Raw genomic sequence first — 72,089 nt, 5'->3', positions numbered from 1 at the left:
CAGTCACATGCCCACACACACAGACACCCACACCCACACACACACTCTCACACACACACATACATACAGACACACACAGACACACACACACACACATACAGACACACAAACACTCACACACAGACACACACACACTCACACAGATATACGTACACAGACACACACACAGAGATACACACACACAGACACACATACACTCACACAGAGACACACACATACACACAGACATACATACACACAGACACACACCCAGACACACATACACTCACACACAAACACACACATACACACATACACACAGACACACACATACACACATACACACAGACACACACAAACACAAACACACTCACACAGACACACACATACACTCATACACGCTCACACACAGACACATACAGACACAGACGCACACACAGACACACACACAGACACACACACACCCACACACACAGACACACACACATAGACACACACACATAGACACACACACACTGACACGCAGACACCGACACACAGACACCGACACACAGACACACGCCCACACACACACATACATACACACAGATACACACACTCACACTCACACAGACACACACCCACTCACACACAGACAGACACACACCCACACACACGCATACACTCACACACAGACACACACATAGATGCACTCATACACACACCCACACACACACAGATGGACACACACACCTACACACAGAGACAGACACACACCCACATAGACACACACACACACACGCACACTCCCACACACACTTACACACACTCACCCAAACTTACACAGCCACACCTACACACACATACACTCACACACACAGACACATTCACACACACAGACACATTCACACACACAGACACACACCCTCACACACACATGCACACCCACACTCAAGCACACACCCACACACAGACGCACACACAGACACATACCCACACACACAGATAGATACACACCCACACGCATGCACACACTCACACACACACACACACCTACACACACTCACACAGACAGACACACACCCACACACACACTCACACACACACTTTCACACACACACACTCACCCAAACTTACCACACACAGACACATTCACACACACAGACACACACACTCACACACACACTCAAGCACACACCCATACATAGACGCACACACAGACACATACCCACACACACAGATAGATACACACCCACACACACGCACACACTCACACACACACTTTCACACTCACACACACTCACCCAAACTTACCACACACAGACACACCTACACACACACACTCACACACACAGACACATTCACACACACAGACACACACCCTCACACACACACGCACACACACACTCAAGCACACACCCACACACAGACGCACACACAGACACATACCCACACACACAGATAGATACACACCCACACGCATGCACACACTCACACACACACACCTACACACACTCACACAGACAGACACACACCCACACACACACTCACACACACACTTTCACACACACACACTCACCCAAACTTACCACACACAGACACATTCACACACACAGACACACACACTCAAGCACACACCCATACATAGACGCACACACAGACACATACCCACACACACAGATAGATACACACCCACACACACGCACACACTCACACACACACTTTCACACTCACACACACTCACCCAAACTTACCACACACAGACACACCTACACACACACACACTCACACACACAGACACATTCACACACACAGACACACACACTCACACACACACTCAAGCACACACCCATACACAGACGCACACACAGACACATACTCACACACAGATAGATACACACCCACACACATGCACACACTCACACACACACTCTCACAGACAGACACACACTCACACACACAGCCACACACCCACACATACACAGCCACACACAGACACCTCCCCCCCCCACACACACACACACCAGGGAGTTAACTAGAAATACTGAGCGTTAAGGTTGACCATAGAGCAGTAAATTATCTAGAAACACGGAGCACCAGGTCACAGCCCTGAGGGAAACCTGATGGATATGGCGGCAAGTTCCACAGAAACCCAAAGACTGACGGTACAGCAGCAATGTCCTAATGTACACCAGAAAGTTCACGAGGACAAGACAGCAGTGAAATCGATAGAAATATGACACACTAACACGCAATCGTTAATTAACTGGAAACTCTGAGTACTGAGAAACTGCAATGAGGGAACTGACAAGAGTGAACACTAACTTTTAGCTGTGAGCTAACTACAAACACTAAACACTGAGATAAAACAGCTAGTTAAGGAGAAACACAAGCACAAAGGTACAGTGAGTTAATCAGTTAAACTAACTACTGAGACACAGCTTTAAGTTAACAACAAACAGTAACCACTAACCTACAGCAATGAGTTTAGTAGAAAGACACAACACTGCATTAACTTGAAATAGTAAATGCTGAGATATAACAAATTAACTGGAAACATGAAGCACGAAGATACAGCAGTGAGTTAATGAGAAACATGAAACCCTGAGAGACAGGTCTGAGTTAACCAGGATCACGAAGCACGAAGATACAGCATAATGTGAACAAGAAACATGAAGCATGAAGCTAAAGCAGGGAGTGAAGTAAAAACAGGACGAGCTAAACTCCAACACGGGGTTAACTTGCCTTTCCAACGTTTCACCAGCAACTTATGTTCAGTGAAAGGAAAAGTTTATAGGCACGTTGGGGGGGTCAGGCTGATGAACTGGAAATCTCGGGGTTGCTGGGATCAGTGATGATCCTTCTCTTCCAGGACTCATCAAACGAGTGATCCGACATTTGTAGGAACTGAGCAGAATCATGGGTTATCCCGTTCTCGGGGTGAGGAGCTGTGTTTGACTCTGAGACTCTTAACAGTGAGACCATTGTTCCCTGGCACTGAGAGACTGACACTCCAGACACACGACTCCCCTCACACACTCCAGACACACGACTCCCCTCACACACTCCAGACACACGACTCCCCTCACACTCTCCAGACACACCGCTCCCCTCACACACTCCAGACACACGACTCCCCTCACACACTCCAGACACACGACTCCCCTCACACACTCCAGACACACGGCCCCCCTCACACACTCCAGACACACGGCCCCCCTCACACACTCCAAACACACGGCCCCCCTCACACTCTCCAAACACACGGCCCCCCTCACACACTCCAGACACACGACTCCCCTGACACACTCCAGACACACGGCCCCCCTCACACACTCCAGACACACGGCCCCCCTCACACTCTCCAAACACACGGCCCCCCTCACACACTCCAGACACACGGCTCCCCTCACACACTCCAGACACACGACTCCCCTCACACACAACAGACACACGGCTCCCCTCACACTCTCCAAACACACGGCCCCCCTCACACACTCCAGACACACGACTCCCCTCACACACTCCAGACACACGGCCCCCCTCACACTCTCCAAACACACGGCCCCCCTCACACACTCCAGACACACGGCCCCCTCACACTCTCCAGACACACGGCCCCCTCACACTCTCCAGACACACGGCCCCCCTCACACTCTCCAGACACACGGCTCCCCTCACACTCTCCAGACACACGACTCCCCTCACACTCTCCAGACACACGGCCCCCCTCACACTCTCCAAACACACGGCCCCCCTCACACACTCCAGACACACGGCTCCCCTCACACTCTCCAGACACACGACTCCCCTCACACTCTCCAGACACACGGCTCCCCTCACACTCTCCAGACACACGGCCCCCCTCACACTCTCCAAACACACGGCCTCCCTCACACTCTCCAGACACACGGCCCCCTCACACTCTCCAGACACACGGCCCCCCTCACACACTCCAGACACACCGCTCCCCTCACACTCCCCAGACACACGGCTCCCCTCACACTCTCCAGACACACGACTCCCCTCACACTCTCCAGACACACCGCTCCCCTCACACTCTCCAGACACACGACTCCCCTCACACACTCCAGACACACGGCTCCCCTCACACTCTCCAGACACACCGCTCCCCTCACACTCTCCAGACACACGACTCCCCTCACACTCTCCAGACACACGACTCCCCTCACAGTCTCCAGACACACCGCTCCCCTCACACTCTCCAGACACATGACTCCCCTCATACTCCCCAGACACACGGCTCCCCTCACACACTCCAGACACACCGCTCCCCTCACACACTCCAGACACACGGCCTCCCTCACACACTCCAGACACACGACTCCCCTCACACTCTCCAGACACACGACTCCCCTCACACTCTCCAGACACACGACTCCGCTCACACTCTCCAGACACACGGCCCCCTCACACACTCCAGACACACGGCTCCCCTCACACTCTCCAGACACACGGCCTCCCTCACACTCTCCAGACACACGGCCCCCTCACACTCTCCAGACACACGGCCCCCCTCACACACTCCAGACACACCGCTCCCCTCACACTCCCCAGACACACGACTCCCCTCACACACTCCAGACACACGGCCCCCTCACACTCTCCAGACACACGGCCCCCTCACACACTCCAGACACACGACTCCCCTCACACTCTCCAGACACACGACTCCGCTCACACTCTCCAGACACACGGCCCCCTCACACACTCCAGACACACGGCTCCCCTCACACTCTCCAGACACACGGCCTCCCTCACACTCTCCAGACACACGGCCCCCTCACACTCTCCAGACACACGGCCCCCCTCACACACTCCAGACACACCGCTCCCCTCACACTCCCCAGACACACGACTCCCCTCACACTCTCCAGACACACGACTCCCCTCACACACTCCAGACACACGACTCCCCTCACACACTCCAGACACACGGCTCCCCTCACACTCTCCAGACACACGACTCCCCTCACACACTCCAGACACACCGCTCCCCTCACACACTCCAGACACACGGCTCCCCTCACACTCTCCAGACACACGGCTCCCCTCACACTCTCCAGACACACCGCTCCCCTCACACACTCCAGACACACGGCTCCCCTCACACTCTCCAGACACACGGCTCCCCTCACACTCTCCAGACACACCGCTCCCCTCACACACTCCAGACACACGACTCCCCTCACACTCTCCAGACACACGACTCCCCTCACACACTCCAGACACACGACTCCCCTCACACACTCCAGACACACGACTCCCCTCACACTCTCCAGACACACCGCTCCCCTCACACACTCCAGACACACGGCCCCCTCACACACTCCAGACACATGACACCCCTCACACACTCCAGACACACGGCCCCCTCACACTCTCCAGACACACGGCCCCCTCACACACTCCAGACACACGACTCCCCTCACACTCTCCAGACACACCGCTCCCCTCACACACTCCAGACACACGGCTCCCCTCACACTCTCCAGACACACGGCTCCCCTCACACTCTCCAGACACACCGCTCCCCTCACACACTCCAGACACACGACTCCCCTCACACTCTCCAGACACACGACTCCCCTCACACACTCCAGACACACGACTCCCCTCACACACTCCAGACACACGACTCCCCTCACACTCTCCAGACACACCGCTCCCCTCACACACTCCAGACACACGACTCCCCTCACACTCACCAGACACACCGCACCCCTCACACTCTCCAGACACACGACTCCGCTCACACTCTCCAGACACACGGCCCCCTCACACACTCCAGACACACGACTCCCCTCACACTCTCCAGACACACCGCTCCCCTCACACACTCCAGACACACGGCCCCCTCACACACTCCAGACACATGACACCCCTCACACACTCCAGACACACGGCCCCCTCACACTCTCCAGACACACGGCCCCCTCACACACTCCAGACACACGACTCCCCTCACAGTCTCCAGACACACGGCTCCCCTCACACACTCCAGACACACGGCTCCCCTCACACTCTCCAGACACACGACTCCCCTCACACACTCCAGACACACGACTCCCCTCACACTCTCCAGACACACGACTCCCCTCACACACTCCAGACACACGGCCCCCCTCACACTCTCCAAACACACCGCTCCCCTCACACACTCCAGACACACGACTCCCCTCACACACTCCAGACAAACGGCTCCCCTCACACAATCCAGACACACGACTCCCCTCACACACTCCAGACACACGGCTCCCCTCACACACTCCAGACACACGACTCCCCTCACACACTCCAGACACACGACTCCCCTCACACACTCCAGACACACGGCCCCCCTCACACACTCCAGGCACACGACTCCCCTCACACACTCCAGACACACGGCCCCCCTCACACACTCCAGACACACGGCCCCCCTCACACACTCCAGACACACGGCTCCCCTCACACTCTCCAGACACACGACTCCCCTCACACACTCCAGACACACGGCTCCCCTCACACTCTCCAGACACACCGCTCACCTCACACACTCCAGACACACGACTCCCCTCACACACTCCAGACACACCGCTCCCCTCACACACTCCAGACACACGGCCCCCTCACACTCTCCAGACACACGACTCCCCTCACACTCTCCAGACACACGACTCCCCTCACACACTCCAGACACACCGCTCCCCTCACACACTCCAGACACACGACTCCCCTCACACTCACCAGACACACCGCTCCCCTCACACTCTCCAGACACACGACTCCCCTCACACTCACCAGACACACCGCTCCCCTCACACTCTCCAGACACACGAATCCGCTCACACTCTCCAGACACACAGCCCCCTCACACACTCCAGACACACGACTCCCCTCACACTCTCCAGACACACCGCTCCCCTCACACACTCCAGACACACGGCCCCCTCACACACTCCAGACACACGACTCCCCTCAAACTCTCCAGACACACGACTCCCCTCACACACTCCAGACACACGGCTCCCCACACACTCTCCAGACACACGGCCCCCCTCACACACTCCAGACACACGACTCCCCTCAAACTCTCCAGACACACGGCCCCCTCACACACTCCAGACACACGACTCCCCTCAAACTCTCCAGACACACGGCCCCCTCACACACTCCAGACACACGACTCCCCTCAAACTCTCCAGACACACGGCCCCCCTCACACACTCCAGACACACGACTCCCCTCACACACTCCAGACACACGGCCCCCCTCACACACTCCAGACACACGACTCCCCTCACACACTCCAGACACACGGCTCCCCTCACACTCTCCAGACACACGGCTCCCCACACACACTCCAGACACACGACTCCCCTCACACTCTCCAGACACACGACTCCGCTCACACTCTCCAGACACACCGCTCCCCTCACACAATCCAGACACACGACTCCCCTCACAGTCTCCAGACACACGGCTCCCCTCACACACTCCAGACACACGGCTCCCCTCACACTCTCCAGACACACGACTCCCCTCACACACTCCAGACACACGACTCCCCTCACACTCTCCAGACACACGACTCCCCTCACACACTCCAGACAAACGACTCCCCTCACACACTCCAGACAAACGACTCCCCTCACACACTCCAGACAAACGGCCCCCCTCACACACTCCAGACACACGACTCCCCTCACACACTCCAGACACACGACTCCCCTCACACAATCCAGACACACGACTCCCCTCACACACTCCAGACAAACGACTCCCCTCACACTCTCCAGACACACGACTCCCCTCACACAATCCAGACACACCGCTCCCCTCACACACTCCAGACACACGACTCCCCTCACACACTCCAGACAAACGACTCCCCTCACACTCTCCAGACACACGACTCCCCTCACACACTCCAGACACACGACTCCCCTCACACAATCCAGACACACCGCTCCCCTCACACACTCCAGACACACGACTCCCCTCACACTCTCCAGACACACGACTCCCCTCACACTCTCCAGACACACGACTCCCCTCACACACTCCAGACACACGGCTCCCCTCACACACTCCAGACACACGACTCCCCTCACACTCCCCAGACAAACGGCTCCCCTCACACTCTCCAGACAAACGGCTCCCCTCACACAATCCAGACACACGACTCCCCTCACACACTCCAGACACACGACTCCCCTCACACTCTCCAGACACACGGCTCCCCTCACACTCTCCAGACACACGGCCCCCCTCACACTCTCCAGACACACGGCCCCCCTCACACTCTCCAGACACACGACTCCACTCACACACTCCAGACAAACGACTCCCCTCACACACTCCAGACACACGACTCCCCTGACACACTCCAGACACACGGCTCCCCTCACACACTCCAGACACACGACTCCCATCACACTCTCCAGACACACGGCTCCCCTGACACACTCCAGACACACGGCCCCCCTCACACTCTCCAGACACACGGCCCCCCTCACACTCTCCAGACACACGACTCCACTCACACACTCCAGACAAACGACTCCCCTCACACACTCCAGACACACGACTCCCCTGACACACTCCAGACACACCGCTCCCCTCACACACTCCAGACACACGACTCCCCTGACACACTCCAGACAAACGACTCCCCTCACACACTCCAGACACACGACTCCCCTCACACTCTCCAGACACACGACTCCCCTCACACTCTCCAGACACACGACTCCCCTCACACTCTCCAGACACAAGACTCCCCTCACACTCTCCAGACACACGGCTCCCCTCACACACTCCAGACACACGGCTCCCCTCACACACTCCAGACACACGACTCCCCTCACACACTCCAGACACACGGCTCCCCTCACACTCTCCAGACACACGGCTCCCCTCACACTCTCCAGACACACGACTCCCCTCACACTCTCCACACACACCTCCCCTCACACTCTCCAGACACACCGCTCCCCTCACACTCTCCAGACACACGGCTCCCCTCACACTCTCCAGACACACGGCCCCCCTCACACTCTCCAGACACACGGCTCCCCTCACACTCTCCAGACACACGGCCCCCCTCACACACTCCAGGCACACGACTCCCCTCACACTCCCCAGACACACGGCCCCCCTCACACACTCCAGACACACGACTCCCCTCACACTCTCCAGACACACGGCTCCCCTCACACACTCCAGACACACGACTCCCCTGACACACTCCAGACACACGGCCCCCCTCACACACTCCAGACACACGGCCCCCCTCACACACTCCAGACACACGACTCCCCTCACACTCTCCAGACACACGGCCCCCCTCACACACTCCAGGCACACGACTCCCCTCACACTCCCCAGACACACGGCCCCCCTCACACACTCCAGACACACGACTCCCCTCACACTCTCCAGACACACGGCCCCCCTCACACACTCCAGACACACGACTCCCCTCACACACTCCAGACACACGGCTCCACTCACACACTCCAGACACACGACTCCCCTCACACTCACCAGACACACGACTCCCCTGACACACTCCAGACACACGACTCCCCTCACACTCACCAGACACACGACTCCCCTGACACACTCCAGACACACCGCTCCCCTCACACTCTCCAGACACACGACTCCCCTGACACACTCCAGACACACGACTCCCCTCACACTCTCCAGACACACGGCCCCCCTGACACACTCCAGACACACGGCTCCCCTCACACTCTCCAGACACACGACTCCCCTCACACTCTCCAGACACACGACTCCCCTCACACACTCCAGACACACGACTCCCCTCACACTCTCCAGACACACGACTCCCCTCACACTCTCCAGACACACGACTCCCCTCACACACTCCAGACACACGGCTCCCCTCATACTCTCCAGACACACCGCTCCCCTCACACTCTCCAGACACACGACTCCCCTCACACACTCCAGACACACGGCTCCCCTCACACACTCCAGACACACGACTCCCCTCACACTCCCCAGACAAACGGCTCCCCTCACACACTCCAGACACACCGCTCCCCTCACACACTCCAGACACACGACTCCCCTCACACTCTCCAGACAAACGGCTCCCCTCACACAATCCAGACACACGGCCCCCCTCACACACTCCAGACACACGACTCCCCTCACACTCTCCAGACACACGGCTCCCCTCACACTCTCCAGACACACGGCCCCCCTCACACTCTCCAGACACACGGCCCCCCTCACACTCTCCAGACACACGACTCCACTCACACACTCCAGACACACGGCTCCCCTCACACACTCCAGACACACGGCCCCCCTCACACACTCCAGACACACGACTCCCCTGACACACTCCAGACACACGGCTCCCCTCACACACTCAAGACACACGACTCCCCTAACACACTCCAGACACACGGCTCCCCTCACACACTCCAGACACACCGCTCCCCTCACACACTCCAGACACACGGCCCCCCTCACACACTCCAGACAAACGACTCCCCTCACACACTCCAGACACACGACTCCCCTCACACTCTCCAGACACACGGCTCCCCTCACACTCTCCAGACACACGACTCCCCTCACACTCTCCACACACACCTCCCCTCACACTCCCCAGACACACGGCCCCCCTCACACACTCCAGGCACACGACTCCCCTCACACTCCCCAGACACACGGCCCCCCTCACACACTCCAGACACACGACTCCCCTCACACTCTCCAGACACACGGCTCCCCTCACACACTCCAGACACACGACTCCCCTGACACACTCCAGACACACGGCTCCCCTCACACTCTCCAGACACACGGCCCCCCTCACACACTCCAGACACACGGCCCCCCTCACACACTCCAGACACACGACTCCCCTCACACTCTCCAGACACACGGCTCCCCTCACACACTCCAGACACACGGCTCCCCTCACACACTCCAGACACACGACCCCCCTCACACACTCCAGACACACGGCCCCCCTCACACACTCCAGACACACGGCCCCCCTCACACACTCCAGACACACGGCCCCCCTCACACACTCCAGACACACGGCTCCCCTCACACACTCCAGACACACGACTCCCCTCACACACTCCAGACACACGACTCCCCTCACACTCTCCAGACACACGGCTCCCCTCACACACTCCAGACACACGACTCCCCTGACACACTCCAGACACACGGCCCCCCTCACACACTCCAGACACACGACTCCCCTCACACACTCCAGACACACGACTCCCCTGACACACTCCAGACACACGGCTCCCCTCACACACTCCAGACACACCGCTCCCCTCACACACTCCAGACACACGGCCTCCCTCACACACTCCAGACACACGGCTCCCCTCACACTCTCCAGACACACCGCTCACCTCACACACTCCAGACACACGACTCCCCTCACACACTCCAGACACACCGCTCCCCTCACACACTCCAGACACACGGCCCCCTCACACACTCCAGACACACGACTCCCCTCACACACTCCAGACACACGACTCCCCTCACACTCTCCAGACACACGACTCCCCTCACACACTCCAGACACACGACTCCCCTCACACTCTCCAGACACACGACTCCCCTCACACACTCCAGACACACCGCTCTCCTCACACTCTCCAGACACACGACTCCCCTCACACACTCCAGACACACCGCTCTCCTCACACACTCCAGACACACGACTCCCCTCACACTCTCCAGACACACGAATCCGCTCACACACTCCAGACACACCGCTCTCCTCACACACTCCAGACACACAGCCCCCTCACACACTCCAGACACACCGCTCCCCTCACACACTCCAGACACACGGCCCCCTCACACACTCCAGACACACGACTCCCCTCAAACTCTCCAGGCACACGACTCCCCTCACACACTCCAGACACACGGCCCCCTCACACACTCCAGACACACGACTCCCCTCAAACTCTCCAGACACACGGCTCCCCTCACACACTCCAGACACACGACTCCCCTCACACACTCCAGACACACGGCTCCCCTCACACTCTCCAGACACACGGCTCCCCTCACACTCTCCAGACACACGACTCCGCTCACACTCTCCAGACACACGACTCCGCTCACACTCTCCAGACACACGACTCCCCTCACACACTCCAGACACACGGCCCCCTCACACACTCCAGACACACGACTCCCCTCAAACTCTCCAGACACACGGCTCCCCTCACACACTCCAGACACACGACTCCCCTCACACACTCCAGACACACGGCTCCCCTCACACTCTCCAGACACACGGCTCCCCTCACACTCTCCAGACACACGACTCCGCTCACACACTCCAGACACACGACTCCCCTCACACTCTCCAGACACACGGCTCCCCTCACACACTCCAGACACACGGCTCCCCTCACACTCTCCAGACACACGGCTCCCCTCACACTCTCCAGACACACGACTCCGCTCACACTCTCCAGACACACCGCTCCCCTCACACAATCCAGACACACGACTCCCCTCACAGTCTCCAGACACACGGCTCCCCTCACACACTCCAGACACACGGCTCCCCTCACACTCTCCAGACACACGACTCCCCTCACACACTCCAGACACACGACTCCCCTCACACTCTCCAGACACACGACTCCCCTCACACACTCCAGACAAACGACTCCCCTCACACACTCCAGACAAACGACTCCCCTCACACACTCCAGACACACGAATCCCCTCATACTCTCCAGACACACGGCTCCCCTCACACTCTCCAGACACACGGCTCCCCTCACACTCTCCAGACACACGACTCCGCTCACACTCTCCAGACACACCGCTCCCCTCACACTCTCCAGACACACGACTCCGCTCACACTCTCCAGACACACCGCTCCCCTCACACAATCCAGACACACGACTCCCCTCACAGTCTCCAGACACACGGCTCCCCTCACACACTCCAGACACACGGCTCCCCTCACACTCTCCAGACACACGACTCCCCTCACACACTCCAGACACACGACTCCCCTCACACTCTCCAGACACACGACTCCCCTCACACACTCCAGACAAACGACTCCCCTCACACACTCCAGACAAACGACTCCCCTCACACACTCCAGACAAACGGCCCCCCTCACACACTCCAGACACACGACTCCCCTCACACTCTCCAGACACACGACTCCCCTCACACACTCCAGACAAACGACTCCCCTCACACTCTCCAGACACACGACTCCCCTCACACTCTCCAGACACACGACTCCCCTCACACACTCCAGACAAACGACTCCCCTCACACACTCCAGACACACGACTCCCCTCACACACTCCAGACACACGACTCCCCTCACACAATCCAGACACACGACTCCCCTCACACACTCCAGACACACGACTCCCCTCACACACTCCAGACAAACGACTCCCCTCACACACTCCAGACACACGACTCCCCTCACACTCTCCAGACACACGACTCCCCTCACACACTCCAGACACACGACTCCCCTCACACTCTCCAGACACACGGCTCCCCTCACACTCTCCAGACAAACGGCTCCCCTCACACAATCCAGACACACGACTCCCCTCACACACTCCAGACACACGACTCCCCTCACACTCTCCAGACACACGGCTCCCCTCACACTCTCCAGACACACGGCCCCCCTCACACTCTCCAGACACACGGCCCCCCTCACACTCTCCAGACACACGACTCCACTCACACACTCCAGACAAACGACTCCCCTCACATACTCCAGACACACGACTCCCCTGACACACTCCAGACACACGGCTCCCCTCACACACTCCAGACACACCGCTCCCCTCACACACTCCAGACACACGGCCCCCCTCACACACTCCAGACAAACGACTCCCCTCACACACTCCAGACACACGACTCCCCTCACACTCTCCAGACACACGGCTCACCTCACACACTCCAGACACACGGCTCCCCTCACACACTCCAGACACACGACTCCCCTCACACACTCCAGACACACGGCTCCCCTCACACTCTCCAGACACACGACTCCCCTCACACTCTCCAGACACACGGCCCCCCTCACACACTCCAGACACACGGCTCCGCTCACACTCTCCAGACACACGGCTCACCTCACACACTCCAGACACACGACTCCCCTCACACTCTCCAGACACACGGCTCACCTCACACACTCCAGACACACGACTCCCCTCACACTCTCCAGACACACGGCTCCCCTCACACTCTCCAGACACACGGCTCCCCTCACACACTCCAGGCACACGGCTCCCCTCACACTCTCCAGACACACGACTCCCCTCACACTCTCCAGACACACGACTCCCCTCACACACTCCAGACACACGGCTCCCCTCACACTCTCCAGACACACGACTCCCCTCACACTCTCCAGACACACGGCCCCCCTCACACACTCCAGACACACGGCCCCCCTCACACTCTCCAGACACACCGCTCCCCTCACACACTCCAGGCACACGACTCCCCTCACACTCCCCAGACACACGGCCCCCCTCACACACTCCAGGCACACACCTCCCCTCACACTCCCCAGACACACGGCCCCCCTCACACACTCCAGGCACACGACTCCCCTCACACTCCCCAGACACACGGCCCCCCTCACACACTCCAGACACACGACTCCCCTCACACTCTCCAGACACACGGCTCCCCTCACACACTCCAGACACACGACTCCCCTGACACACTCCAGACACACGGCTCCCCTCACACTCTCCAGACACACGGCCCCCCTCACACACTCCAGACACACGGCCCCCCTCACACACTCCAGACACACGACTCCCCTCACACTCTCCAGACACACGGCTCCCCTCACACACTCCAGACACACGGCTCCCCTCACACACTCCAGACACACGACTCCCCTCACACACTCCAGACACACGGCTCCCCTCACACTCCCCAGACACACCGCCCCCCTCACACACTCCAGACACACGACTCCCCTCACACACTCCAGACACACGGCCCCCCTCACACACTCCAGACACACGGCCCCCCTCATACACTCCAGACACACGACTCCCCTCATACTCCCCAGACACACCGCTCCCCTCATACACTCCAGACACACCGCTCCCCTCACACTCTCCAGACACACGGCCCCCCTCACACACTCCAGACACACGACTCCCCTGACACACTCCAGACACACGGCCCCCCTCACACACTCCAGACACACGACTCCCCTCACACACTCCAGACACACGACTCCCCTCACACACTCCAGACACACGGCTCCCCTCATACTCTCCAGACACACGGCTCCCCTCACACTCTCCAGACACACGACTCCCCTCACAGTCTCCAGACACACGACTCCCCTCACACTCTCCAGACACACGACTCCCCTCACACACTCCAGACACACGACTCCCCTCACACTCTCCAGACACATGACTCCCCTCATACTCCCCAGACACACGGCTCCCCTCACACACTCCAGACACACCGCTCCCCTCACACACTCCAGACACACGGCCTCCCTCACACACTCCAGACACACGGCTCCCCTCACACTCTCCAGACACACCGCTCCCCTCACACACTCCAGACACACGACTCCCCTCACACTCTCCAGACACACGAATCCGCTCACACACTCCAGACACACGACTCCCCTCACACTCTCCAGACACACGGCTCCCCTCACACACTCCAGACACACCGCCCCCCTCACACACTCCAGACACACGACTCCCCTCACACTCACCAGACACACCGCTCCCCTCACACACTCCAAACACACGGCCCCCTCACACACTCCAGACACACGACTCCCCTCACACACTCCAGACACACGGCCCCCTCACACACTCCAGACACACGACTCCCCTCAAACTCTCCAGACACACGACTCCCCTCACACACTCCAGACACACGGCCCCCTCACACACTCCAGACACACGACTCCCCTCAAACTCTCCTGACACACCGCTCCCCTCACACACTCCAGACACACGACTCCCCTCACACTCTCCAGACACACGGCCCCCTCACACACTCCAGACACACGACTCCCCTCACACACTCCAGACACACGGCTCCCCTCACACTCTCCAGACACACGACTCCGCTCACACTCTCCAGACACACCGCTCCCCTCACACTCTCCAGACACACGACTCCGCTCACACTCTCCAGACACACCGCTCCCCTCACACTCTCCAGTCACACGGCTCCCCTCACACTCTCCAGACACACGACTCCCCTCACAGTCTCCAGACACACGGCTCCCCTCACACACTCCAGACACACGGCTCCCCTCACACTCTCCAGACACACGACTCCCCTCACACACTCCAGACACACGACTCCCCTCACACTCTCCAGACACACGACTCCCCTCACACACTCCAGACAAACGACTCCCCTCACACACTCCAGACAAAAGACTCCCCTCACACACTCCAGACACACGACTCCCCTCATAATCTCCAGACACACGGCTCCCCTCACACTCTCCAGACACACGGCTCCCCTCACACACTCCAGACACACGACTCCGCTCACACTCTCCAGACACACCGCTCCCCTCACACTCTCCAGACACACGACTCCCCTCACACTCTCCAGACACACCGCTCCCCTCACACAATCCAGACACACGACTCCCCTCACAGTCTCCAGACACACGGCTCCCCTCACACACTCCAGACACACGGCTCCCCTCACACTCTCCAGACACACGACTCCCCTCACACACTCCAGACACACGACTCCCCTCACACTCTCCAGACACACGACTCCCCTCACACACTCCAGACAAACGACTCCCCTCACACACTCCAGACAAACGGCTCCCCTCACACAATCCAGACACACGACTCCCCTCACACACTCCAGACACACGACTCCCCTCACACAATCCAGACACACGACTCCCCTCACACACTCCAGACACACGACTCCCCTCACACTCCCCAGACAAACGGCTCCCCTCACACTCTCCAGACAAACGGCTCCCCTCACACAATCCAGACACACGACTCCCCTCACACACTCCAGACACACGACTCCCCTCACACTCTCCAGACACACGGCTCCCCTCACACTCTCCAGACACACGGCCCCCCTCACACTCTCCAGACACACGGCCCCCCTCACACTCTCCAGACACACGACTCCACTCACACACTCCAGACAAACGACTCCCCTCACACACTCCAGACACACGGCCCCCCTCACACTCTCCAGACACACGACTCCACTCACACACTCCAGACACACGACTCCCCTCACACACTCCAGACACACGGCCCCCCTCACACTCTCCAGACACACGGCCCCCCTCACACTCTCCAGACACACGGCCCCCCTCACACTCTCCAGACACACGACTCCACTCACACACTCCAGACACACGACTCCCCTGACACACTCCAGACACACGGCTCCCCTCACACACTCCAGACACACCGCTCCCCTCACACACTCCAGACACACGGCCCCCCTCACACACTCCAGACAAACGACTCCCCTCACACACTCCAGACACACGACTCCCCTCACACTCTCCAGACACACGGCTCCCCTCACACACTCCAGACACACGGCTCCCCTCACACACTCCAGACACACGACTCCCCTCACACACTCCAGACACACGGCTCCCCTCACACTCTCCAGACACACGGCTCCCCTCACACTCTCCAGACACACGACTCCCCTCACACTCTCCACACACACCTCCCCTCACACTCCCCAGACACACGGCCCCCCTCACACACTCCAGGCACACGACTCCCCTCACACTCCCCAGACACACGGCCCCCCTCACACACTCCAGACACACGACTCCCCTCACACTCTCCAGACACACGGCTCCCCTCACACACTCCAGACACACGACTCCCCTGACACAATCCAGACACACGGCTCCCCTCACACTCTCCAGACACACGACTCCCCTCACACACTCCAGACACACGACTCCCCTCACACACTCCAGACACACGGCTCCCCTCACACTCTCCAGACACACGACTCCCCTCACAGTCTCCAGACATACCGCTCCCCTCACACTCTCCAGACACACGGCTCCCCTCACACACTCCAGACACACGGCCCCCTCACACACTCCAGACACACGGCCCCCTCACACACTCCAGACACACGGCTCCCCTCACACACTCCAGACACACCGCTCCCCTCACAGTCTCCAGACACACCGCTCCCCTCACACACTCCAGACACACCGCTCCCCTCACAGTCTCCAGACACACCGCTCCCCTCACACACTCCAGACACACCGCTCCCCTCACACACTCCAGACACACCGCTCCCCTCACACTCTCCAGACACACGGCTCCCCTCACACACTCCAGACACACGGCTCCCCTCATACTCCCCAGACACACGGCTCCCCTCACACACTCCAGACACACGACTCCCCTCACACACTCCAGACACACGGCTCCCCTCACACTCTCCAGACACACGGCTCCCCTCACACACTCCAGACACACGGCTCCCCTCATACCCCCCAGACACACGGCTCCCCTCACACACTCCAGACACACGGCTCCCCTCACACACTCCAGACACACAGCTCCCCTCACACACTCCAGACACACGACTCCCCTCACACACTCCAGACACACGGCCTCCCTCACACACTCCAGACACACGACTCCACTCACACTCTCCAGACACACGGCTCCCCTCACACTCTCCAGACACACCGCTCGCCTCACACACTCCAGACACACGGCCCCCCTCACACACTCCAGACACACCGCTCCCCTCACACACTCCAGACACACGGCCCCCCTCACACACTCCAGACACACCGCTCCCCTCACACTCTCCAGACACATCGCTCCCCTCACACACTCCAGACACACGACTCCCCTCACACACTCCAGACACACGACTCCCCTCACACACTCCAGACACACGGCCCCCCTCACACACTCCAGACACACGGCTCCCCTCACACACTCCAGACACACGACTCCCCTCACACAGTCCAGACACACGACTCCCCTCACACTCTCCAGACACACGACTCCCCTCACACTCTCCAGACACACGGCCCCCCTCACACACTCCAGACACACGACTCCCCTCACACACTCCAGACACACGACTCCCCTCACACACTCCAGACACACCGATCCCCTCACACTCTCCAGACACACGGCCCCCTCACACACTCCAGACACACGACTCCCCTCACACACTCCAGACACACGACTCCCCTCACACTCCCCAGATACACGACTCCCCTCACACTCTCCAGACACACGGCCCCCCTCACACACTCCAGACACACGACTCCCCTCACACACTCCAGACACACGACTCCCCTCACACACTCCAGACACACCGATCCCCTCACACTCTCCAGACACACCGCCCCCCTCACACACTCCAGACACACGACTCCCCTCACACTCTCCAGACACACGGCTCCCCTCACACACTCCAGACACACGACTCCACTCACACTCTCCAGACACACGACTCCGCTCACACTCTCCAGACACACGACTCCCCTCACACACTCCAGACACACGGCTCCCCTCACACTCTCCAGACACACGACTCCCCTCACACTCTCCAGACACACGACTCCCCTCACACTCTCCAGACACACGGCCCCCCTCACACACTCCAGACACACGGCTCCCCTCACACACTCCAGACACACGGCTCCCCTCACACTCTCCAGACACACGACTCCCCTCACACACTCCAGGCACACGACTCCCCTCACACACTCCAGACACACGGCCCCCCTCACACTCTCCAGACACACCGCTCCCCTCACACTCTCCAGACACACGGCTCCCCTCACACTCTCCAGACACACGGCCCCCCTCACACACTCCAGACACACGGCTCCCCTCACACACTCCAGACACACGAATCCCCTCACACTCTCCAGACATACCGCTCCCCTCACACTCTCCAGACACACGACTCCACTCACACTCTCCAGACACACGACTCCGCTCACACTCTCCAGACACACGACTCCCCTCACACACTCCAGACACACGGCCCTCCTCACACTCCCCTGACACACGGCCCCCCTCACACTCTCCAGACACACGACTCCCCTCACACACTCCAGACACACGGCCCCCGTCACACTCCCCAGACACACGGCCCCCCTCACACTCCCCAGACACACAGCTCCCCTCACACACTCCAGACACACGACTCCCCTCACACACTCCAGACACACGGCCTCCCTCACACACTCCAGACACACGACTCCACTCACACTCTCCAGACACACGGCTCCCCTCACACTCTCCAGACACACCGCTCGCCTCACACACTCCAGACACACGGCCCCCCTCACACACTCCAGACACACCGCTCCCCTCACACACTCCAGACACACGACTCCCCTCACACACTCCAGACACACGACTCCCCTCACACGCTCCAGACACACGGCCCCCCTCACACACTCCAGACACACGGCTCCCCTCACACACTCCAGACACACGACTCCCCTCACACACTCCAGACACACGACTCCCCTCACACTCTCCAGACACACGACTCCCCTCACACTCTCCAGACACACGACTCCCCTCACACTCTCCAGACACACCGCTCCCCTCACACACTCCAGACACACGACTCCGCTCACACTCTCCAGACACACGACTCCCCTCACACACTCCAGACACACGACTCCCCTCACACACTCCAGACACACGACTCCCCTCACACTCTCCAGACACACGGCCCCCCTCACAGTCTCCAGACACACGGCTCCCCTTACACTCCCCAGAAACACGACTCCCCTCACACACTCCAGACACACCGCTCCCCTCACACACTCCAGACACACGACACCCCTCACACACTCTCCAGACACACGACTCCCCTCACACACTCCAGACACACGGCTCCCCTCACACTCTCCAGACACACCGCTCCCCTCACACTCTCCAGACACACGACTCCGCTCACACTCTCCAGACACACGACTCCCCTCACACACTCCAGACACACGACTCCCCTCACACACTCCAGACACACGACTCCCCTCACACACTCCAGACACACCGCTCCCCTCACACTCTCCAGACACACGGCCCCCCTGACACACTCTCCAGACACACGACTCCCCTCACACACTCCAGACACACGGCTCCCCTCACACTCTCCAGACACACCGCTCCCCTCACACTCTCCAGACACACGACTCCGCTCACACTCTCCAGACACACGACTCCCCTCACACACTCCAGACACACGACTCCCCTCACACACTCCAGACACACGACTCCCCTCACACTCTCCAGACACACGACTCCCCTCACACACTCCAGACACACCGCTCCCCTCACACACTCCAGACACACGGCCCCCCTCACACTCTCCAGACACACGACTCCCCTCACACTCTCCAGACACACGACTCCCCTCACACTCTCCAGACACACGACTCCCCTCACACACTCCAGACACACGACTCCCCTCACACACTCCAGACACACGGCTCCCCTCACAGTCTCCAGACACACCGCTCCCCTCACACTCTCCAGACACACGGCTCCCCTCACACACTCCAGACACACGGCCCCCTCACACACTCCAGACACACGACTCCCCTCATACTCCCCAGACACACGGCTCCCCTCACACACTCCAGACACACCACTCCCCTCACACGCTCCAGACACACGACTCCCCTCATACTCCCCAGACACACGGCTCCCCTCACACACTCCAGACACACCGCTCCCCTCACAGTCTCCAGACACACCGGTCCCCTCACACACTCCAGACACACCGCTCCCCTCACACACTCCAGACACACCGCTCCCCTCACACTCTCCAGACACACCGCTCCCCTCACACACTCCAGACACACCGCTCCCCTCACACACTCCAGACACACGACTCCCCTCACACACTCCAGACACACGACTCCCCTCACACACTCCAGACACACGGCTCCCCTCACACTCTCCAGACACACGGCTCCCCTCACACACTCCAGACACACGGCCCCCCTCACACTCTCCAGACACACGGCTCCCCTCACACTCTCCAGACACACCGCTCCGCTCACACACTCCAGACACACGGCCCCCCTCAAACTCTCCAGACACACCGCTCCCCTCACACACTCCAGACACACGACTCCCCTCACACACTCCAGACACACCGCTCCCCTCACACACTCCAGACACACCGCTCCCCTCACACACTCCAGACACACGGCTCCCCTCACACCCTCCAGACACACCGCTCCCCTCACACACTCCAGACACACCGCTCCCCTCACACTCCCCAGACACACGGCTCCCCTCACACTCTCCAGACACACGACTCCCCTCACACACTCCAGACACACGACTCCCCTCACACACCCCAGACACACGACTCCACTCACACTCTCCAGACACACGACTCCCCTCACACACTCCAGACACACGGCTCCCCTCACACTCTCCAGACACACCGCTCCCCTCATACACTCCAGACACACGGCCCCCCTCACACACTCCAGACACACCGCTCCCCTCACACACTCCAGACACACCGCTCCCCTCACACACTCCAGACACACGGCTCCCCTCACACTCCCCAGACACACGACTCCCCTCACACTCCAGACACACGACTCCCCTCACACTCCCCAGACACACCGCTCCCCTCACACACTCCAGACACACGGCTCCCCTCACACACTCCAGACACACCGCTCCCCTCACACACTCCAGACACACCGCTCCCCTCACACACTCCAGACACACGGCTCCCCTCACACTCCCCAGACACACGACTCCCCTCATACTCCCCAGACACACGGCTCCCCTCACACACTCCAGACACACGACTCCCCTCACACACTCCAGACACACGACTCCCCTCACACACTCCAGACACACGGCCCCCCTCACACACTCCAGACACACGGCTCCCCTCACACACTCCAGACACACGACTCCCCTCACACTCCAGACACACGACTCCCCTCACACTCTCCAGACACACGACTCCCCTCACGCTCTCCAGACACACCGCTCCCCTCACACACTCCAGACACACGACTCCACTCACACTCCCCAGACACACGACTCCCCTCACACTCTCCAGACACACGGCCCCCCTCACACACTCCAGACACACCGCTCCCCTCACACACTCCAGACACACCGCTCCCCTCACACTCTCCAGACACACGACTCCGCTCACACTCTCCAGACACACGACTCCCCTCACACACTCCAGACACACGACTCCCCTCACACACTCCAGACACACCGCTCCCCTCACACACTCCAGACACACGACTCCCCTCACACACTCCAGACACACCGCTCCCCTCACACTCTCCAGACACACGACTCCGCTCACACTCTCCAGACACACGACTCCCCTCACACACTCCAGACACACGACTCCCCTCACACTCTCCAGACACACGGTTCCCCTCACACACTCCAGACACACGACTCCACTCACACTCTCCAGACACACGACTCCGCTCACACTCTCCAGACACACGACTCCCCTCACACACTCCAGACACACGACTCCCCTCACACACTCCAGACACACCGCTCCCCTCACACACTCCAGACACACGACTCCCCTCACACACTCCAGACACACGACTCCCCTCACACTCTCCAGACACACGACTCACCTCACACTCTCCAGACACAGGACTCCCCTCACACTCTCCAGACACACGACTCCCCTCACACTCTCCAGACACACGGCTCCCCTGACACACTCCAGACACACGACTCCCCTCACACTCTCCAGACACACGACTCCCCTCACACTCTCCAGACACAGGACTCCCCTCACACTCTCCAGACACACCGCTCCCCTCACACTCTCCAGACACACGGCTCCCCTCACACTCTCCAGACACACGACTCCCCTCACACACTCCAGACACACGGCTCCCCTCACACACTCCAGACACACGACTCCCCTCACACTCTCCAGACACACGACTCCCCTCACACACTACAGACACACGACTCCCCTCACACACTCCAGACACACGGCCCCCCTCACACTCCCCAGACACACCGCTCCCCTCACACTCTCCAGACACACGACTCCCCTCACACACTCCAGACACACGGCCCCCCTCACACTCTCCAGACACACGGCTCACCTCACACTCTCCAGACACACGACTCCCCTCACACTCTCCAGACACACGGCCCCCCTCACACACTCCAGACACACGGCTCCCCTCACACACTCCAGACACACGACTCCCCTCACACTCTCCAGACACACGGCCCCCCTCACACTCTCCAGACACACGGCTCCCCTCACACACTCCAGACACACGACTCCCCTCACACTCTCCAGACACACGACTCCACTCACACTCTCCAGACACACGACTCCGCTCACACTCTCCAGACACACGGCCCCCCCTCACACTCCCCAGACACACGGCCCCCCTCACACTCCCCAGACACACGACTCCCCTCACACACTCCAGACACACGGCCCCCCTCACACTCCCCAGACACACGGCCCCCCTCACACTCCCCAGACACACGACTCCCCTCACACTCTCCAGACACACCGCTCCGCTCACACTCTCCAGACACACCGCTCCCCTCACACTCCCCAGACACACGGCTGCCCTCACACTCCCCAGACACACGACTCCCCTCACACACTCCAGACACACGGCCCCCCTCACACTCCCCAGACACACGGCCCCCCTCACACTCCCCAGACACACGACTCCCCTCACACTCTCCAGACACACCGCTCCGCTCACACTCTCCAGACACACCGCTCCCCTCACACTCCCCAGACACACGGCTGCCCTCACACTCCCCAGACACACGACTCCCCTCACACACTCCAGACACACGACGCCCCTCACACTCTCCAGACACACGACTCCCTTCACACTCTCCAGACACACGACTCCCCTCACACTCTCCAGACACACCGCTCCCCTCACACTCTCCAGACACACGACTCCCCTCACACACTCCAGACACACGGCTCCCCTCACACTCTCCAGACACACGGCTCCCCTCACACACTCCAGACACACGGCCCCCCTCACACTCTCCAGACACACGGCTCCCCTCACACTCTCCAGACACACCGCTCCCCTCACACTCTCCAGACACACGACTCCCCTCACACACTCCAGACACACGGCTCCCCTCACACACTCCAGACACACGGCCCCCCTCACACACTCCAGACACACGGCTCCCCTCACACACTCCAGACACACGGCCCCCCTCACACTCTCCAGACACACCGCTCCCCTCACACACTCCAGACACACGACTCCCCTCACACTCTCCAGACACACGGCCCCCCTCACACTCTCCAGACACACCGCTCCCCTCACACTCTCCAGACACACGACTCCCCTCACACACTCCAGACACACGGCCCCCCTGACACACTCCAGACACACGGCCCCCCTCACACTCTCCAGACACACAACTCCCCTCACACACTCCAGACACACGACTCCCCTCACACTCTCCAGACACACGACTCCCCTCACACTCTCCAGACACACGGCTCCCCTCACACATTCCAGGCACACGACTCCCCTCACACACTCCAGACACACGACTCCCCTCACACTCTCCAGACACACGACTCCCCTCACACTCTCCAGACACACGACTCCCCTCACACACTCCAGACACACGACTCCCCTCACACTCTCCAGACACACCGCTCCCCTCACACTCTCTAGACACACCGCTCCCCTCACACTCTCCAGACACACGACTCCCCTCACACTCTCCAGACACACGACTCCCCTCACACTCTCCAGACACACGGCTCCCCTCACACTCTCCAGACACACGGCCCCCCTCACACTCTCCAGACACACGACTCCCCTCACAGTCTCCAGACACACCGCTCCCCTCACACACTCCAGACACACGACTCCCCTCACACACTCCAGACACACGACTCCCCTCACAGTCTCCAGACGCACCGCTCCCCTCACACACTCCAGACACACGGCTCCCCTCACACTCTCCAGACAGAGGACTCCCCTCACACACTCCAGACACACGACTCCCCTCACACTCTCCAGACACACGGCCCCCCTCACACTCTCCAGACACACGGCTCCCCTCACACACTCCAGACACACGGCCCCCCTCACACTCTCCAGACACACGGCCCCCCTCACACTCTCCAGACACACGGCTCCCCTCACACACTCCAGACACACGACTCCCCTCACACACTCCAGACACACGGCTCCCCTCACACTCTCCAGACACACGGCTCCCCTCACACTCTCCAGACACACGGCCCCCCTCACACTCTCCAGACACACGGCTCCCCTCACACACTCCAGACACACGGCTCCCCTCACACTCTCCAGACACACGGCCCCCCTGACACACTCCAGACACACCGCTCCCCTCACACTCTCCAGACACACCGCTCCCCTCACACTCTCCAGACACACCGCTCCCCTCACACACTCCAGACACACGACTCCCCTCACACTCTCCAGACACACGACTCCCCTGACACACTCCAGACACACCGCTCCCCTCACACTCTCCAGACACACGGCCCCCCTCACACTCTCCAGACACACCGCTCCCCTCACACTCTCCAGACACACCGCTCCCCTCACACACTCCAGACACACGACTCCCCTCACACTCTCCAGACACACGACTCCCCTCACACACTCCAGACAAACGACTCCCCTCACACACTCCAGACACACGACTCCCCTCACACACTCCAGACACACGACTCCCCTCACACAATCCAGACACACGACTCCCCTCACACACTCCAGACACACGACTCCCCTCACACACTCCAGACAAACGACTCCCCTCACACACTCCAGACACACGACTCCCCTCACACTCTCCAGACACACGACTCCCCTCACACTCTCCAGACACACGACTCCCCTCACACACTCCAGACACACGGCTCCCCTCACACACTCCAGACACACGACTCCCCTCACACTCCCCAGACAAACGGCTCCCCTCACACTCTCCAGACAAACGGCTCCCCTCACACAATCCAGACACACGACTCCCCTCACACACTCCAGACACACGACTCCCCTCACACTCTCCAGACACACGGCTCCCCTCACACTCTCCAGACACACGGCCCCCCTCACACTCTCCAGACACACGGCCCCCCTCACACTCTCCAGACACACGACTCCACTCACACACTCCAGACAAACGACTCCCCTCACATACTCCAGACACACGACTCCCCTGACACACTCCAGACACACGGCTCCCCTCACACACTCCAGACACACCGCTCCCCTCACACACTCCAGACACACGGCCCCCCTCACACACTCCAGACAAACGACTCCCCTCACACACTCCAGACACACGACTCCCCTCACACTCTCCAGACACACGGCTCCCCTCACACACTCCAGACACACCGCTCCCCTCATACTCCCCAGACACACCGCTCCCCTCATACACTCCAGACACACCGCTCCCCTCACACTCTCCAGACACACGGCCCCCCTCACACACTCCAGACACACGACTCCCCTGACACACTCCAGACACACGGCCCCCCTCACACACTCCAGACACACGACTCCCCTCACACTCTCCAGACACACCGCTCCCCTCACACTCTCCAGACACACCGCTCCCCTCACACTCTCCAGACACACGACTCCCCTCACACTCTCCAGACACACGACTCCCCTCACAGTCTCCAGACACACGACTCCCCTCACACTCTCCAGACACATGACTCCCCTCATACTCCCCAGACACACCGCTCCCCTCACACTCTCCAGACACACGACTCCCCTCACACTCTCCAGACACACGGCTCCCCTCACACACTCCAGACACATGACACCCCTCACACACTCCAGACACACGCCCCCCTCACACACTCCAGACACACGACTCCCCTCAAACTCTCCAGACACACGGCTCCCCTCACACTCTCCAGACACACGGCTCCCCTCACACTCTCCAGACACACGGCCCCCTCACACACTCCAGACACACGGCCCCCCTCACACTCTCCAGACACACGACTCCCCTCACACTCTCCAGTCACACGGCCCCCCTCACACTCTCCAGACACACGGCTCCCCTCACACACTCCAGACACACCGCTCCCCTCACACTCTCCAGTCACACGGCCCCCCTGACACACTCCAGACACACCGCTCCCCTCACACTCTCCAGACACACGGCCCCCCTCACACTCTCCAGACACACTGCTCCCCTCACACTCTCCAGACACACCGCTCCCCTCACACACTCCAGACACACGACTCCCCTCACACTCTCCAGACACACGACTCCCCTGACACACTCCAGACACACCGCTCCCCTCACACACTCCAGACACACGACTCCCCTCACACTCTCCAGACACACGACTCCCCTCACACACTCCAGACAAATGACTCCCCTCACACACTCCAGACACACGACTCCCCTCACACACTCCAGACACACGACTCCCCTCACACAATCCAGACACACGACTCCCCTCACACACTCCAGACACACGACTCCCCTCACACACTCCAGACAAACGACTCCCCTCACACACTCCAGACACACGACTCCCCTCACACTCTCCAGACACACGACTCCCCTCACACTCTCCAGACACACGACTCCCCTCACACACTCCAGACACACGGCTCCCCTCACACACTCCAGACACACGACTCCCCTCACACTCCCCAGACAAACGGCTCCCCTCACACTCTCCAGACAAACGGCTCCCCTCACACAATCCAGACACACGACTCCCCTCACACACTCCAGACACACGACTCCCCTCACACTCTCCAGACACACGGCTCCCCTCACACTCTCCAGACACACGGCCCCCCTCACACTCTCCAGACACACGGCCCCCCTCACACTCTCCAGACACACGACTCCACTCACACACTCCAGACAAACGACTCCCCTCACATACTCCAGACACACGACTCCCCTGACACACTCCAGACACACGGCTCCCCTCACACACTCCAGACACACCGCTCCCCTCACACACTCCAGACACACGGCCCCCCTCACACACTCCAGACAAACGACTCCCCTCACACACTCCAGACACACGACTCCCCTCACACTCTCCAGACACACGGCTCACCTCACACACTCCAGACACACGGCTCCCCTCACACACTCCAGACACACGACTCCCCTGACACACTCCAGACACACGGCTCCCCTCACACTCTCCAGACACACGGCCCCCCTCACACACTCCAGACACACGGCCCCCCTCACACACTCCAGACACACGGCTCCCCTCACACTCCCCAGACACACGGCCCCCCTCACACACTCCAGACACACGACTCCCCTCACACACTCCAGACACACGGCCCCCCTCACACACTCCAGACACACGGCCCCCCTCACACACTCCAGACACACGACTCCCCTCATACTCCCCAGACACACCGCTCCCCTCATACACTCCAGACACATCGCTCCCCTCACACTCTCCAGACACACGGCCCCCCTCACACACTCCAGACACACGACTCCCCTGACACACTCCAGACACACGGCTCCCCTCACACTCTCCAGACACACCGCTCCCCTCACACACTCCAGACACACGGCCCCCTCACACTCTCCAGACACACGAATCCGCTCACACACTCCAGACACACGACTCCCCTCACACTCTCCAGACACACGGCTCCCCTCACACACTCCAGACACACCGCCCCCCTCACACACTCCAGACACACGACTCCCCTCACACTCACCAGACACACCGCTCCCCTTACACTCTCCAGACACACGAATCCGCTCACACTCTCCAGACACACAGCCCCCTCACACACTCCAGACACACGACTCCCCTCACACTCTCCAGACACACCGCTCCCCTCACACACTCCAGACACACGGCCCCCTCACACACTCCAGACACACGACTCCCCTCAAACTCTCCTGACACACGGCTCCCCTCACACACTCCAGACACACGACTCCCCTCACACACTCCAGACACACGGCTCCACTCACACTCTCCAGACACACGGCTCCCCTCACACTCTCCAGACACACGACTCCGCTCACACTCTCCAGACACACCGCTCCCCTCACACTCTCCAGACACACGACTCCGCTCACACTCTCCAGACACACCGCTCCCCTCACACTCTCCAGTCACACGGCTCCCCTCACACTCTCCAGACACACGACTCCCCTCACAGTCTCCAGACACACGGCTCCCCTCACACACTCCAGACACACGGCTCCCCTCACACTCTCCAGACACACGACTCCCCTCACACACTCCAGACAAACGACTCCCCTCACACACTCCAGACAAACGACTCCCCTCACACACTCCAGACACACGACTCCCCTCATAATCTCCAGACACACGGCTCCCCTCACACTCTCCAGACACACGGCTCCCCTCACACTCTCCAGACACACGACTCCGCTCACACTCTCCAGACACACCGCTCCCCTCACACTCTCCAGACACACGACTCCGCTGACACTCTCCAGACACACCGCTCCCCTCACACAATCCAGACACACGACTCCCCTCACAGTCTCCAGACACACGGCTCCCCTCACACACTCCAGACACACGACTCCCCTCACACTCTCCAGACACACGACTCCCCTCACACTCTCCAGACACACGACTCCCCTCACACACTCCAGACACACGACTCCCCTCACACACTCCAGACAAACGACTCCCCTCACACACTCCAGACAAACGGCTCCCCTCACACAATCCAGACACACGACTCCCCTCACACACTCCAGACACACGACTCCCCTCACACTCTCCAGACACACGGCTCCCCTCACACACTCCAGACACACGACTCCCCTCACACACTCCAGACACACGACTCCCCTCACACTCCCCAGACAAACGGCTCCCCTCACACTCTCCAGACAAACGGCTCCCCTCACACAATCCAGACACACGACTCCCCTCACACACTCCAGACACACGGCTCCCCTCACACTCTCCAGACACACGGCTCCCCTCACACTCTCCAGACACACGGCCCCCCTCACACTCTCCAGACACACGGCCCCCCTCACACTCTCCAGACACACGACTCCACTCACACACTCCAGACAAACGACTCCCCTCACACACTCCAGACACACGACTCCCCTCACACACTCCAGACACACGGCTCCCCTCACACACTCCAGACACACCGCTCCCCTCACACACTCCAGACACACGGCCCCCCTCACACACTCCAGACAAACGACTCCCCTCACACACTCCAGACACACGACTCCCCTCACACTCTCCAGACACACGGCTCCCCTCACACACTCCAGACACACGGCTCCCCTCACACACTCCAGACACACGACTCCCCTCACACACTCCAGACACACGGCTCCCCTCACACTCTCCAGACACACGGCTCCCCTCACACTCTCCAGACACACGACTCCCCTCACACTCTCCACACACACCTCCCCTCACACTCCCCAGACACACGGCCCCCCTCACACACTCCAGGCACACGACTCCCCTCACACTCCCCAGACACACGGCCCCCCTCACACACTCCAGACACACGACTCCCCTCACACTCTCCAGACACACGGCTCCCCTCACACACTCCAGACACACGGCTCCCCTCACACACTCCAGACACACGACTCCCCTCACACACTCCAGACACACGGCTCCCCTCACACTCTCCAGACACACGACTCCCCTCACACTCTCCACACACACCTCCCCTCACACTCCCCAGACACACGGCCCCCCTCACACACTCCAGGCACACGACTCCCCTCACACTCCCCAGACACACGGCCCCCCTCACACACTCCAGACACACGACTCCCCTCACACTCTCCAGACACACGGCTCCCCTCACACACTCCAGACACACGGCCCCCCTCACACACTCCAGACACACGGCTCCCCTCACACTCTCCAGACACACGGCTCCCCTCACACACTCCAGACACACGGCTCCCCTCACACACTCCAGACACACGACTCCCCTCATACTCCCCAGACACACCGCTCCCCTCATACACTCCAGACACACCGCTCCCCTCACACTCTCCAGACACACGGCCCCCCTCACACACTCCAGACACACGACTCCCCTGACACACTCCAGACACACGGCCCCCCTCACACACTCCAGACACACGACTCCCCTCACACTCTCCAGACACACCGCTCCCCTCACACTCTCCAGACACACCGCTCCCCTCACACTCTCCAGACACACGACTCCCCTCACACTCTCCAGACACACGACTCCCCTCACAGTCTCCAGACACATGACTCCCCTCATACTCCCCAGACACACGGCTCCCCTCACACACTCCAGACACATGACACCCCTCACACACTCCAGACACACGCCCCCCTCACACACTCCAGACACACGACTCCCCTCAAACTCTCCAGACACACGACTCCCCTCACACACTCCAGACACACGGCCCCCTCACACACTCCAGACACACGACTCCCCTCAAACTCTCCTGACACACGGCTCCCCTCACACACTCCAGACACACGACTCCCCTCACACTCTCCAGACACACGGCTCCCCTCACACTCTCCAGTCACACGGCCCCCCTCACACTCTCCAGACACACGGCTCCCCTCACACTCTCCAGACACACGGCCCCCTCACACACTCCAGACACACGGCCCCCCTCACACTCTCCAGACACACGACTCCCCTCACACTCTCCAGTCACACGGCCCCCCTCACACTCTCCAGACACACGGCTCCCCTCACACACTCCAGACACACGGCTCCCCTCACACTCTCCAGTCACACGGCCCCCCTGACACACTCCAGACACACCGCTCCCCTCACACTCTCCAGACACACGGCCCCCCTCACACTCTCCAGACACACCGCTCCCCTCACACACTCCAGACACACCGCTCCCCTCACACACTCTCCAGACACACCGCTCCCCTCACACTCTCCAGACACACCGCTCCCCTCACACTCTCCAGACACACCGCTCCCCTCACACACTCCAGACACACGACTCCCCTCACACTCTCCAGACACACGACTCCCCTGACACACTCCAGACACACCGCTCCCCTCACACTCTCCAGACACACGGCCCCCCTCACACTCTCCAGACACACCGCTCCCCTCACACTCTCCAGACACACCGCTCCCCTCACACACTCCAGACACACGACTCCCCTCACACTCTCCAGACACACGACTCCCCTCACACACTCCAGACAAATGACTCCCCTCACACACTCCAGACACACGACTCCCCTCACACTCTCCAGACACACGACTCCGCTCACACTCTCCAGACACACGACTCCCCTCACACAATCCAGACACACGACTCCCCTCACACACTCCAGACACACGACTCCCCTCACACACTCCAGACAAACGACTCCCCTCACACACTCCAGACACACGACTCCCCTCACACTCTCCAGACACACGACTCCCCTCACACTCTCCAGACACACGACTCCCCTCACACACTCCAGACACACGGCTCCCCTCACACACTCCAGACACACGACTCCCCTCACACTCCCCAGACAAACGGCTCCCCTCACACTCTCCAGACAAACGGCTCCCCTCACACAATCCAGACACACGACTCCCCTCACACACTCCAGACACACGACTCCCCTCACACTCTCCAGACACACGGCTCCCCTCACACTCTCCAGACACACGGCCCCCCTCACACTCTCCAGACACACGGCCCCCCTCACACTCTCCAGACACACGACTCCACTCACACACTCCAGACAAACGACTCCCCTCACATACTCCAGACACACGACTCCCCTGACACACTCCAGACACACGGCTCCCCTCACACACTCCAGACACACCGCTCCCCTCACACACTCCAGACACACGGCCCCCCTCACACACTCCAGACAAACGACTCCCCTCACACACTCCAGACACACGACTCCCCTCACACTCTCCAGACACACGGCTCACCTCACACACTCCAGACACACGGCTCCCCTCACACACTCCAGACACACGACTCCCCTCACACACTCCAGACACACGGCTCACCTCACACACTCCAGACACACGGCTCCCCTCACACACTCCAGACACACGACTCCCCTGACACACTCCAGACACACGGCTCCCCTCACACTCTCCAGACACACGGCCCCCCTCACACACTCCAGACACACGGCCCCCCTCACACACTCCAGACACACGGCTCCCCTCACACTCCCCAGACACACGGCCCCCCTCACACACTCCAGACACACGACTCCCCTCACACACTCCAGACACACGGCCCCCCTCACACACTCCAGACACACGGCCCCCCTCACACACTCCAGACACACGACTCCCCTCATACTCCCCAGACACACCGCTCCCCTCATACACTCCAGACACATCGCTCCCCTCACACTCTCCAGACACACGGCCCCCCTCACACACTCCAGACACACGGCTCCCCTCACACTCTCCAGACACACCGCTCCCCTCACACACTCCAGACACACGGCCCCCTCACACTCTCCAGACACACGAATCCGCTCACACACTCCAGACACACGACTCCCCTCACACTCTCCAGACACACGGCTCCCCTCACACACTCCAGACACACCGCCCCCCTCACACACTCCAGACACACGACTCCCCTCACACTCACCAGACACACCGCTCCCCTTACACTCTCCAGACACACGAATCCGCTCACACTCTCCAGACACACAGCCCCCTCACACACTCCAGACACACGACTCCCCTCACACTCTCCAGACACACCGCTCCCCTCACACACTCCAGACACACGGCCCCCTCACACACTCCAGACACATGACACCCCTCACACACTCCAGACACACGGCCCCCTCACACACTCCAGACACACGACTCCCCTCAAACTCTCCAGACACACGACTCCCCTCACACACTCCAGACACACGGCCCCCTCACACACTCCAGACACACGACTCCCCTCAAACTCTCCTGACACACGGCTCCCCTCACACACTCCAGACACACGACTCCCCTCACACACTCCAGACACACGGCTCCACTCACACTCTCCAGACACACGGCTCCCCTCACACTCTCCAGACACACGACTCCGCTCACACTCTCCAGACACACCGCTCCCCTCACACTCTCCAGACACACGACTCCGCTCACACTCTCCAGACACACCGCTCCCCTCACACTCTCCAGTCACACGGCTCCCCTCACACTCTCCAGACACACGACTCCCCTCACAGTCTCCAGACACACGGCTCCCCTCACACACTCCAGACACACGGCTCCCCTCACACTCTCCAGACACACGACTCCCCTCACACACTCCAGACAAACGACTCCCCTCACACACTCCAGACAAACGACTCCCCTCACACACTCCAGACACACGACTCCCCTCATAATCTCCAGACACACGGCTCCCCTCACACTCTCCAGACACACGGCTCCCCTCACACTCTCCAGACACACGACTCCGCTCACACTCTCCAGACACACCGCTCCCCTCACACTCTCCAGACACACGACTCCGCTGACACTCTCCAGACACACCGCTCCCCTCACACAATCCAGACACACGACTCCCCTCACAGTCTCCAGACACACGGCTCCCCTCACACACTCCAGACACACGACTCCCCTCACACTCTCCAGACACACGACTCCCCTCACACACTCCAGACAAACGACTCCCCTCACACACTCCAGACAAACGGCTCCCCTCACACAATCCAGACACACGACTCCCCTCACACACTCCAGACACACGACTCCCCTCACACTCTCCAGACACACGGCTCCCCTCACACACTCCAGACACACGACTCCCCTCACACACTCCAGACACACGACTCCCCTCACACTCCCCAGACAAACGGCTCCCCTCACACTCTCCAGACAAACGGCTCCCCTCACACAATCCAGACACACGACTCCCCTCACACACTCCAGACACACGGCTCCCCTCACACTCTCCAGACACACGGCTCCCCTCACACTCTCCAGACACACGGCCCCCCTCACACTCTCCAGACACACGGCCCCCCTCACACTCTCCAGACACACGACTCCACTCACACACTCCAGACAAACGACTCCCCTCACACACTCCAGACACACGACTCCCCTCACACACTCCAGACACACGGCTCCCCTCACACACTCCAGACACACCGCTCCCCTCACACACTCCAGACACACGGCCCCCCTCACACACTCCAGACAAACGACTCCCCTCACACACTCCAGACACACGACTCCCCTCACACTCTCCAGACACACGGCTCCCCTCACACACTCCAGACACACGGGTCCCCTCACACACTCCAGACACACGACTCCCCTCACACACTCCAGACACACGGCTCCCCTCACACTCTCCAGACACACGGCTCCCCTCACACTCTCCAGACACACGACTCCCCTCACACTCTCCACACACACCTCCCCTCACACTCCCCAGACACACGGCCCCCCTCACACACTCCAGGCACACGACTCCCCTCACACTCCCCAGACACACGGCCCCCCTCACACACTCCAGACACACGACTCCCCTCACACTCTCCAGACACACGGCTCCCCTCACACACTCCAGACACACGACTCCCCTGACACAATCCAGACACACGGCTCCCCTCACACTCTCCAGACACACGGCCCCCCTCACACACTCCAGACACACGACTCCCCTCACACACTCCAGACACACGGCTCCCCTCACACTCTCCAGACACACGACTCCCCTCACAGTCTCCAGACATACCGCTCCCCTCACACTCTCCAGACACACGGCTCCCCTCACACACTCCAGACACACGGCCCCCTCACACACTCCAGACACACGGCCCCCTCACACACTCCAGACACACGGCTCCCCTCATACTCCCCAGACACACGGCTCCCCTCACACACTCCAGACACACCGCTCCCCTCACAGTCTCCAGACACACCGCTCCCCTCACACACTCCAGACACACCGCTCCCCTCACACACTCCAGACACACCGCTCCCCTCACACTCTCCAGACACACGGCTCCCCTCACACACTCCAGACACACGGCTCCCCTCATACTCCCCAGACACACGGCTCCCCTCACACACTCCAGACACACGACTCCCCTCACACACTCCAGACACACGGCTCCCCTCACACTCTCCAGACACACGGCTCCCCTCACACACTCCAGACACACGGCTCCCCTCATACCCCCCAGACACACGGCTCCCCTCACACACTCCAGACACACGGCTCCCCTCACACACTCCAGACACACAGCTCCCCTCACACACTCCAGACACACGACTCCCCTCACACACTCCAGACACACGGCCTCCCTCACACACTCCAGACACACGACTCCACTCACACTCTCCAGACACACGGCTCCCCTCACACTCTCCAGACACACCGCTCGCCTCACACACTCCAGACACACGGCCCCCCTCACACACTCCAGACACACGACTCCCCTCACACACTCCAGACACACGGCTCCCCTCACACACTCCAGACACACGACTCCCCTCACACACTCCAGACACACCGCTCGCCTCACACACTCCAGACACACGGCCTCCCTCACACACTCCAGACACACGACTCCACTCACACTCTCCAGACACACGGCTCCCCTCACACTCTCCAGACACATCGCTCCCCTCACACACTCCAGACACACGACTCCCCTCACACACTCCAGACACACGACTCCCCTCACACACTCCAGACACACGGCTCCCCTCACACACTCCAGACACACGACTCCCCTCACACACTCCAGACACACGACTCCCCTCACACACTCCAGACACACGACTCCCCTCACACACTCCAGACACACGGCCCCCTCACACACTCCAGACACACGGCTCCCCTCACACACTCCAGACACACGACTCCCCTCACACACTCCAGACACACGACTCCCCTCACACTCTCCAGACACACGACTCCCCTCACACTCTCCAGACACACGACTCCCCTCACACTCTCCAGACACACCGCTCCCCTCACACACTCCAGACACACGACTCCGCTCACACTCTCCAGACACACGACTCCCCTCACACTCTCCAGACACACGACTCCCCTCACACACTCCAGACACACCGATCCCCTCACACTCTCCAGACACACGACTCCCCTCACACACTCCAGACACACGACTCCCCTCACACACTCCAGACACACGACTCCCCTCACACTCTCCAGACACACGGCCCCCTCACACACTCCAGACACACGACTCCCCTCACACACTCCAGACACACGACTCCCCTCACACACTCCAGACACACCGCCCCCCTCACACACTCCAGACACACGACTCCCCTCACACTCTCCAGACACACGGCTCCCCTCACACACTCCAGACACACGACTCCACTCACACTCTCCAGACACACGACTCCGCTCACACTCTCCAGACACACGACTCCCCTCACACACTCCAGACACACGGCTCCCCTCACACTCTCCAGACACACGACTCCCCTCACACACTCCAGACACACCGCTCCCCTCACACTCTCCAGACACACCGCTCCCCTCACACACTCCAGACACACCGCTCCCCTCACACACTCCAGACACACGACTCCCCTCACACACTCCAGACACACGACTCCCCTCACACACTCCAGACACACGGCTCCCCTCACACTCTCCAGACACACGGCTCCCCTCACACACTCCAGACACACGGCCCCCCTCACACTCTCCAGACACACGGCTCCCCTCACACTCTCCAGACACACCGCTCCGCTCACACACTCCAGACACACGGCCCCCCTCAAACTCTCCAGACACACCGCTCCCCTCACACACTCCAGACACACGACTCCCCTCACACACTCCAGACACACCGCTCCCCTCACACACTCCAGACACACCGCTCCCCTCACACACTCCAGACACACGGCTCCCCTCACACCCTCCAGACACACCGCTCCCCTCACACACTCCAGACACACCGCTCCCCTCACACTCCCCAGACACACGGCTCCCCTCACACTCTCCAGACACACGACTCCCCTCACACACTCCAGACACACGACTCCCCTCACACACCCCAGACACACGACTCCACTCACACTCTCCAGACACACGACTCCCCTCACACACTCCAGACACACGGCTCCCCTCACACTCTCCAGACACACCGCTCCCCTCATACACTCCAGACACACGGCCCCCCTCACACACTCCAGACACACCGCTCCCCTCACACACTCCAGACACACCGCTCCCCTCACACACTCCAGACACACGGCTCCCCTCACACTCCCCAGACACACGACTCCCCTCACACTCCAGACACACGACTCCCCTCACACTCCCCAGACACACCGCTCCCCTCACACACTCCAGACACACGGCTCCCCTCACACACTCCAGACACACCGCTCCCCTCACACACTCCAGACACACCGCTCCCCTCACACACTCCAGACACACGGCTCCCCTCACACTCCCCAGACACACGACTCCCCTCATACTCCCCAGACACACGGCTCCCCTCACACACTCCAGACACACGACTCCCCTCACACACTCCAGACACACGACTCCCCTCACACACTCCAGACACACGGCCCCCCTCACACACTCCAGACACACGGCTCCCCTCACACACTCCAGACACACGACTCCCCTCACACTCCAGACACACGACTCCCCTCACACTCTCCAGACACACGACTCCCCTCACACTCTCCAGACACACCGCTCCCCTCACACACTCCAGACACACGACTCCACTCACACTCCCCAGACACACGACTCCCCTCACACTCTCCAGACACACGGCCCCCCTCACACACTCCAGACACACCGCTCCCCTCACACACTCCAGACACACCGCTCCCCTCACACACTCCAGACACACGGTTCCCCTCACACACTCCAGACACACGACTCCACTCACACTCTCCAGACACACGACTCCGCTCACACTCTCCAGACACACGACTCCCCTCACACACTCCAGACACACGACTCCCCTCACACACTCCAGACACACCGCTCCCCTCACACACTCCAGACACACGACTCCCCTCACACACTCCAGACACACGACTCCCCTCACACTCTCCAGACACACGACTCACCTCACACTCTCCAGACACAGGACTCCCCTCACACTCTCCAGACACACGACTCCCCTCACACTCTCCAGACACACGGCTCCCCTGACACACTCCAGACACACGACTCCCCTCACACTCTCCAGACACACGACTCCCCTCACACTCTCCAGACACAGGACTCCCCTCACACTCTCCAGACACACCGCTCCCCTCACACTCTCCAGACACACGGCTCCCCTCACACTCTCCAGACACACGACTCCCCTCACACACTCCAGACACACGGCTCCCCTCACACACTCCAGACACACGACTCCCCTCACACTCTCCAGACACACGACTCCCCTCACACACTACAGACACACGACTCCCCTCACACACTCCAGACACACGGCCCCCCTCACACTCCCCAGACACACCGCTCCCCTCACACTCTCCAGACACACGACTCCCCTCACACACTCCAGACACACGGCCCCCCTCACACACTCCAGACACACGGCTCCCCTCACACACTCCAGACACACGACTCCCCTCACACTCTCCAGACACACGGCCCCCCTCACACTCTCCAGACACACGGCTCCCCTCACACACTCCAGACACACGACTCCCCTCACACTCTCCAGACACACGACTCCACTCACACTCTCCAGACACACGACTCCGCTCACACTCTCCAGACACACGGCCCCCCCTCACACTCCCCAGACACACGGCCCCCCTCACACTCCCCAGACACACGACTCCCCTCACACACTCCAGACACACGGCCCCCCTCACACTCCCCAGACACACGGCCCCCCTCACACTCCCCAGACACACGACTCCCCTCACACTCTCCAGACACACCGCTCCGCTCACACTCTCCAGACACACCGCTCCCCTCACACTCCCCAGACACACGGCTGCCCTCACACTCCCCAGACACACGACTCCCCTCACACACTCCAGACACACGGCCCCCCTCACACTCCCCAGACACACGGCCCCCCTCACACTCCCCAGACACACGACTCCCCTCACACTCTCCAGACACACCGCTCCGCTCACACTCTCCAGACACACCGCTCCCCTCACACTCCCCAGACACACGGCTGCCCTCACACTCCCCAGACACACGACTCCCCTTCACACTCTCCAGACACACGACTCCCCTCACACTCTCCAGACACACCGCTCCCCTCACACTCTCCAGACACACGACTCCCCTCACACACTCCAGACACACGACGCCCCTCACACTCTCCAGACACACGGCTCCCCTCACACTCTCCAGATACACGACTCCCCTCACACTCTCCAGACACACCGCTCCCCTCACACTCTCCAGACACACGACTCCCCTCACACACTCCAGACACACGACTCCCCTCACACTCTCCAGACACACGACTCCCTTCACACTCTCCAGACACACGACTCCCCTCACACTCTCCAGACACACCGCTCCCCTCACACTCTCCAGACACACGACTCCCCTCACACACTCCAGACACACGGCTCCCCTCACACTCTCCAGACACACGGCTCCCCTCACACACTCCAGACACACGGCCCCCCTCACACTCTCCAGACACACGACTCCCCTCACACTCTCCAGACACACCGCTCCCCTCACACTCTCCAGACACACGACTCCCCTCACACACTCCAGACACACGGCTCCCCTCACACACTCCAGACACACGGCCCCCCTCACACACTCCAGACACACGGCTCCCCTCACACACTCCAGACACACGGCCCCCCTCACACTCTCCAGACACACCGCTCCCCTCACACACTCCAGACACACGACTCCCCTCACACTCTCCAGACACACGGCCCCCCTCACACTCTCCAGACACACCGCTCCCCTCACACTCTCCAGACACACGACTCCCCTCACACACTCCAGACACACGGCCCCCCTGACACACTCCAGACACACGGCCCCCCTCACACTCTCCAGACACACAACTCCCCTCACACACTCCAGACACACGACTCCCCTCACACTCTCCAGACACACGACTCCCCTCACACTCTCCAGACACACGGCTCCCCTCACACATTCCAGGCACACGACTCCCCTCACACACTCCAGACACACGACTCCCCTCACACTCTCCAGACACACGACTCCCCTCACACTCTCCAGACACACGACTCCCCTCACACACTCCAGACACACGACTCCCCTCACACTCTCCAGACACACCGCTCCCCTCACACTCTCTAGACACACCGCTCCCCTCACACTCTCCAGACACACGACTCCCCTCACACTCTCCAGACACACGACTCCCCTCACACTCTCCAGACACACGGCTCCCCTCACACTCTCCAGACACACGGCCCCCCTCACACTCTCCAGACACACGACTCCCCTCACAGTCTCCAGACACACCGCTCCCCTCACACACTCCAGACACACGACTCCCCTCACACACTCCAGACACACGACTCCCCTCACAGTCTCCAGACGCACCGCTCCCCTCACACACTCCAGACACACGGCTCCCCTCACACTCTCCAGACAGAGGACTCCCCTCACACACTCCAGACACACGACTCCCCTCACACTCTCCAGACACACGGCCCCCCTCACACTCTCCAGACACACGGCTCCCCTCACACACTCCAGACACACGGCCCCCCTCACACTCTCCAGACACACGGCCCCCCTCACACTCTCCAGACACACGGCTCCCCTCACACACTCCAGACACACGACTCCCCTCACACACTCCAGACACACGGCTCCCCTCACACTCTCCAGACACACGGCTCCCCTCACACTCTCCAGACACACGGCCCCCCTCACACTCTCCAGACACACGGCTCCCCTCACACACTCCAGACACACGGCTCCCCTCACACTCTCCAGACACACGGCCCCCCTGACACACTCCAGACACACCGCTCCCCTCACACTCTCCAGACACACGGCCCCCCTCACACTCTCCAGACACACCGCTCCCCTCACACTCTCCAGACACACGACTCCCCTCACACTCTCCAGACACACGGCCCCCCTCACACTCTCCAGACACACGGCTCCCCTCACACACTCCAGACACACGGCTCCCCTCACACTCTCCAGACACACGGCCCCCCTGACACACTCCAGACACACCGCTCCCCTCACACTCTCCAGACACACGGCCCCCCTCACACTCTCCAGACACACCGCTCCCCTCACACTCTCCAGACACACGACTCCCCTCACACTCTCCAGACACACGGCCCCCCTCACACTCTCCAGACACACCGCTCCCCTCACACACTCCAGACACACGACTCCCCTCACACTCTCCAGACACACGACTCCCCTGACACACTCCAGACACACCGCTCCCCTCACACTCTCCAGACACACGGCCCCCCTCACACTCTCCAGACACACCGCTCCCCTCACACTCTCCAGACACACCGCTCCCCTCACACACTCCAGACACACGACTCCCCTCACACTCTCCAGACACACGACTCCCCTCACACACTCCAGACAAACGACTCCCCTCACACACTCCAGACACACGACTCCCCTCACACACTCCAGACACACGACTCCCCTCACACACTCCAGACACACGACTCCCCTCACACACTCCAGACACACGACTCCCCTCACACACTCCAGACACACGACTCCCCTCACACACTCCAGACACACGACTCCCCTCACACACTCCAGACAAACGACTCCCCTCACACACTCCAGACACACGACTCCCCTCACACACTCCAGACACACGACTCCCCTCACACAATCCAGACACACGACTCCCCTCACACACTCCAGACACACGACTCCCCTCACACACTCCAGACAAACGACTCCCCTCACACACTCCAGACACACGACTCCCCTCACACTCTCCAGACACACGACTCCCCTCACACTCTCCAGACACACGACTCCCCTCACACACTCCAGACACACGGCTCCCCTCACACACTCCAGACACACGACTCCCCTCACACTCCCCAGACAAACGGCTCCCCTCACACTCTCCAGACAAACGGCTCCCCTCACACAATCCAGACACACGACTCCCCTCACACACTCCAGACACACGACTCCCCTCACACTCTCCAGACACACGGCTCCCCTCACACTCTCCAGACACACGGCCCCCCTCACACTCTCCAGACACACGGCCCCCCTCACACTCTCCAGACACACGACTCCACTCACACACTCCAGACAAACGACTCCCCTCACATACTCCAGACACACGACTCCCCTGACACACTCCAGACACACGGCTCCCCTCACACACTCCAGACACACCGCTCCCCTCACACACTCCAGACACACGGCCCCCCTCACACACTCCAGACAAACGACTCCCCTCACACACTCCAGACACACGACTCCCCTCACACTCTCCAGACACACGGCTCCCCTCACACACTCCAGACACACCGCTCCCCTCATACTCCCCAGACACACCGCTCCCCTCATACACTCCAGACACACCGCTCCCCTCACACTCTCCAGACACACGGCCCCCCTCACACACTCCAGACACACGACTCCCCTGACACACTCCAGACACACGGCCCCCCTCACACACTCCAGACACACGACTCCCCTCACACTCTCCAGACACACCGCTCCCCTCACACTCTCCAGACACACGACTCCCCTCACAGTCTCCAGACACACGACTCCCCTCACACTCTCCAGACACATGACTCCCCTCATACTCCCCAGACACACGGCTCCCCTCACACACTCCAGACACATGACACCCCTCACACACTCCAGACACACGCCCCCCTCACACACTCCAGACACACGACTCCCCTCAAACTCTCCAGACACACGGCTCCCCTCACACTCTCCAGACACACGGCTCCCCTCACACTCTCCAGACACACGGCCCCCTCACACACTCCAGACACACGGCCCCCCTCACACTCTCCAGACACACGACTCCCCTCACACTCTCCAGTCACACGGCCCCCCTCACACTCTCCAGACACACGGCTCCCCTCACACACTCCAGACACACCGCTCCCCTCACACTCTCCAGTCACACGGCCCCCCTGACACACTCCAGACACACCGCTCCCCTCACACTCTCCAGACACACGGCCCCCCTCACACTCTCCAGACACACTGCTCCCCTCACACTCTCCAGACACACCGCTCCCCTCACACACTCCAGACACACGACTCCCCTCACACTCTCCAGACACACGACTCCCCTGACACACTCCAGACACACCGCTCCCCTCACACACTCCAGACACACGACTCCCCTCACACTCTCCAGACACACGACTCCCCTCACACACTCCAGACAAATGACTCCCCTCACACACTCCAGACACACGACTCCCCTCACACACTCCAGACACACGACTCCCCTCACACAATCCAGACACACGACTCCCCTCACACACTCCAGACACACGACTCCCCTCACACACTCCAGACAAACGACTCCCCTCACACACTCCAGACACACGACTCCCCTCACACTCTCCAGACACACGACTCCCCTCACACTCTCCAGACACACGACTCCCCTCACACACTCCAGACACACGGCTCCCCTCACACACTCCAGACACACGACTCCCCTCACACTCCCCAGACAAACGGCTCCCCTCACACTCTCCAGACAAACGGCTCCCCTCACACAATCCAGACACACGACTCCCCTCACACACTCCAGACACACGACTCCCCTCACACTCTCCAGACACACGGCTCCCCTCACACTCTCCAGACACACGGCCCCCCTCACACTCTCCAGACACACGGCCCCCCTCACACTCTCCAGACACACGACTCCACTCACACACTCCAGACAAACGACTCCCCTCACATACTCCAGACACACGACTCCCCTGACACACTCCAGACACACGGCTCCCCTCACACACTCCAGACACACCGCTCCCCTCACACACTCCAGACACACGGCCCCCCTCACACACTCCAGACAAACGACTCCCCTCACACACTCCAGACACACGACTCCCCTCACACTCTCCAGACACACGGCTCACCTCACACACTCCAGACACACGGCTCCCCTCACACACTCCAGACACACGACTCCCCTCACACACTCCAGACACACGGCTCACCTCACACACTCCAGACACACGGCTCCCCTCACACACTCCAGACACACGACTCCCCTGACACACTCCAGACACACGGCTCCCCTCACACTCTCCAGACACACGGCCCCCCTCACACACTCCAGACACACGGCCCCCCTCACACACTCCAGACACACGGCTCCCCTCACACTCCCCAGACACACGGCCCCCCTCACACACTCCAGACACACGACTCCCCTCACACACTCCAGACACACGGCCCCCCTCACACACTCCAGACACACGGCCCCCCTCACACACTCCAGACACACGACTCCCCTCATACTCCCCAGACACACCGCTCCCCTCATACACTCCAGACACATCGCTCCCCTCACACTCTCCAGACACACGGCCCCCCTCACACACTCCAGACACACGACTCCCCTGACACACTCCAGACACACGGCTCCCCTCACACTCTCCAGACACACCGCTCCCCTCACACACTCCAGACACACGGCCCCCTCACACTCTCCAGACACACGAATCCGCTCACACACTCCAGACACACGACTCCCCTCACACTCTCCAGACACACGGCTCCCCTCACACACTCCAGACACACCGCCCCCCTCACACACTCCAGACACACGACTCCCCTCACACTCACCAGACACACCGCTCCCCTTACACTCTCCAGACACACGAATCCGCTCACACTCTCCAGACACACAGCCCCCTCACACACTCCAGACACACGACTCCCCTCACACTCTCCAGACACACCGCTCCCCTCACACACTCCAGACACACGGCCCCCTCACACACTCCAGACACACGACTCCCCTCAAACTCTCCTGACACACGGCTCCCCTCACACACTCCAGACACACGACTCCCCTCACACACTCCAGACACACGGCTCCACTCACACTCTCCAGACACACGGCTCCCCTCACACTCTCCAGACACACGACTCCGCTCACACTCTCCAGACACACCGCTCCCCTCACACTCTCCAGACACACGACTCCGCTCACACTCTCCAGACACACCGCTCCCCTCACACTCTCCAGTCACACGGCTCCCCTCACACTCTCCAGACACACGACTCCCCTCACAGTCTCCAGACACACGGCTCCCCTCACACACTCCAGACACACGGCTCCCCTCACACTCTCCAGACACACGACTCCCCTCACACACTCCAGACAAACGACTCCCCTCACACACTCCAGACAAACGACTCCCCTCACACACTCCAGACACACGACTCCCCTCATAATCTCCAGACACACGGCTCCCCTCACACTCTCCAGACACACGGCTCCCCTCACACTCTCCAGACACACGACTCCGCTCACACTCTCCAGACACACCGCTCCCCTCACACTCTCCAGACACACGACTCCGCTGACACTCTCCAGACACACCGCTCCCCTCACACAATCCAGACACACGACTCCCCTCACAGTCTCCAGACACACGGCTCCCCTCACACACTCCAGACACACGACTCCCCTCACACTCTCCAGACACACGACTCCCCTCACACACTCCAGACAAACGACTCCCCTCACACACTCCAGACAAACGGCTCCCCTCACACAATCCAGACACACGACTCCCCTCACACACTCCAGACACACGACTCCCCTCACACTCTCCAGACACACGGCTCCCCTCACACACTCCAGACACACGACTCCCCTCACACACTCCAGACACACGACTCCCCTCACACTCCCCAGACAAACGGCTCCCCTCACACTCTCCAGACAAACGGCTCCCCTCACACAATCCAGACACACGACTCCCCTCACACACTCCAGACACACGGCTCCCCTCACACTCTCCAGACACACGGCTCCCCTCACACTCTCCAGACACACGGCCCCCCTCACACTCTCCAGACACACGGCCCCCCTCACACTCTCCAGACACACGACTCCACTCACACACTCCAGACAAACGACTCCCCTCACACACTCCAGACACACGACTCCCCTCACACACTCCAGACACACGGCTCCCCTCACACACTCCAGACACACCGCTCCCCTCACACACTCCAGACACACGGCCCCCCTCACACACTCCAGACAAACGACTCCCCTCACACACTCCAGACACACGACTCCCCTCACACTCTCCAGACACACGGCTCCCCTCACACACTCCAGACACACGGCTCCCCTCACACACTCCAGACACACGACTCCCCTCACACACTCCAGACACACGGCTCCCCTCACACTCTCCAGACACACGGCTCCCCTCACACTCTCCAGACACACGACTCCCCTCACACTCTCCACACACACCTCCCCTCACACTCCCCAGACACACGGCCCCCCTCACACACTCCAGGCACACGACTCCCCTCACACTCCCCAGACACACGGCCCCCCTCACACACTCCAGACACACGACTCCCCTCACACTCTCCAGACACACGGCTCCCCTCACACACTCCAGACACACGGCTCCCCTCACACACTCCAGACACACGACTCCCCTCACACACTCCAGACACACGGCTCCCCTCACACTCTCCAGACACACGACTCCCCTCACACTCTCCACACACACCTCCCCTCACACTCCCCAGACACACGGCCCCCCTCACACACTCCAGGCACACGACTCCCCTCACACTCCCCAGACACACGGCCCCCCTCACACACTCCAGACACACCGCTCACCGCACACACTCCAGACACACGACTCCCCTCATACTCCCCAGACACACCGCTCCCCTCATACACTCCAGACACACCGCTCCCCTCACACTCTCCAGACACACGGCCCCCCTCACACACTCCAGACACACGACTCCCCTGACACACTCCAGACACACGGCCCCCCTCACACACTCCAGACACACGACTCCCCTCACACTCTCCAGACACACCGCTCCCCTCACACTCTCCAGACACACGACTCCCCTCACACTCTCCAGACACACGACTCCCCTCACAGTCTCCAGACACACGACTCCCCTCACACTCTCCAGACACATGACTCCCCTCATACTCCCCAGACACACGGCTCCCCTCACACACTCCAGACACATGACACCCCTCACACACTCCAGACACACGCCCCCCTCACACACTCCAGACACACGACTCCCCTCAAACTCTCCAGACACACGACTCCCCTCACACACTCCAGACACACGGCCCCCTCACACACTCCAGACACACGACTCCCCTCAAACTCTCCTGACACACGGCTCCCCTCACACACTCCAGACACACGACTCCCCTCACACTCTCCAGACACACGGCTCCCCTCACACTCTCCAGTCACACGGCCCCCCTCACACTCTCCAGACACACGGCTCCCCTCACACTCTCCAGACACACGGCCCCCTCACACACTCCAGACACACGGCCCCCCTCACACTCTCCAGACACACGACTCCCCTCACACTCTCCAGTCACACGGCCCCCCTCACACTCTCCAGACACACGGCTCCCCTCACACACTCCAGACACACCGCTCCCCTCACACTCTCCAGTCACACGGCCCCCCTGACACACTCCAGACACACCGCTCCCCTCACACTCTCCAGACACACGGCCCCCCTCACACTCTCCAGACACACCGCTCCCCTCACACTCTCCAGACACACCGCTCCCCTCACACACTCCAGACACACGACTCCCCTCACACTCTCCAGACACACGACTCCCCTGACACACTCCAGACACACCGCTCCCCTCACACTCTCCAGACACACGGCCCCCCTCACACTCTCCAGACACACCGCTCCCCTCACACTCTCCAGACACACCGCTCCCCTCACACACTCCAGACACACGACTCCCCTCACACTCTCCAGACACACGACTCCCCTCACACACTCCAGACAAATGACTCCCCTCACACACTCCAGACACACGACTCCCCTCACACACTCCAGACACACGACTCCCCTCACACAATCCAGACACACGACTCCCCTCACACACTCCAGACACACGACTCCCCTCACACACTCCAGACAAACGACTCCCCTCACACACTCCAGACACACGACTCCCCTCACACTCTCCAGACACACGACTCCCCTCACACTCTCCAGACACACGACTCCCCTCACACACTCCAGACACACGGCTCCCCTCACACACTCCAGACACACGACTCCCCTCACACTCCCCAGACAAACGGCTCCCCTCACACTCTCCAGACAAACGGCTCCCCTCACACAATCCAGACACACGACTCCCCTCACACACTCCAGACACACGACTCCCCTCACACTCTCCAGACACACGGCTCCCCTCACACTCTCCAGACACACGGCCCCCCTCACACTCTCCAGACACACGGCCCCCCTCACACTCTCCAGACACACGACTCCACTCACACACTCCAGACAAACGACTCCCCTCACATACTCCAGACACACGACTCCCCTGACACACTCCAGACACACGGCTCCCCTCACACACTCCAGACACACCGCTCCCCTCACACACTCCAGACACACGGCCCCCCTCACACACTCCAGACAAACGACTCCCCTCACACACTCCAGACACACGACTCCCCTCACACTCTCCAGACACACGGCTCACCTCACACACTCCAGACACACGGCTCCCCTCACACACTCCAGACACACGACTCCCCTCACACACTCCAGACACACGGCTCACCTCACACACTCCAGACACACGGCTCCCCTCACACACTCCAGACACACGACTCCCCTGACACACTCCAGACACACGGCTCCCCTCACACTCTCCAGACACACGGCCCCCCTCACACACTCCAGACACACGGCCCCCCTCACACACTCCAGACACACGGCTCCCCTCACACTCCCCAGACACACGGCCCCCCTCACACACTCCAGACACACGACTCCCCTCACACACTCCAGACACACGGCCCCCCTCACACACTCCAGACACACGGCCCCCCTCACACACTCCAGACACACGACTCCCCTCATACTCCCCAGACACACCGCTCCCCTCATACACTCCAGACACATCGCTCCCCTCACACTCTCCAGACACACGGCCCCCCTCACACACTCCAGACACACGACTCCCCTGACACACTCCAGACACACGGCTCCCCTCACACTCTCCAGACACACCGCTCCCCTCACACACTCCAGACACACGGCCCCCTCACACTCTCCAGACACACGAATCCGCTCACACACTCCAGACACACGACTCCCCTCACACTCTCCAGACACACGGCTCCCCTCACACACTCCAGACACACCGCCCCCCTCACACACTCCAGACACACGACTCCCCTCACACTCACCAGACACACCGCTCCCCTTACACTCTCCAGACACACGAATCCGCTCACACTCTCCAGACACACAGCCCCCTCACACACTCCAGACACACGACTCCCCTCACACTCTCCAGACACACCGCTCCCCTCACACACTCCAGACACACGGCCCCCTCACACACTCCAGACACATGACACCCCTCACACACTCCAGACACACGGCCCCCTCACACACTCCAGACACACGACTCCCCTCAAACTCTCCAGACACACGACTCCCCTCACACACTCCAGACACACGGCCCCCTCACACACTCCAGACACACGACTCCCCTCAAACTCTCCTGACACACGGCTCCCCTCACACACTCCAGACACACGACTCCCCTCACACACTCCAGACACACGGCTCCACTCACACTCTCCAGACACACGGCTCCCCTCACACTCTCCAGACACACGACTCCGCTCACACTCTCCAGACACACCGCTCCCCTCACACTCTCCAGACACACGACTCCGCTCACACTCTCCAGACACACCGCTCCCCTCACACTCTCCAGTCACACGGCTCCCCTCACACTCTCCAGACACACGACTCCCCTCACAGTCTCCAGACACACGGCTCCCCTCACACACTCCAGACACACGGCTCCCCTCACACTCTCCAGACACACGACTCCCCTCACACACTCCAGACAAACGACTCCCCTCACACACTCCAGACAAACGACTCCCCTCACACACTCCAGACACACGACTCCCCTCATAATCTCCAGACACACGGCTCCCCTCACACTCTCCAGACACACGGCTCCCCTCACACTCTCCAGACACACGACTCCGCTCACACTCTCCAGACACACGACTCCCCTCACACTCTCCAGACACACGACTCCGCTGACACTCTCCAGACACACCGCTCCCCTCACACAATCCAGACACACGACTCCCCTCACAGTCTCCAGACACACGGCTCCCCTCACACACTCCAGACACACGACTCCCCTCACACTCTCCAGACACACGACTCCCCTCACACACTCCAGACAAACGACTCCCCTCACACACTCCAGACAAACGGCTCCCCTCACACAATCCAGACACACGACTCCCCTCACACACTCCAGACACACGACTCCCCTCACACTCTCCAGACACACGGCTCCCCTCACACACTCCAGACACACGACTCCCCTCACACACTCCAGACACACGACTCCCCTCACACTCCCCAGACAAACGGCTCCCCTCACACTCTCCAGACAAACGGCTCCCCTCACACAATCCAGACACACGACTCCCCTCACACACTCCAGACACACGGCTCCCCTCACACTCTCCAGACACACGGCTCCCCTCACACTCTCCAGACACACGGCCCCCCTCACACTCTCCAGACACACGGCCCCCCTCACACTCTCCAGACACACGACTCCACTCACACACTCCAGACAAACGACTCCCCTCACACACTCCAGACACACGACTCCCCTCACACACTCCAGACACACGGCTCCCCTCACACACTCCAGACACACCGCTCCCCTCACACACTCCAGACACACGGCCCCCCTCACACACTCCAGACAAACGACTCCCCTCACACACTCCAGACACACGACTCCCCTCACACTCTCCAGACACACGGCTCCCCTCACACACTCCAGACACACGGCTCCCCTCACACACTCCAGACACACGACTCCCCTCACACACTCCAGACACACGGCTCCCCTCACACTCTCCAGACACACGGCTCCCCTCACACTCTCCAGACACACGACTCCCCTCACACTCTCCACACACACCTCCCCTCACACTCCCCAGACACACGGCCCCCCTCACACACTCCAGGCACACGACTCCCCTCACACTCCCCAGACACACGGCCCCCCTCACACACTCCAGACACACGACTCCCCTCACACTCTCCAGACACACGGCTCCCCTCACACACTCCAGACACACGACTCCCCTGACACAATCCAGACACACGGCTCCCCTCACACTCTCCAGACACACGGCCCCCCTCACACACTCCAGACACACGACTCCCCTCACACACTCCAGACACACGGCTCCCCTCACACTCTCCAGACACACGACTCCCCTCACAGTCTCCAGACATACCGCTCCCCTCACACTCTCCAGACACACGGCTCCCCTCACACACTCCAGACACACGGCCCCCTCACACACTCCAGACACACGGCCCCCTCACACACTCCAGACACACGGCTCCCCTCATACTCCCCAGACACACGGCTCCCCTCACACACTCCAGACACACCGCTCCCCTCACAGTCTCCAGACACACCGCTCCCCTCACACACTCCAGACACACCGCTCCCCTCACACACTCCAGACACACCGCTCCCCTCACACTCTCCAGACACACGGCTCCCCTCACACACTCCAGACACACGGCTCCCCTCATACTCCCCAGACACACGGCTCCCCTCACACACTCCAGACACACGACTCCCCTCACACACTCCAGACACACGGCTCCCCTCACACTCTCCAGACACACGGCTCCCCTCACACACTCCAGACACACGGCTCCCCTCATACCCCCCAGACACACGGCTCCCCTCACACACTCCAGACACACGGCTCCCCTCACACACTCCAGACACACAGCTCCCCTCACACACTCCAGACACACGACTCCCCTCACACACTCCAGACACACGGCCTCCCTCACACACTCCAGACACACGACTCCACTCACACTCTCCAGACACACGGCTCCCCTCACACTCTCCAGACACACCGCTCGCCTCACACACTCCAGACACACGGCTCCCCTCACACTCTCCAGACACACGGCTCCCCTCACACACTCCAGACACACCGCTCCCCTCACACACTCCAGACACACGGCCCCCCTCACACACTCCAGACACACCGCTCCCCTCACACTCTCCAGACACATCGCTCCCCTCACACACTCCAGACACACGACTCCCCTCACACACTCCAGACACACGACTCCCCTCACACACTCCAGACACACGGCTCCCCTCACACACTCCAGACACACGACTCCACTCACACTCTCCAGACACACGACTCCGCTCACACTCTCCAGACACACGACTCCCCTCACACACTCCAGACACACGGCTCCCCTCACACTCTCCAGACACACGACTCCCCTCACACTCTCCAGACACACGACTCCCCTCACACTCTCCAGACACACGACTCCCCTCACACACTCCAGACACACGGCTCCCCTCACACTCTCCAGACACACGACTCCCCTCACACTCTCCAGACACACGGCTCCCCTCACACTCTCCAGACACACGACTCCCCTCACACACTCCAGACACACGACTCCCCTCACACACTCCAGACACACGGCCCCCCTCACACTCTCCAGACACACCGCTCCCCTCACACTCTCCAGACACACGGCTCCCCTCACACTCTCCAGACACACGGCCCCCCTCACACACTCCAGACACACGGCTCCCCTCACACACTCCAGACACACGAATCCCCTCACACTCTCCAGACACACGACTCCACTCACACTCTCCAGACACACGACTCCGCTCACACTCTCCAGACACACGACTCCCCTCACACACTCCAGACACACGGCCCTCCTCACACTCCCCAGACACACGGCCCCCCTCACACTCTCCAGACACACGACTCCCCTCACACACTCCAGACACACGGCCCCCGTCACACTCCCCAGACACACGGCCCCCCTCACACTCCCCAGACACACAGCTCCCCTCACACACTCCAGACACACGACTCCCCTCACACACTCCAGACACACGGCCTCCCTCACACACTCCAGACACACGACTCCACTCACACTCTCCAGACACACGGCTCCCCTCACACTCTCCAGACACACGGCCCCCCTCACACACTCCAGACACACGACTCCCCTCACACACTCCAGACACACGGCCCCCCTCACACACTCCAGACACACCGCTCCCCTCACACTCTCCAGACACATCGCTCCCCTCACACACTCCAGACACACGGCTCCCCTCACACACTCCAGACACACGACTCCCCTCACACACTCCAGACACACGACTCCCCTCACACTCTCCAGACACACGACTCCCCTCACACTCTCCAGACACACGACTCCCCTCACACTCTCCAGACACACCGCTCCCCTCAAACACTCCAGACACACGACTCCGCTCACACTCTCCAGACACACGACTCCCCTCACACACTCCAGACACACGACTCCCCTCACACTCCCCAGACACACGGCTCCCCTTACACTCCCCAGACACACGACTCCCCTCACACACTCCAGACACACGACTCCCCTCACACTCTCCAGACACACGGCCCCCCTCACAGTCTCCAGACACACGGCTCCCCTTACACTCCCCAGACAGACGACTCCCCTCACACACTCCAGACACACCGCTCCCCTCACACACTCCAGACACACGGCTCCCCTCACACACTCCAGACACACGACTCCACTCACACTCTCCAGACACACGACTCCGCTCACACTCTCCAGACACACGACTCCCCTCACACACTCCAGACACACGACTCCCCTCACACACTCCAGACACACGACTCCCCTCACACTCTCCAGACACACGACTCCCCTCACACACTCCAGACACACCGCTCCCCTCACACACTCCAGACACACGGCCCCCCTCACACTCTCCAGACACACGACTCCCCTCACACTCTCCAGACACACGACTCCCCTCACACTCTCCAGACACACGACTCCCCTCACACACTCCAGACACACGGCTCCCCTCACAATCTCCAGACACACGACTCCCCTCACACACTCCAGACACACGGCTCCCCTCACAGTCTCCAGACACACCGCTCCCCTCACACTCTCCAGACACACAGCTCCCCTCACACACTCCAGACACACGGCCCCCTCACACACTCCAGACACACGACTCCCCTCATACTCCCCAGACACACGGCTCCCCTCACACACTCCAGACACACCACTCCCCTCACACGCTCCAGACACACGACTCCCCTCATACTCCCCAGACACACGGCTCCCCTCACACACTCCAGACACACCGCTCCCCTCACAGTCTCCAGACACACCGGTCCCCTCACACACTCCAGACACACCGCTCCCCTCACACACTCCAGACACACCGCTCCCCTCACACTCTCCAGACACACCGCTCCCCTCACACACTCCAGACACACCGCTCCCCTCACACACTCCAGACACACGACTCCCCTCACACACTCCAGACACACGACTCCCCTCACACACTCCAGACACACGGCCTCCCTCACACACTCCAGACACACGACTCCACTCACACTCTCCAGACACACGGCTCCCCTCACACTCTCCAGACACACCGCTCCGCTCACACACTCCAGACACACGGCCCCCCTCAAACTCTCCAGACACACCGCTCCCCTCACACACTCCAGACACACGGCCCCCCTCACACACTCCAGACACACCGCTCCCCTCACACTCTCCAGACACACCGGTCCCCTCACACACTCCAGACACACCGCTCCCCTCACACACTCCAGACACACCGCTCCCCTCACACACTCCAGACACACGGCTCCCCTCACACCCTCCAGACACACCGCTCCCCTCACACACTCCAGACACACCGCTCCCCTCACACTCCCCAGACACACGGCTCCCCTCACACACTCCAGACACACGGCTCCCCTCACACACTCCAGACACACGGCTCCCCTCACACACTCCAGACACACGACTCCCCTCACACACCCCAGACACACGACTCCACTCACACTCTCCAGACACACGACTCCCCTCACACACTCCAGACACACGGCTCCCCTCACACTCTCCAGACACACCGCTCCCCTCATACACTCCAGACACACGGCCCCCCTCACACACTCCAGACACACCGCTCCCCTCACACACTCCAGACACACCGCTCCCCTCACACACTCCAGACACACGGCTCCCCTCACACTCTCCAGACACACGACTCCCCTCACACTCCAGACACACGACTCCCCTCACACTCCCCAGACACACCGCTCCCCTCACACACTCCAGACACACGGCTCCCCTCACACACTCCAGACACACCGCTCCCCTCACACACTCCAGACACACCGCTCCCCTCACACACTCCAGACACACGGCTCCCCTCACACTCCCCAGACACACGACTCCCCTCATACTCCCCAGACACACGGCTCCCCTCACACACTCCAGACACACGACTCCCCTCACACACTCCAGACACACGGCTCCCCTCACACACTCCAGACACACGACTCCCCTCACACTCCAGACACACGACTCCCCTCACACTCTCCAGACACACGACTCCCCTCACACTCTCCAGACACACGACTCCCCTCACACTCTCCAGACACACCGCTCCCCTCACACACTCCAGACACACGACTCCACTCACACTCCCCAGACACACGACTCCCCTCACACTCTCCAGACACACGGCCCCCCTCACACACTCCAGACACACCGCTCCCCTCACACACTCCAGACACACCGCTCCCCTCACACACTCCAGACACACGACTCCCCTCACACACTCCAGACACACGGTTCCCCTCACACACTCCAGACACACGACTCCCCTCACACTCTCCAGACACACCGCCCCCCTCACACTCTCCAGACACAGGACTCCCCTCACACTCTCCAGACACACGACTCCCCTCACACTCTCCAGACACACGGCTCCCCTGACACACTCCAGACACACGACTCCCCTCACACTCTCCAGACACACGACTCCCCTCACACTCTCCAGACACACGACTCCCCTCACACTCTCCAGACACACGACTCCCCTCACACTCTCCAGACACAGGACTCCCCTCACACTCTCCAGACACACCGCTCCCCTCACACTCTCCAGACACACGGCTCCCCTCACACTCTCCAGACACACGACTCCCCTCACACACTCCAGACACACGGCTCCCCTCACACACTCCAGACACACGACTCCCCTCACACTCTCCAGACACACGACTCCCCTCACACACTACAGACACACGACTCCCCTCACACACTCCAGACACACGGCCCCCCTCACACTCCCCAGACACACCGCTCCCCTCACACTCTCCAGACACACGACTCCCCTCACACACTCCAGACACACGGCCCCCCTCACACTCTCCAGACACACGGCTCACCTCACACTCTCCAGACACACGACTCCCCTCACACTCTCCAGACACACGGCCCCCCTCACACACTCCAGACACACGGCTCCCCTCACACACTCCAGACACACGACTCCCCTCACACTCTCCAGACACACGGCCCCCCTCACACTCTCCAGACACACGGCTCCCCTCACACACTCCAGACACACGACTCCCCTCACACTCTCCAGACACACGACTCCACTCACACTCTCCAGACACACGACTCCGCTCACACTCTCCAGACACACGGCCCCCCCTCACACTCCCCAGACACACGGCCCCCCTCACACTCCCCAGACACACGACTCCCCTCACACACTCCAGACACACGGCCCCCCTCACACTCCCCAGACACACGACTCCCCTCACACTCTCCAGACACACGGCCCCCCCTCACACTCCCCAGACACACGGCCCCCCTCACACTCCCCAGACACACGACTCCCCTCACACACTCCAGACACACGGCCCCCCTCACACTCCCCAGACACACGACTCCCCTCACACACTCCAGACACACGGCCCCCCTCACACTCCCCAGACACACGACTCCCCTCACACTCTCCAGACACACCGCTCCGCTCACACTCTCCAGACACACCGCTCCCCTCACACTCCCCAGACACACGGCTGCCCTCACACTCCCCAGACACACAGCCCCCCTCACACACTCCAGACACACCGCTCCCCTCACACTCTCCAGACACACGACCCCCCTCACACTCTCCAGACACACGACTCCCTTCACACTCTCCAGACACACGACTCCCCTCACACTCTCCAGACACACCGCTCCCCTCACACTCTCCAGACACACGACTCCCCTCACACACTCCAGACACACGGCTCCCCTCACACACTCCAGACACACGGCCCCCCTCACAGTCTCCAGACACACGGCCCCCCTCACACTCTCCAGACACACGGCTCCCCTCACACACTCCAGACACACGACTCCCCTCACACACTCCAGACACACGGCTCCCCTCACACTCTCCAGACACACGGCTCCCCTCACACTCTCCAGACACACGGCCCCCCTCACACTCTCCAGACACACGGCTCCCCTCACACACTCCAGACACACGGCTCCCTTCACACTCTCCAGACACACGGCCCCCCTGACACACTCCAGACACACCGCTCCCCTCACACTCTCCAGACACACGGCCCCCCTCACACTCTCCAGACACACGACTCCCTTCACACTCTCCAGACACACGACTCCCCTCACACTCTCCAGACACACCGCTCCCCTCACACTCTCCAGACACACGACTCCCCTCACACACTCCAGACACACGGCTCCCCTCACACTCTCCAGACACACGGCTCCCCTCACACACTCCAGACACACGGCCCCCCTCACACTCTCCAGACACACGACTCCCCTCACACTCTCCAGACACACCGCTCCCCTCACACTCTCCAGACACACGACTCCCCTCACACACTCCAGACACACGGCTCCCCTCACACACTCCAGACACACGGCCCCCCTCACACTCTCCAGACACACCGCTCCCCTCACACACTCCAGACACACGACTCCCCTCACACTCTCCAGACACACGGCCCCCCTCACACTCTCCAGACACACCGCTCCCCTCACACTCTCCAGACACACGACTCCCCTCACACACTCCAGACACACGGCCCCCCTGACACACTCCAGACACACGGCCCCCCTCACACTCTCCAGACACACAACTCCCCTCACACACTCCAGACACACGGCCCCCCTCACACTCTCCAGACACACAACTCCCCTCACACACTCCAGACACACGACTCCCCTCACACTCTCCAGACACACGACTCCCCTCACACACTCCAGGCACACGACTCCCCTCACACACTCCAGACACACGGCCCCCCTGACACACTCCAGACACACGACTCCCCTCACACTCTCCAGACACACGACTCCCCTCACACTCTCCAGACACACGACTCCCCTCACACTCTCCAGACACACGACTCCCCTCACACACTCCAGACACACGACTCCCCTCACACTCTCCAGACACACCGCTCCCCTCACACTCTCTAGACACACCGCTCCCCTCACACTCTCCAGACACACGACTCCCCTCACAGTCTCCAGACACACGACTCCCCTCACACTCTCCAGACACACGGCTCCCCTCACACTCTCCAGACACACGGCCCCCCTCACACTCTCCAGACACACGACTCCCCTCACAGTCTCCAGACACACCGCCTCCCTCACACACTCCAGACACACGACTCCCCTCACAGTCTCCAGACGCACCGCTCCCCTCACACACTCCAGACACACGGCTCCCCTCACACTCTCCAGACACAGGACTCCCCTCACACACTCCAGACACACGACTCCCCTCACACTCTCCAGACACACGGCCCCCCTCACACTCTCCAGACACACGGCTCCCCTCACACACTCCAGACACACGGCCCCCCTCACAGTCTCCAGACACACGGCCCCCCTCACACTCTCCAGACACACGGCTCCCCTCACACACTCCAGACACACGACTCCCCTCACACACTCCAGACACACGGCTCCCCTCACACTCTCCAGACACACGGCTCCCCTCACACTCTCCAGACACACGGCCCCCCTCACACTCTCCAGACACACGGCTCCCCTCACACACTCCAGACACACGGCTCCCCTCACACTCTCCAGACACACGGCCCCCCTGACACACTCCAGACACACCGCTCCCCTCACACTCTCCAGACACACGGCCCCCCTCACACTCTCCAGACACACCGCTCCCCTCACACTCTCCAGACACACCGCTCCCCTCACACACTCCAGACACACGGCTCCCCTCACACTCTCCAGACACACGGCCCCCCTCACACTCTCCAGACCCACGACTCCCCTCACACTCTCCAGACACACGACTCCCCTGACACACTCCAGACACACCGCTCCCCTCACACTCTCCAGACACACGACTCCCCTGACACACTCCAGACACACCGCTCCCCTCACACTCTCCAGACACACGGCCCCCCTCACACACTCCAGACACACCGCTCCCCTCACACTCTCCAGACACACGGCCCCCCTCACACTCTCCAGACACACCGCTCCCCTCACACTCTCCAGACACACCGCTCCCCTCACACACTCCAGACACACGGCTCCCCTCACACTCTCCAGACACACGGCCCCCTCACACTCTCCAGACACACCGCTCCCCTCACACTCTCCAGACACACGGCCCCCTCACACACTCTCCAGACACACGGCCCCCCTCACACTCTCCAGACACACGGCTCCCCTCACACTCTCCAGACACACCGCTCCCCTCACACACTCCAGACACATGGCCCCCCTCACACACTCCAGACACACGACTCCCCTCACACACTCCAGACACACGGCTCCCCTCACAGTCTCCAGACACACCGCTCCCCACACCCACTCCAGACACACGACTCCCCTCACACACTCCAGACACACGGCTCCCCTCACAGTCTCCAGACACACCGCTCCCCACACACTCTCCAGACACACGGCCCCCTCACACACTCCAGACACACGGCCCCCTCACACTCTCCAGACACACCGCTCCCCTCACACACTCCAGACACACCGCTCCCCTCACACACTCCAGACACACCGCTCCCCTCACACACTCCAGACACACGGCTCCCCTCACACTCCCCAGACACACGACTCCCCTCATACTCCCCAGACACACGGCTCCCCTCACACACTCCAGACACACGACTCCCCTCACACACTCCAGACACACGACTCCCCTCACACACTCCAGACACACGACTCCCCTCACACTCTCCAGACACACCGGTCCCCTCACACTCTCCAGACACACGACTCCCCTCACACTCTCCAGACACACGACTCCCCTCACACTCTCCAGACACACGACTCCCCTCACACTCTCCAGACACACGACTCCCCTCACACACTCCAGACACACGACTCCACTCACACTCCCCAGACACACGACTCCCCTCACACTCTCCAGACACACGGCCCCCTCACACACTCCAGACACACCGCTCCCCTCACACACTCCAGACACACGGTTCCCCTCACACACTCCAGACACACGACTCCACTCACACTCTCCAGACACACGACTCCGCTCACACTCTCCAGACACACGACTCCCCTCACACACTCCAGACACACGACTCCCCTCACACACTCCAGACACACGACTCCCCTCACACTCTCCAGACACACCGCTCCCCTCACACACTCCAGACACACGACTCCCCTCACACACTCCAGACACACGACTCCCCTCACACACTCCAGACACACGACTCCCCTCACACACTCCAGACACACCGCTCCCCTCACACACTCCAGACACACGACTCCCCTCACACACTCCAGACACACGACTCCCCTCACACTCTCCAGACACACGACTCCCCTCACACTCTCCAGACACACGACTCCCCTCACACTCTCCAGACACAGGACTCCCCTCACACTCTCCAGACACACGACTCCCCTCACACTCTCCAGACACACGGCTCCCCTCACACACTCCAGACACACGGCCCCCCTCACACTCCCCAGACACACCGCTCCCCTCACACTCTCCAGACACACGACTCCCCTCACACACTCCAGACACACGGCCCCCCTCACACTCTCCAGACACACGGCCCCCCTCACACTCTCCAGACACACGACTCCCCTCACACTCTCCAGACACACGGCCCCCCTCACACACTCCAGACACACGGCTCCCCTCACACACTCCAGACACACGACTCCCCTCACACTCTCCAGACACACGGCCCCCCTCACACTCTCCAGACACACGGCTCCCCTCACACACTCCAGACACACGACTCCCCTCACACTCTCCAGACACACGACTCCACACACACTCTCCAGACACACGACTCCGCTCACACTCTCCAGACACACGGCCCCCCCTCACACTCCCCAGACACACGGCCCCCCTCACACTCCCCAGACACACGACTCCCCTCACACACTCCAGACACACGGCCCCCCTCACACTCCCCAGACACAGGGCCCCCCTCACACTCCCCAGACACACGACTCCCCTCACACTCTCCAGACACACCGCTCCGCTCACACTCTCCAGACACACCGCTCCCCTCACACTCCCCAGACACACGGCTGCCCTCACACTCCCCAGACACACAGCCCCCCTCACACACTCCAGACACACGACCCCCCTCACACTCTCCAGACACACGGCTCCCCTCACACTCTCCAGACACACGACTCCCCTCACACTCTCCAGACACACGGCTCCCCTCACACTCTCCAGACACACGACTCCCCTCACACTCCCCAGACACACGACTCCCCTCACACACTCCAGACACACGGCCCCCCTCACACTCCCCAGACACAGGGCCCCCCTCACACTCCCCAGACACACGACTCCCCTCACACTCTCCAGACACACCGCTCCGCTCACACTCTCCAGACACACCGCTCCCCTCACACTCCCCAGACACACGGCTGCCCTCACACTCCCCAGACACACAGCCCCCCTCACACACTCCAGACACACGACCCCCCTCACACTCTCCAGACACACGGCTCCCCTCACACTCTCCAGACACACGACTCCCCTCACACACTCCAGACACACGACTCCCTTCACACTCTCCAGACACACGACTCCCCTCACACTCTCCAGACACACGACTCCCCTCACACTCTCCAGACACACCGCTCCCCTCACACTCTCCAGACACACGACTCCCCTCACACTCTCCAGACACACGACTCCCCTCACACACTCCAGACACACGGCTCCCCTCACACTCTCCAGACACACGGCTCCCCTCACACACTCCAGACACACGGCCCCCCTCACACTCTCCAGACACACGACTCCCCTCACACTCTCCAGACACACGACTCCCCTCACACACTCCAGACACACGGCTCCCCTCACACTCTCCAGACACACGACTCCCCTCACACACTCCAGACACACGACTCCCCTCACACTCTCCAGACACACGACTCCGCTCACACTCTCCAGACACACGGCCCCCCCCTCACACTCCCCAGACACACGGCCCCCCTCACACTCCCCAGACACACGGCTCTCCTCACACACTCCAGCAACACGGCTCTCCTCACACACTCCAGACACACGACTCCCCTCACACTCTCCAGACACACGACCCCCTCACACTCTCCAGACACACCGCTCCCCTCACACTCTCCAGACACACGGCCCCCTCACACACTCTCCAGACACACGGCCCCCCTCACACTCTCCAGACACACGGCTCCCCTCACACTCTCCAGACACACCGCTCCCCTCACACACTCCAGACACACGGCCCCCCTCACACACTCCAGACACACGACTCCCCTCACACACTCCAGACACACGGCTCCCCTCACAGTCTCCAGACACACCGCTCCCCACACCCACTCCAGACACACGACTCCCCTCACACACTCCAGACACACCGCTCCCCACACAGTCTCCAGACACACCGCTCCCCACACACTCTCCAGACACACGGCCCCCTCACACACTCCAGACACACGGCCCCCTCACACTCTCCAGACACACCGCTCCCCTCATACACTCCAGACACACGGCTCCCCTCACACACTCCAGACACACCGCTCCCCTCACACACTCCAGACACACCGCTCCCCTCACACACTCCAGACACACCGCTCCCCTCACACACTCCAGACACACGGCTCCCCTCACACACTCCAGACACACGACTCCCCTCACACTCCAGACACACGACTCCCCTCACACTCTCCAGACACACGACTCCCCTCACACTCTCCAGACACACGACTCCCCTCACACTCCAGACACACGGCTCCCCTCACACACTCCAGACACACGACTCCCCTCACACTCCAGACACACGACTCCCCTCACACTCTCCAGACACACGACTCCCCTCACACACTCCAGACACACGACTCCCCTCACACACTCCAGACACACGACTCCACTCACACTCCCCAGACACACGACTCCCCTCACACTCTCCAGACACACGGCCCCCTCACACACTCCAGACACACGGCTCCCCTCACACACTCCAGACACATGACTCCCCTCACACACTCCAGACACACGACTCCCCTCACACTCTCCAGACACACGACTCCGCTCACACTCTCCAGACACACGACTCCCCTCACACACTCCAGACACACGACTCCCCTCACACACTCCAGACACATGACTCCCCTCACACACTCCAGACACACGACTCCCCTCACACACTCCAGACACACCGCTCCCCTCACACACTCCAGACACACGACTCCCCTCACACACTCCAGACACACGACTCCCCTCACACTCTCCAGACACACGACTCCCCTCACACTCTCCAGACACACGACTCCCCTCACACTCTCCAGACACAGGACTCCCCTCACACTCTCCAGACACACGACTCCCCTCACACTCTCCAGACACACGGCCCCCCTCACACACTCCAGACACACGGCTCCCCTCACAGACTCCAGACACACGGCCCCCCTCACACACTCCAGACACACGGCTCCCCTCACACACTCCAGACACACGACTCCCCTCACACACTACAGACACACGACTCCCCTCACACACTCCAGACACACGGCCCCCCTCACACTCCCCAGACACACCGCTCCCCTCACACTCTCCAGACACACGACTCCCCTCACACACTCCAGACACACGGCCCCCCTCACACTCTCCAGACACACGGCCCCCCTCACACTCTCCAGACACATGACTCCCCTCACACTCTCCAGACACACGGCCCCCCTCACACACTCCAGACACACGGCTCCCCTCACACACTCCAGACACACGACTCCCCTCACACTCTCCAGACACACGGCCCCCCTCACACTCTCCAGACACACGGCTCCCCTCACACACTCCAGACACACGACTCCCCTCACACTCTCCAGACACACGACTCCACTCACACTCTCCAGACACACGACTCCGCTCACACTCTCCAGACACACGGCCCCCCTCACACTCTCCAGACACACGGCTCCCCTCACACACTCCAGACACACGACTCCCCTCACACTCCCCAGACACACGGCCCCCCTCACACTCCCCAGACACACGACTCCCCTCACACACTCCAGACACACGGTCCCCCTCACACTCCCCAGACACACGGCCCCCCTCACACTCCCCAGACACACGACTCCCCTCACACTCTCCAGACACACCGCTCCGCTCACACTCTCCAGACACACCGCTCCCCTCACACTCCTCAGACACACGGCTGCCCTCACACTCCCCAGACACACAGCCCCCCTCACACACTCCAGACACACGACCCCCCTCACACTCTCCAGACACACGACTCCCTTCACACTCTCCAGACACACGACTCCCCTCACACTCTCCAGACACACCGCTCCCCTCACACTCTCCAGACACACGACTCCCCTCACACACTCCAGACACACGGCCCCCCTCACACTCTCCAGACACACCGCTCCCCTCACACACTCCAGACACACGACTCCCCTCACACTCTCCAGACACACGGCCCCCCTCACACGCTCCAGACACACCGCTCCCCTCACACTCTCCAGACACACGACTCCCCTCACACACTCCAGACACACAGCCCCCCTCACACGCTCCAGACACACCGCTCCCCTCATACTCTCCAGACACACGACTCCCCTCACACTCTCCAGACACACGGCCCCCCTCACACGCTCCAGACACACCGCTCCCCTCACACTCTCCAGACACACGACTCCCCTCACACTCTCCAGACACACGGCCCCCCTCACACTCTCCAGACACACCGCTCCCCTCACACACTCCAGACACACGACTCCCCTCACACACTCCAGACACACGACTCCCCTCACACTCTCCAGACACACGACTCCCCTCACACACTCCAGACACACGGCTCCCCTCACACTCTCCAGACACACAACTCCCCTCACACACTCCAGACACACGACTCCCCTCACACACTCCAGACACACGGCCCCCCTCACACTCTCCAGACACACCGCTCCCCTCACACTCTCCAGACACACGACTCCCCTCACACTCTCCAGACACACGACTCCCCTCACACACTCCAGACACACGACTCCCCTCACACTCTCCAGACACACCGCTCCCCTCAACTCTCCAGACACACGACTCCCCTCACACTCTCCAGACACACGACTCCCCTCACACTCTCCAGACACACGACTCCCCTCACACACTCCAGACACACGACTCCCCTCACACTCTCCAGACACACGGCCCCCCTCACACTCTCCAGACACACCGCTCCCCTCACACTCTCCAGACACACGACTCCCCTCACACACTCCAGACACACGACTCCCCTCACACACTCCAGACACACGACTCCCCTCACAGTCTCCAGACGCACCGCACCCCTCACACACTCCAGACACACGGCTCCCCTCACACTCTCCAGACACAGGACTCCCCTCACACACTCCAGACACACGACTCCCCTCACACTCTCCAGACACACGGCCGCCCTCACACTCTCCAGACACACGGCTCCCCTCACACACTCCAGACACACGGCCCCCCTCACACTCTCCAGACACACGGCTCCCTTCACACACTCCAGACACACGACTCCCCTCACACACTCCAGACACACGACTCCCCTCACACACTCCAGACACACGGCTCCCCTCACACTCTCCAGACACACGGCTCCCCTCACACTCTCCAGACACACGGCCCCCCTCACACTCTCCAGACACACCGCTCCCCTCACACTCTCCAGACACACCGCTCCCCTCACACACTCCAGACACACGACTCCCCTCACACTCTCCAGACACACGACTCCCCTGACACACTCCAGACACACCGCTCCCCTCACACTCTCCAGACACACGGCCCCCCTCACACTCTCCAGACACACCGCTCCCCTCACACTCTCCAGACACACGGCCCCCCTCACACTCTCCAGACACACCGCTCCCCTCACACTCTCCAGACACACCGCTCCCCTCACACACTCCAGACACACGACTCCCCTCACACTCCCCAGACACACGGCTCTCCTCACACACTCCAGACACACGGCTCTCCTCACACACTCCAGACACACGACTCCCCTCACACACTCCAGACACACGACTCCCCTCACACTCCCCAGACACACCGCCCCCTCACACTCTCCAGACACACGACTCCCCTCACACTCTCCAGACACACGGCTCCCCTCACACACTCCAGACACACGACTCCCCTCACACTCTCCAGACACACGACTCCCCTGACACACTCCAGACACACCGCTCCCCTCACACTCTCCAGACACACGGCCCCCCTCACACTCTCCAGACACACCGCTCCCCTCACACACTCCAGACACACGGCCCCCCTCACACTCTCCAGACACACGGCCCCCCTCACACTCTCCAGACACACGGCTCCCCTCACACTCTCCAGACACACGGCTCCCCTCACACTCTCCAGACCCACGGCCCCCTCACACTCTCCAGACACACGGCTCCCCTCACACTCTCCAGACACACCGCTCCCCTCACACACTCCAGACACACGGCCCCCCTCACACACTCCAGACACACGACTCCCCTCACACACTCCAGACACACCGCTCCCCTCACACACTCCAGACACACGGCCCCCCTCACACACTCCAGACACACGACTCCCCTCACACTCTCCAGACACACCGCTCCCCTCACACACTCCAGACACACGGCCCCCCTCACACACTCCAGACACACGACTCCCCTCACACTCTCCAGACACACGGCCCCCTCACACACTCTCCAGACACACGGCCCCCCTCACACTCTCCAGACACACGGCTCCCCTCACACTCTCCAGACACACCGCTCCCCTCACACACTCCAGACACACGGCCCCCCTCACACACTCCAGACACACGACTCCCCTCACACACTCCAGACACACGGCTCCCCTCACAGTCTCCAGACACACGACTCCCCTCACACACTCCAGACACACGACTCCCCTCACACACTCCAGACACACCGCTCCCCTCACACACTCCAGACACACGACTCCCCTCACACACTCCAGACACACGACTCCCCTCACACTCTCCAGACACACGACTCCCCTCACACTCTCCAGACACACGACTCCCCTCACACTCTCCAGACACAGGACTCCCCTCACACTCTCCAGACACACGACTCCCCTCACACTCTCCAGACACACGGCCCCCCTCACACACTCCAGACACACGGCTCCCCTCACACACTCCAGACACACGGCCCCCCTCACACTCTCCAGACACACGACTCCCCTCACACACTACAGACACACGGCTCCCCTCACACACTCCAGACACACGGCCCCCCTCACACTCCCCAGAAACACCGCTCCCCTCACACTCTCCAGACACACGACTCCCCTCACACACTCCAGACACACGGCCCCCCTCACACTCTCCAGACACACGGCCCCCCTCACACTCTCCAGACACACGACTCCCCTCACACTCTCCAGACACACGGCCCCCCTCACACACTCCAGACACACGGCTCCCCTCACACACTCCAGACACACGACTCCCCTCACACTCTCCAGACACACGGCCCCCCTCACACTCTCCAGACACACGGCTCCCCTCACACACTCCAGACACACGACTCCCCTCACACTCTCCAGACACACCGCTCCCCTCACACACTCCAGACACACGACTCCCCTCACACTCTCCAGACACACCGCTCCCCTCACACTCCCCAGACACACGACTCCGCTCACACTCTCCAGACACACGGCCCCCCCTCACACTCCCCAGACACACGGCCCCCCTCACACTCCCCAGACACACGACTCCCCTCACACACTCCAGACACACGGCCCCCCTCACACTCCCCAGACACACGGCCCCCCTCACACTCCCCAGACACACGACTCCCCTCACACTCTCCAGACACACCGCTCCCCTCACACTCTCCAGACACACGACTCCCCTCACACACTCCAGACACACGACCCCCCTCACACTCTCCAGACACACGACTCCCTTCACACTCTCCAGACACACAACTCCCCTCACACTCTCCAGACACACGACTCCCCTCACACTCTCCAGACACACCGCTCCCCTCACACTCTCCAGACACACGACTCCCCTCACACACTCCAGACACACGGCTCCCCTCACACTCTCCAGACACACGGCTCCCCTCACACACTCCAGACACACGGCCCCCCTCACACTCTCCAGACACACGACTCCCCTCACACTCTCCAGACACACCGCTCCCCTCACACTCTCCAGACACACCGCTCCCCTCACACACTCCAGACACACGGCTCCCCTCACACACTCCAGACACACGGCCCCCCGCACACTCTCCAGACACACGACTCCCCTCACACTCTCCAGACACACCGCTCCCCTCACACTCTCCAGACACACGACTCCCCTCACACTCTCCAGACACACCGCTCCCCTCACACACTCCAGACACACGACTCCCCTCACACTCTCCAGACACACGGCCCCCCTCACACTCTCCAGACACACCGCTCCCCTCACACTCTCCAGACACACGACTCCCCTCACACACTCCAGACACACGGCCCCCCTGACACACTCCAGACACACGGCCCCCCTCACACTCTCCAGACACACAACTCCCCTCACACACTCCAGACACACGACTCCCCTCACACACTCCAGGCACACGACTCCCCTCACACACTCCAGACACACGACTCCCCTCACACTCTCCAGACACACGACTCCCCTCACACTCTCCAGACACACGACTCCCCTCACACTCTCCAGACACACGACTCCCCTCACACTCTCCAGACACACGACTCCCCTCACACACTCCAGACACACGGCTCCCCTCACACACTCCAGACACACGACTCCCCTCACACTCTCCAGACACACCGCTCCCCTCACACTCTCCAGACACACGACTCCCCTCACACTCTCCAGACACACGGCCCCCCTCACACTCTCCAGACACGCGACTCCCCTCACAGTCTCCAGACACACCGCTCCCCTCACACTCTCCAGACACACCGCTCCCCTCACACTCTCCAGACACACGACTCCCCTCACACACTCCAGACACACGACTCCCCTCACACACTCCAGACACACGACTCCCCTCACAGTCTCCAGACGCACCGCACCCCTCACACACTCCAGACACACGGCTCCCCTCACACTCTCCAGACACAGGACTCCCCTCACACACTCCAGACACACGACTCCCCTCACACTCTCCAGACACACCGCTCCCCACACACTCTCCAGACACACGGCTCCCCTCACACTCTCCAGACACACGGCCACCCTCACACTCTCCAGACACACGGCTCCCCTCACACACTCCAGACACACGACTCCCCTCACACACTCCAGACACACGACTCCCCTCACACTCTCCAGACACACCGC

This window comes from Chiloscyllium punctatum, chromosome 39, assembly GCF_047496795.1.
Source record: "Chiloscyllium punctatum isolate Juve2018m chromosome 39, sChiPun1.3, whole genome shotgun sequence".
Classification (NCBI taxonomy): domain Eukaryota; kingdom Metazoa; phylum Chordata; class Chondrichthyes; order Orectolobiformes; family Hemiscylliidae; genus Chiloscyllium; species Chiloscyllium punctatum.
This window is presented reverse-complemented; position numbering follows the sequence as displayed.